The sequence below is a fragment of the Heloderma suspectum genome, chromosome 3 (genome assembly GCF_057233095.1).
Source record: "Heloderma suspectum isolate Gila_16-S chromosome 3, 16-S_ref, whole genome shotgun sequence".
Taxonomy (NCBI): Eukaryota; Metazoa; Chordata; class Lepidosauria; order Squamata; family Helodermatidae; genus Heloderma; species Heloderma suspectum.
In genome coordinates, this window is record NC_139460.1 from 4,465,690 (window position 1) to 4,537,778 (window position 72,089).

The 72,089-nt window shown below is 44.5% G+C and overlaps 1 protein-coding gene across 1 annotated transcript; it reads right to left on the bottom strand.

The window, feature by feature from the left end:
* Window positions 1-3,039: 3,039 nt before the first annotated feature.
* On the bottom strand, window positions 3,040-40,459 carry LOC146349259 (disintegrin and metalloproteinase domain-containing protein 30-like). The gene is made up of 10 exons (XM_084845382.1): window positions 40,358-40,459; window positions 37,331-37,393; window positions 32,494-32,583; window positions 28,599-28,791; window positions 16,123-16,231; window positions 13,869-14,052; window positions 12,846-12,923; window positions 6,733-6,844; window positions 3,499-3,601; window positions 3,040-3,320 (listed from the first exon to the last, which is right to left on the bottom strand). Exons 1-10 carry the CDS (start codon window positions 40,457-40,459, stop codon window positions 3,257-3,259), a joined length of 1,098 nt encoding a protein of 365 aa, XP_084701508.1. The 3' UTR covers window positions 3,040-3,256.
* Between the last annotated feature and the right edge of the window lie 31,630 nt (window positions 40,460-72,089).

Here is a 72,089-nt window from a genome sequence, read left to right on the forward strand (position 1 = left end):
AAGCTGGGTTTAGAAGAGGCAGAGGAACTAGAGATCAAATCGCCAACATTCGCTGCATCATGGAGAAAGCAAGAGAATTCCAGAAAAACGTCTATTTCTGCTTCATTGACTACGCTAAAGCCTTTGATTGTGTGGATCACAACAAACTGTGGCAAATTCTTAAAGTGATGGGAGTACCAGACCACCTTACCTGTCTCCTGAGAAACCTGTACGAGGGTCAAGAAGCAACAGTCAGAACCAGACATGGAACAACCGATTGGTTCCAAATTGGGAAAGGAGTACGACAAGGCTGCATATTGTCACCCTGCTTATTTAACTTATATGCAGAGTACATCATGAGAAATGCCGGGTTGGATGAATCAGAGGTCGGAATTAAGATTGCTGGGAGAATTATCAACAACCTCCGATATGCAGATGATACCACCCGAATGGCAGAAAGCGAAGAGGATCTCAAGAGCCTCTTGTTGAGGGTGAAAGAGGAGAGTGCAAAAGCTGGTTTGAAACTCAACATTAAAAAAACGAAGATCATGGCATCTGGCCCCATCAGTTCCTGGCATATAGAAGGGGAAGAAATGGAAGCAGTGACAGATTTTACTTTCTTGGGCTCCAAGATCACCGCAGACGGTGACTGTAGCCATGAAATTAAAAGACGCTTGCTCCTTGGGTGGAAAGCTATGGCCAACCTAGACAGCATAGTAAGAAGCAGAGACATCACCTTGCCGACAAAGGTCCGTCTAATCAAAGCTATGGTTTTCCCAGTAGTAATGTATGGCTGTGAGAGCTGGACTATAAGGAAGGCTGAGTGCCGAAGAATTGATGCTTTCGAACTGTGGTGCTGGAGAAGACTCTTACGAGTCCCCTGGACTGCAAGAAGGTCAAATCAGTCCATCCTAAAGGAAATCCTCCCTGACTGCTCATTGGAAGGACAGATAATGAAGCTGAAGCTCAAATATTTTGGCCACCTAATGCGAAAAGAAAACTCTGGAAAAGACCCTGATGCTGGGAAAGACTGAAGGCAAAAGGAGAAGGGGACGGCAGAGGATGAGTTGGCTAGATAGCATCACGGATGCAATGAATATGAACTTGAGCATGCTCCAGGAGAGAGCGGAGGACAGGAAGGCTTGGCATGCTATGGTCCATGGGGTCACGAAGAGTCGGACATGACTGAACGACTGAACAACAAATGGGTAACGTTGGGGCGCCAAGGGAGTGTGCGAGGGGGATGTTTACATGAGAAGGGATCTGTCCATGAGGGCTGAGTTGAGAGGGTGAAGTTTCCACAGAGTATCATATCTTGAAAACCTAAAATGTTTGTGAGTGAGTGGGTGAAAAAGATTTTAACACCCTCCGACATCCAGCTGAAATGCCCCGGCCTTACTCCAAGCTGCACTGCTTTTGGATCCCAGGGGAAAGCTGTGCATCTTGCAAGGTTGCGCACTCTTAGAAGGGGCGGGGCTGTGGCTGTCGCGAAGGGGCCCTGAATTGGCCACTGCACTGCTGCCTCTCCCCTTAGGAGAATGGGGGTGAGCAGACCGATATTAGAACTTCTACAATATTGAATGACTTTCCCCAAACTAAGAAGGTACTGGTAACCTTTGAAAGTGCAAAAATCCATGCCTTAATTCTCAGGGAAAGAGAGCTATTTGTGCATTATGGAATTGTTCCTTATCAGTTTTTTGTGTTTAAGGTAAAAGGACCCCTCTTCCAGAGATATAGCTGCATACAGGAGCTGGAAGACACAGTCCCTAGTTGTGTGGACCTTATTGAGTGGGAAGAATGATGATTAGTAAATCTCAAGACAATTTAAAAATTCTAAACCCACTGAAGATGCCCTAGGAGAGGTAGGTGAAGTGGTTAACTCACTTAAAGAGCCATCTGAGCAAGCTTTGTTGAAGTAATTTGATGCTCTACCCCATATGGAACTGAGCTATCCTTGATATATCGATTAAATGTTATGCAAAAGGAATTAACAGAGTAATTTTGGGAAAGGGGGTCCTTTGTACTTGGTAAACCTTCAGGCAGAACAGTCTGTAGAGCAGGGTGGGCAATTTTGGGGCCACTTTCAATCCCCTGGAACCCCCAGGGAGGCTGCACGACTGCCACATGCTGTTGCATTTCAGTGGTGGCAGCAGCAAAAAAACTAGCTTTAAAACAAGGCAAATTCTGTTGTATGCATGTCCTGCTTGTAGTTTCCAACAGGCAGCTGGCTGGCCACTGTGAACAGAGTGTTGGACTAGACGGACTCTTGGTCTGATGCAGCAGGGCTCTGCTTACGTTCTTATGTTGAAGACACAGAAATGCTGAGGAAAAAGGCAAAAAGCACAGAGTTCTGATGTTGCTGCTAAGGCAGTGGTTGGAAAGTGAGGGAAAGAGGCATTCTTCTCCCATTGTCAGGAGAGTTTCCCCTCTTAAGGGCATGGGCTAGAACATTATGTGAAGCTCTAGAAGTTTCCGAAATGATGCTCTGCACTGTTGTGGATCTCATATAGACCACAAAGACCACAGAGACCACAAAGAAGAAATGAGGTTTGTCTTAGCTGTGACACTAAGGTGGCAATTCAGTGGTCACCAAATTACCTTCGCAAAGTCCTGAGGACTTTGCATTGGGAGGGTGAAAATTTTTGTGAGGGTTCATCTGTTTTACCCCTCCTGCTTTTGTCTACCCCCAAAGAATTTTTTGTTGTTTCTTACACAACTGTGCAAATCTGCAGCACCATTGTGTGCAATCGTATTCTTTTAGCATAGTGGGAATGCACAAATGCAGCATGGAAATTCCAAAATGCACCCAACTACTATGTGGGCTAAGGTTACATTCCTGCAGCTTGTCTCCACAGATGGCAGCATTAAATCATTCAATACCTCTAGTGATGACAGAATAAATTAATTCTTTTAACTATTGCTCTGTCATAAAGAAAGCCCAGTCTGCAGGGAGACCAATAAAGGTATGCTATATAGTACCTGGATCTGGACAACCTCAGCTTCAAAGTTTAAAGTTTGGCAAAGTTATGTGGAATGGATATGAGGTGTCTGAAACAAAGTACCCGCTTGGAATTTTAATTTAAAATCACATTGCCCTCCAGGTCTGTTCCCGGACTTTATACAGAGCTAAGACAGAAACTGTAATATTCTGAAGAAAGCATTTGAAATCATGGTGGACCATCAACATCTCAAAGGCTTCCTCCTCCAGTGTTGTTGTTGCTGTCCAAAAGGAAAAGAAGACCCTGGGCTCTGGACTAGGATCTTTCAGGAAAGAGGTTCAGTAACTTACTGTATTTGTTGCCGGTGGGGGTGGGGGTCTTTTCCATAACCCTCTGGCAAGCCTATGGATGCAAAGCACAGGGACATTAGTGGACCTTCAGTGTGGATCAAACAGAAACATCATACAAAAATTGGAAATTATACTCCTAAAAAGTTGTCGTCTTATCTTGAGGGATCAAACGAGCAGTAGTGTCACAACGTTATCATGTGGTGGTGGGAATGAAGGAAAAGATTACTTACCACCATGCTATCAATTGCTCTCTCTTCAGTACAGCAAAACAGAGCAGCGCAAGGAGAAGCAACCCAACCATCAAGAGTATTGCACCTAGCAGAACCAGAGACACTGGGGGCATAATAAAAGAGAAAGAGCGTCACATTTTGCACTCAGGACTTAAAAGGCCTGCACACAATTCCTATTCATATACAAGTACTTCTGTGGGGACTAGGCAGGAGATCCTTCATATTTGCTTTGAGGTCTGGTTTCTACCTTGGCCCTGGAAGGAAGCTGATGGCTATTTGAGAAATCGGGAAAATGTTTCTGGGTGTTAAAGTGGCTTGGACTGGGGGGGAAAAGAGGAGGATGGAAGAAGAGCTGCATTTTATACAAAACATAATTCCAGGATTTTGGACTGCATGCACGCACACCCATGGCATCACACAATGTTTTCTGTACATTTTGCTGGCACCCTGCTATGAATGCAGACACCTGGCTGGCTCAAGGAGATTAAGTGCGGAGCAAAAAAAATGTTTCTTGCTTGGCTTGTAGTGGACTTGGAGCACAAGCAGCCCTAGTTCTCCAACATCACCACTATGCAAACTACTTGCTCAAGCAAACGTTGAGAACATGGACTTTTTTTTTCTAGGCAGCAATTACAGGAAGGTGCTGGGTTCTGTTAAGGAAAAATACACCAGTTACTCATTGGAAGCCAAGTTCTTGAAGAATCTGCTACTTGGCACTACCAAGCCCGCTGCTTGTAGAAGTTCCCTTAAGAATTCAAGAAGATGGCTGCCTATGGTTCAGCTGCTGCTCCATGCACTGTGTAGTGTTCTGGCATGTCACCACTTTGGGTGGGGATCCTAAAATGGATGGAAAGTGGGAAGATCTCTCTTCTTCCCAGGTCCTTTCTCTGCTAGGACTCTGAGGGTTGTTGCAACAGTTGAGTATTATGGATCGGTGGTGATTTAAGATATTTGTAATGAGCATGCATCCTGCCTTGTTCACCCTGCAAACATCTGGGGACTGGTATAGACATCCTGTTACCATCGTTACTTTTAGTATGCTGTTTGAAGGGGAACAAATTTCCCCAGTTCCAAACATTTATGTAGAAGGGTTCCATGAACAGACATCACAACTTTGGCTTAGTCTCCCTTGGTTAACCAGGAGGGAGGGAGTTTACTATCACATATTTTCTCCAGCTGCTCTCTATTTATTAGTAGAACGAGCAGGAGCATGTGCCCATGATGTTGTGGCTGATGTTATGAGGTCCTGTAATAGTGCCAGAGTAGATACTGAGGTCAGAGTTGACATCTTGAGTTTGTTGCAGGATCTGGTCCCTGTCTCTACCATGTAGCATGTTGTTGTTGATTAGCAGCAGTTTTAGATTAAGAGTCCAGTTCCTTCTCCCTCCTATTACCTCCTTCCTTTTCTCTCCATATATGTATATATATAGAGACAGACAGACAGCCTTTTCTTGTTTTCTTCTCTGATTGAGCCAGTGCCATCTTTCTCCTCCTCCTCCCCATTTTATTTAAAAGCACCAAAACAAAATGAGATAAGCTACAGACCTGTGTAGAGATAGTTTTCCTCCCTTCACCCCATACCTAGTGTCATGATCCAGGACCCAGAACTCTCATCCTCAGAGGATCCTGACCCTTTGAGGCCACTCAGGAGCTGATTCCCTAGGAAGACCCCAGGGGCTGCCCCCTGAGCCCAGAGGAGATTGCATTGCTACCGTAGGAATCTGAGGACTCCAGCCATAAAGAGTGCAGCACACCACAGCCATCCCCGGGGCGTTGCAGCCTGAGGCTGCTAAACAAACCAGGCCCCTTAATCAGTGTGAAGGCAGGGCTAAGCAGCCTCAAGGAAGCCAACCCTATACTTAAGACTCAGTCATAATCTGCTGCTTGTTGGATCAGCATTCAGACAAGCTGTCTGGCTTCCAACTCCAGCACCACTTGGGGGTTCTCTGTGGTGCTGTCTTATTCGTGTTCCTGGCTCCTTGGGAAACGTGACCTGCCAAAACCTTGGTGGAAACTCTGTTAAGAGTGGAGCCCTGTAACCCAGGCCTCACCAGCACCCAACAAGGCCAAGCCCTTGCCATGACAGAGGCAGAACAGAGCACCTCGCCAGATCTTAAATACATCAGCAGGAAGCTGAAACAGTCCCCCTTCACCCCCTGGGCTGGGCAAGCTGAACCACAGAGCCACACAATAAGCATGAGAGTTGTAAAGGAGGAGGGATTGTAGCAATTAATCAGGGATTTGATTTTGATTGGCCTCCATAAACTGATAAATCAGGTTGATTTAAGTTGATCCAATAATGCTGCAGCCAGACTGAGGTATTTATTCACGTATACACAGGGCTGGCCCTAGGGGTCAGCAAGCTGGGTGGTTGTCCAGGGCGCCGAGCTGAGCCCAGTGGCTGTGTTTTTTAATGTACTGTCTGCAGTGAGCTCGGGTGGCAAAAAGCAAGTGTCTGTAACCTTTCTTTCAAGGATCTACAGGTTGTTTGGGTACTAACTGCAAAAATGACCTTCCTTCAATTAGCTTTAAAGTATGTTTCTTTTTCGGTTTCCACTTTGATGTCATTTGCGCTGGGTAAAAGGCCGTGGAACGCAGCCTTCCTTTGAGGCAACACTGCAGAGCACTTAGCAGTTCCAATTCTGTAAACACTATAAGCACTATAATAATAACATAAGCTGTAAGAGGCCAGCTGGAAGCACACCTATCATTCTGTTTGATCCCAGGGCAAGGAGGAGCTGCAGGAGAGAATTCTGAGATGTGGTCCATGCATGCAATAATTCTCACATGTGGCCCCCAGCTTTGTACATACATGCATGGGTCCTTGCATATAGGGGGCAGCAGTAGGGCCCCCAATATCACACCTGCACCAGGCCCCAGAAACCCTCTGGGTGGCCCTGAAAAGTTGACCACTGCAAGGGGAGGGGAACCAAAGGCACTCCTTGCCTAGGGCGCTATTTATTCTAGGGCTGGCGCTGCCTATACACATACAGGATTATAAGGAATTGACATGGTAGCAGTGGAACCATCCTCCTTATATTCACACATCCTGAAGTGAGTTGCAGAGGGAGAATCAACAGCTGATGCACAGGCAGGCAGGTATCCTCTTGAATTATTCAGGAAAATGTCCCAAGACACCAACGATACAGGGGGAAACTCCTCAGTGATTGGAAATGACAAAGTCCTTTTGTATCAAAGGGACAAAAGAGGAAAAAAAACCCAAAGGATACTTACCTCTGACACGTGGAGGGGGCCCACTGTCAATGCTTCCTCCAAATCCTGTGACCTTACAGAAGGGAGGAGCCCATCCATACTTACAATGGCAGTTTCTCTTGCTATTGCACAACTGAAAAACACAATCAAGTGCATGAACAGGAGTTACAAAATAAGCCCCTGATAAATTCACCCCTGCTAGGACGAATACCCCCAAACAAGAACTCCTTTCGGTTGAGAAGGAGCAAACACATGTTTTAATCACCACTTTTGCCAATGAAATGGGAGCATCAACTTCCTTGGTCAGCATTTCCCTGATTTTGTTGAGAAAAACAGTGGTTAAAATAGGGTGTGTGAGCCATTTCAACTGGAACAAGGTGAGCGTATGTTCTACTGCGCTGTCTTTATGCGAGTATAGCATTTCTTGCAAGGAGCAGTCCTCAGTGACTGTTGAGTTGGAGGGGCAGGACAGGCTCAGCAGATTCTTGCTAATAAAAGCTTGGGAAGACCCCTCTGGAAAAAAAAGTGACTACATTTAGAGTCCAGGAGAGCATAATTACTCTCCTAAAAACAACAAATCCTATCAATCAGTATGATTGACTAGCTTTTTTGTTATTAGAAGTTTATTCTCTCGTTTCATTAAGCCTTATTGATCTGCAGAAGAGGTAGACTAGAAATATTTTAAATGAGTAACTAGGGCCCAGAAGGTGATACACATTCAGTTTGGCAGCTGGGTCTCCCTGGAAAGACCCAGCCAGATTGTTGGAGTGTTGCCATGATCACCCTGGCTCAGTGTTGTTAGCATCACTTTGAATAGTGCCCAGTTTGTTCTTAAGAAAGCCTCTGGATGTGACAATACCCCAAATACTGATTAAGTTAGAATAATCTCCCAAAGCAGCTACCCTCATCGTTGGCTGCTCTCCAAAAGAAAGGCAGCTCGACAGGAACGGGACTTTGACCACAGATCATTTTCTGGCCTTTCCCCAAGAAATTCCATAGCTTCTCTGCCTTTGATCTTTAGTCCTCAGAACTGGGTTCAACTGGCTATGTGAGGAGCAACTCCAGAATTTTTAGAAGCACCAATTAACTTAGTACTATAAACAAAGAGATTTATGGTATCTTAAAGGACAAATGTATCTTATTGTGGCTTGAGCTAGTCTGGGTTAGAGCTGTAAAGGAGATGGCTTAGTTAGAAGAGAGGCCATGGTAGGTAAACGTTAACTGAGTAAGGCATTTCTTTTAGGTAGCATTTCATTGTTTTATTGTAGAGAAGCGTAGGGTCCAGCGAAGAAGATTTGCAACCCCAGACACCTGGGCTAAGGGGAAGACTGGAATGGCTGAAGCCTGGAGGCGCCAGTCCGGAGTTCTTATCTTGATTCAAGGCAGTAAACCATCTAGGCCTGCCAAAGGACCAGCCCAGCTGGGAAGGTGTGAAAATGCCATCTCATCTTCCTAGGGAGGAGGGAGGGGGCAAAGGAGTTAGAGCCTGGGCAGGAAATAGTATAAGACAGACAGGAAAGCCTCCAACCTTTGTCCTTTGGGTTTTTATATCCGGTCTAGGTGGAAGGTTCTTGTGTGCTGGCAAAGACAAGGGATCCTCCTTCGGTGTGTAAGTAGTTGGGCCAGGTAGAGTGTGTTATTTTAACCTATGTCAGGTTTCCAGCCAGGGAATTGGTTCTTTGGTATCTCTCTTTGTATTGTGTTTCATTACTCTTCCCATACCCTCATCCCTAACTTGTAAATACAGTCAGGGCTAAAAATATTGGAACAAGGATAACTGTTTTGGCAGTTGGCCTCTGTACACCACCACATTGAAGTTGAAAGGAAAAACACACCCAGATGGGAGCGAAGTCAGGACTTTTCAGCTGTAATTCAAGGGGTGTGACAAAAGTGGGGCACTAACCATTCAGGAAGTACAGCCAGTGGCATACACCCCCGCCCCCCAATCGTTGGTGACTCATAAGTAATGGAACAAACCAACATAATTTCAAACTTAAGGATCGCCTCTAATACCTGGATGAAAATCCTTCGCAGTCAATGACTGCCTGAAGTCTGGAACCCATGGGCATGACCCAATGCTGAGTTTCCTCCGTCGAGATGCTTTGCCAGGCCTTTACTGCAGCTGCCTTCAGCTGCTGCTTGGTTGTGGGTCTTTCTGCCTTCAGTCTTGTCTTCAGCAAGTGAAAAGCATGCTCTGTTCGGTTCTTCAGTGACTTGGCCATTGAAGAACATCCCACTTCTTTGCCTTCCGAAACTCTTGGGTAGCCTTTGCTGTATGTCTTGGGCCATTATCCATCTGCAATATGAAGCGGTGTCCTATCGGTTTGGCAGCATTTGGCTGAATGTGAGCAGAAAGTATAGCCCTATATGCTTCAGAACTCGCCCTGCTGCTTTTATCAGCAGTCAGGTCATCAATAAACACCAGTGACCCGGTTCTATTGGCAGCCATACATGCCCATGCCATAACACTGCCTCCACCATGTTTGACAGATGATGTGGCATGCTTTGGATCATGAATTCTTCCTTTCCTTTTCCATACTTTTCCCTTCATTCGGGTACAAGTTAATCTTGGTTTCATCAGTCCAAAGAATCTTATTCCAGAACTGGGCAGGCTTTTTTAGGTGTTTTCTGGCAAAGGCTAATCTGGCCTTTCTGTTCTTGAGCATTACCAGTGGTTTGCACCTTGTTGAGAAGCCTCTGTATTTACATTCATAAAGCCGTCTCTTGAATGTAGATGCTGACAGTGACATGCCTACCTCCGCAAGAGTGTTCTTGACCTGGCTAGATGTTGTGAAAGGGTTCCTCTTCACCATGAGCAGAATTCTGCGGTCATCCACTTTAGTTGTCTTCCCTGGTCTTCCAGGCCTTTTGCTGTTGCTGAGCTTGCCAGTTAAGTCCTTCTTTTTCAGGATGTTCCAAACTGTCGTGTTGGCCACTCCCACTGTTTTTGCTATCTCTCTGATGGGTTTATTGTTTCCTCAGCCTAATGATGGCCTCCTTCACTCGCATGGACACCTATTTGGACCTCATGTTGGGAGTTCCAGTGAACAGCCACCAAATGCAAATGTAACACTCAGAACCACCTCCAGGCCTTTTATCTGCTTGATTGGTCATGGGGTACCCAGGAAACAGGCCACACCTGGCCATGCAGCTGCTTGTCAGCCATTCGTTCCATTACTTATGTGCCACCAGTGATGGGTGTGTGTGTATGCCACTGGGTGTCCTTCCTGAATGGTTAGTGCCTCATTTTTGTTAAACCCCTTGAATTACAGCTGGAAGTCCTGACTTCACTCCCATCTGGGTGTGTTTCCTTTCAATTTCAGTGTGGTGGTGTACAGAGGCCAACTGCCAAAACAGTTATCCTTGTTCCAATATTTCTGGCCCTGACTGTAAATATCTACCTCGAATTCTGATGCTGCTGTTCCTTTCATGGGTCAGTGCTAAATTCTGTGGCTACTGTTCCTCCAAGAGAGTGGGAGGGAGACTGGAGAATTCCTCCAACGCCAGCTAAAGGAGGGCTGAGGAGGTGGTGGCAGTGGGTGAAAGGGGGCTGGTTGAGCCCCGGCATCCTGACTTCCTTTACAACAGCCCACTTTTGGGGAGCCATGAAATGCAAGGGGTAGGAGCAAGTGTGACATTTCTATGCAGAGCCCAAAATGCATACAGGGTAAGAACCGAATGACCATTCACAACAGCAGTCATTGTGATCTTTCCAAATATGCTATGCACTAATTAACACTTCTTTGGGGAAAGAATTTCAGAGCCCCAAGATCTAACTGAATAGAATTGGAGTTACTACTAAATTCTATTGGCGATTTCATGCTGGACCAGCCGTTGAAGACTGGTGCTTTTCAGTTCAGTAGCACAGTGTCCTTGGAGCCTGCAGTGATCTCCCACTGGTTTCCATTTTTTGTTTCCATTTTTTATGTTGGATTTGTGTCCATTTATTTATTCTGTGGCATAGAAATCGACTTCTGAAGCATGATGTGATCCAAGCCACATACAGTCTGAAAGCTGCACCCCAGCAAGGGATCCATCTGAGAATTGCGGTTAGAAGCCTTTGTGACCCTGCGAGCTTCTGGGGCACATGCCTTGGATCAGGGCTGGGCAGAAGTAAATCAGGCTCAACTTTTGACTTCTGAGTGATTTGCAGTGGAATGGCAAGGGTTTCTCACTCCGACTTGTCTAACCATAACAACAACAGACAATTCCGACTTTCAGTTAAGTAACAACAGGGCGGGAAGGAGGATTGCTCTCTTAGTCACTAGAAATATGGATGTCACTATGAAATTCCCTCCTCAGAGCCTGTTAACAGGTTTCCAGGAAGGAAAAAAGGCATTTAAACAGGCATTCATTTGTGCATTTCTGATATCTTAAAAGTGGTATGGATCTCTTTTTAAATGTTTCATGTTCTAGTTTTTATTAGAGCTGTGGCTAAAATTAAAGCACTGGTGATTTTTTATGTATCTGTGTTACGTGTCATTCCAAGGGCATTTGGAGGGGTGGAGAATGGCGGCCACTTGGCTCTTCAGAGAAAGTGGCTGAGACTAAGGAAGGCAGGAGGAACATACTGAGGCTGTGAGCTGTCACCAGTGGCTAAGGTAGTGGCCGCCAAGTTGGCAGAGTCCCACCAGCCAGGGAGGAGGGAGGGAGGACGGGGTGGCTCTCCACTGCAGTTGCTGCTCTGGGGGAGATTTATTTTATAAAAACTGGGCAAAGGTACACAAAAGAATACTTGGATTTTTAAAAGATGGTAGTGAAAGCAATAAAGCTTTCCTCCTACTTCATGAATTTCGCCGTACAACACAGATGGCAAATGAGCAGCAGATGATGGAGAGAACAAGAACAACAGAGAAAAATGACCCAGAGATGAACGCCAATGTTTGATTAACCTGCCCAGGTCTCAAGGGAAGGTATCGACACCATCGCCAAATACGTTCACGCAGTGGCACTGTTCGGTTCACACCTGAAAGCTTTGGGCTGCAATTGCACTGGAAGTTCTGAATATCACTACAAATCAGCACTTGCAGGGGGAAGAACAGGAGAAGAGGAGATATAGGAATGAAACCATTTGGGAGGAACTTCATCTGGCTTCTCTGGAAGAAATTATCTCCTCTGCAGATTAGAATTTCTGGGTCAATGAGCTTTCCTCATCCAATGCCCAGGATGGATCCCTACTGCAGTGTTCCAACAGAGAGGGGCCTGTGCCATTTCTTTCCAGGGAACTTGGGGATTTGCAGGAAGGCAAGAGTGCTTGAGCTCCCTGGAAGATTCTGAACTTTCTTCCTTGAGCACAGAAGCTGGAGACTGTTGTGGTGGGGGTGGATGACTCTAGGGATGGGAGGCAGAACCTTGACAAAAGGGAAGTAGTCCTGCACTTTCAAAATGCTGTTTTCGTACCATCCCAATATCAGCCTGGCTCAAAAAAGCAAAGTTTCTTTGTCTAATCTCAAAGGATAGGGGTACTTCCAGATGGAGAGCTCCTAGAGCTAATAAGCAGAAGGCCTCGTGCAGCTATTCTGTGTTTTCTTTATTAATAGATATAGGGCATCTCTACACCAGCCTAAAATCCTGCATTTAAAATGGGGCTTTCTGCTTCCATTTTAAATGCAGGATCACAATGACTCCCTTTTTCATCTGCTTCCTTTCCCCCCTTCCCCCTCCTTCTCCCCATATCTGAGTCTTCCATGATCTTTCATGGATCTCGCTCCTCTTCTTGCCGCTTTTCCTCGTTTCATGGAGGGAACTCAAGTGGAACACAATGGGGTAATTTGATAGCTCATTATCTGCGATCTATTTAAAAATGGAACAAAGGGCATTTAGTGCAGGGGACACCTTGGATGATCACTGCGTCATGTAAAAAGCCCGCAAACTTCCGTGAAGGAGCACTCTCAATCGCAGGATAAAAGCTCTGTGTGAAGAAAGCCTTTCTGTGGTTAAAAAAAAAGGCAGAAGAAGCAGGAGTATTGGAAGTGGGCCACCCACACCCAATTCTAAGCATGAGGCAGGGCATTGCACAATGAAAACCTTGTCCAGAAGTACCCTATGATCAAAAGATAAATATCGGCGTTCCATTAACCTGCTTGGGTCTTAAGGGATGGTTTCTTTTTCTCTTTTTCTTTTTTGCTGCTTACCCCTCGGTTGTTACATTTTGAGAAATCACAATCGTATTTCAGAACTGCCCGATCAACACATGTTCTATTTATGCATACCTAGAAAAGGAGGCATAAAATGTTTTTTTAAAAAATTGACAGCCTGAAAGCCTAAATTCTGATAACTTAGAAGACATGATCTCTGGCAAATATTCCTAGGGGTACAGGTATTACCTCCAAAGAGGAATGGGTGTGGGGGTTTCTCCTGAAAAGACAGCTCTGCTTCCCCCAGCCTTCACTCCTGGAATGACACGCATGCAACCACAACATCCAGCTTCCCCCACTGCATGTCAAGCAAGTTCTTTGCTTTGTTTTGGTTTTCCCCCCAAACATCTGACCCCCTCCCACTGTATTCGCCAGCAACTGCTAATTCAGAGACCTTGCCTCCAAACTTGGAGGTAGCAAATAGCCACTATGACTAGTAGCTGTTGATAGACTTATCCTCCATGAATTTATTTAATCCCCTTGACATAAGGTATGGCCACTTAGCACGGTGCAAATCTGGCTTCTGCTCCAAAGCGCCAAACCACAAGAACTCAGTCTGCGGGAGAAGCATGTATTTACAGTATGTAAAATGTGGCAACTGTACTTTCTCAGTGGGCTCACTGCAGAAAATGTATATTGAACACCCAGTGAGCTTAGCAGATACTTGCTAGCAAAAAGAACAGGCTTGCCAAAAGACTTGTCAAGTCAGAGCAGTAACCCCATGCAAACTATGCTCAGTTCCCTTGTTATGGTTGATTTTACTTGTTCTTATTTGTGTTTTCTTAATTTTAATTGTGACTATTTTAAAATGTGACAGCTGCATCGGGCATTTTACAAGAAAACTGAAGGCGGGATGTAACTTTTACAAATAAATAAAATAAAAATCCTTGCCCAAGATATTTTTTTAATTGAAAACCACGATATTTTGAGCAAGCTGTACCCCCTAGCAAAAGCCCTTCCCCTCTCCCAAACTAGAACTCTTGATCAATCAGGGCAGGTAAGGAGCCCAGCTGAAGTTACCCTGTTAATGCCACAGGTTGTTCCATCTCTCACTGCTCCAAGATCATAAACATCCTCTCCAAGATGAAATTCTGTTCCCCAGCATAATGTGTCCTCCACTGTAGTCTGAACTACTCCTTGTCCGGTTGACATTTTTGGAATTTTGCTAACATGAGTGCACTGGATCCTTCCACAAGGGACATCTCTGAAAGAAAAGTGAGGAGGAAAGAAATGCTTACAGCCCATTCTTCCAGCTACTAGAGACCACCATGGGATGGCAGGGAAAGCCTCTTGTCTCAAGGCCTACTACACAACCAACTTTCAAATGGTTTGGTAATCCCACTGAGGCCCAAGCACAATGGCTGATGATTGTGTGGGTCTTTCTCAGAATCCCTCCAGCACTGGTTCTGCAGTAGATGGAGGGGTATTCTATGAATGTGACATCATCCCGAGGAAAGGGAGCTATAGTCTAGCTAGTTCTGCCAAGGCCTAGTACCACCTCCAGTCAGAATCAACATCAATAGGGTGTGACTTCCTTTACAAGGAAGAGGAGAAAAGGGGTAAATGCAGTCTGCTGCACAGGAAAGAGGCCTCATACTTCACCCAGGATGGAGGGCAAGAGCAAATCCTGAAAATAAGAGAACAGGGAAAAATCAAAGCAACACCATTATGGAACCCATTATAGAACAATGCATCATACTGTTCATAGAGACGGGCATTCACTGAGTATACAAAAGCCACAGATTAACCAGCAACACAACCCATGTCCAAAAGTATATGTCTGTCTGCCAAACTGCAGAGAAAAAACATTATTATTTATTATATAATACCATCTATGTACATGGCACTTCATGAAGGATAGGATCAACAGGTCCCTGCCCCATGTATGAATGCAGGGGTGCAGAACCTCTGGCCCCCAGGTCAAATCTGGTGCACCTCAAGTTCCAATCCAGCCCCCCCCGGGGTTCCCCAGATGGCCACACCCCTCCATCAGGCCTGCCCCCTTTCCCCTGACGAGTGAGCCTTTGGTGGTTTCTTGGCTTTTGCTCCTTCCCCCCATTCTAAAAGGTTGAAATGCCTCTCTTAAAGCGTAGTTTACTGGCAGTAAGAGGTTTACGATAAAATGTGGTATTTTGTCCCTGCCAGCCACTGGAATGCAGCCCCCAAGAGCTGCTCCAGAACTGAATTTGGCCCTCAGGGTGAAAGGAGTTCAACACCCCCTGTATTAGTGTCTCCACTGGAAACAGAGAGATCCTGATATCCATTCAGGAACACCACAGCAAGGGTTGGAGGGACAGGGCTTAACACCAGTGCTCTTCAACCGTATATGAACTCCTCCTTCAGCCAATGAATGGCCATAGGTTGATTAGTTTTGAGAGGTTGAGTATTTTTGAGAGGTTGATACTGGCATAAGATGGCTATCCCAATGAAGGCACCATCATGACAATTTTACATAGTGCTTTAAAATGGTCTAATTATTTCAGGATAATTAGGAGAGCATTCTGAAATGTGGAGCCAATCCACACCATTGATTTAATACAGAGGGAGAGCACATCAGGGTCGTTTGCGACAGATGCTGCTGCTGCAAATCCGCAGCCACTCCACCGCTTGAGAGACTGAACCTCCAAGTTTGCTCTCTCCACCCAGGAAGCCTTTGATTCATTCATTGCCCACAGGAGGGGTGGGCAGGAGGGGAGGGGAGGCAAGGAGGAAAGGGCAAGGAGCCAGCCTGCTGTTGCCACTATAGCTTCCTTTTTCTATTCATCAAAGTGCACCAGCGCTCTTTCAATCAGCTGGGATACCACGGTAGGGGATTTAACCCTTTCATAGTTTGCAGCTTGATTTTCCCCATTCATCTTTTAATCTTTTACAATTCCAAATAGTAGATGAGAGGGGAGTGGTGTGGGGTTAAACTAAGGGGGCTTAATTCAGCACTTCCAAACTTTCCTGAGTAGGGGAGGGTGGACAGGGGTGGGGAACAAGCCTCTCTCATGTGCTGAGCAGAAGGCTGATGACATTCAGTTCTACTCCACCTACCCAACCTGGAAGTATGGGGATTTCAAGCATTGTGTGACCCATGAAAAGCGGGGTTTTCGGTACAGTATACTCCGCTTTTCTTGCTTCGTGTGTCCCTGATAGACCAAAGCCAATTTCATGAAAATTCTGATAATATCCAAACACGCATCTCATTCTGTTTTCATGTAGATCCATCCCTGTCCAGGCTGCTGGAGAACAGAACAATTTTCTTAGACAGCTGTCCACAAGTGCAACCTACTCTTCATTACATTTCTTGAACCGTAGTAACCTTTCCTTGCCACAATTGCCGGAACGATCGCCCTGCATGTTCACTTCCTTGAAACAAATCATTGGGGCAAGTTGTGTACCTGCAGAACAGAAACGAGTGAAAGGAGATGCTGGACTTCCCATGAATGTTCACTCTCTTCAGTGGATAGAGGACATCCAGGAGTGGTTTGCTCCTCCCATTTGCTTTGGAGACAGGACTCTGCAAATGACTTTGTTTGGTCCCCTTCAGTGGAAAGAGCCTCCCCCAGTTTCAGGACATAACATAAAAGACGGAATCCATGAACTATTGACTTCTGGCACAGTAGATTTCAAGTGGGACATGCAACAAAATGTTACAGTGTACTCTCACCTTCTGACAGGAGTGATCCTGTTCAGGTTTCCAGCTAGCCATGCCCTCTTCCAGGATATTCCATCCCATCCCCCCATCCCTCCCCTTGTTTGATTTTCTATTAAGATTCTGTGACTACTGAGCATGGTCACTTCTCATTGAGTTGTTTGTTTGGTTTTGCCCCTTAGTTGTTGTTTTTTATTTTACATATTTGTTGTACTCCTGCAAACCTTCGGTTCCCTGAAAAGTGCTGATACTTACTGCTCAATGGCCCTATTCTGGTTCCAATGCTGTCAGCACGCGCCACTTGAATTTGCTATTAGAGGCAATGATAAATGTGTGGATATATTAAGCCCAAAGTATACAGAGAAGATCAGACAGGTCAACCCTAGGACTAAAATTATTTTGAGCCAATATCTTAGGAAGTTGGAGACACTTCCAAATTTAATTGTAGTGACCCCTAGATAGACAGTGAAGGCAGATGAGACCTGACAAGGTTATACCTCGCATATGCTAGGGACACACAGCCCATTCTATCTAGCTAAAATGCCCTTGAGACATTTTCACATAGTGGAAGAGTGGGAGGAACCATCAAGCTCTCAGATTTATTAAATTCCCAAGTCCATTTAACATACACCCTCAATGCTCTGCAAACATTGAGCATGTGCCATATTTTTTTCTTAGAAAGCTTAGGCTTATGAAAAAAGAAGGTAACACATTTGGCCTCTCTGGAACGTGTTGATCCAAGTGGTGCTGGATGGGTTGCACTCTCCTTGAAAATGCTGGGTCATTGGGGCTTCTTCTGGACCCAGCCTTGGCCTGGGATGCCAAGGTCTTTGCTGTAGCCAGAAGAGCCTTTGCTCAGCTGAGACTGGTGTGCTAGCAATGCCCATTCCTGGAGAATACAAATCTAGCTATGGTGATACATGCTTTATTTCCATCACATTTGGATTTTTCCAATGCACTATATGTAGAGCTGACTTCATAGAGTACTCAGAAACTACAGTTGGTCCAGATGCAGCAGCCAGAGCGTTAACAGAGGCTGTGTATAGGGAGCTTGTGAGTCACTCACAGAAACAGTTGCACTGGCTTCTGATTTGTGTCTGTGCACAATTCAAAGTGCTGGCGATGGCCTTCAAAGCCTTGAATGGTTTAGGACCAGGATATCTGAAGCCCCACCTCCCATATTGATTGATTGATTGATTGATTGATTTTATTCGATTTGTGCCCTGCCTTTCTACCAAGAAAAATGGCACTCAGGGTAGCTTATGAGCTGCCTACCTACTGAGATCATCGTCAGAGCGCCTACTGTGTATCCCATCATCCCCAGAAATATGCATAGCTGGAACGAAGGAGAGTGCATTTGCACCTAGGCTTTAGAACTCATTCCTGAGGGAGGCACATCTTTCCCCCTTCTAAATGGACTTCCTTCCTTTTTAGGAAGGCAATCGGGTTGTAGATGGTTGTTTTATTGTGCCTTAATAATTTTGGAATTGATTATTTTGCACCTGGGATTCTGCTAGGTGAAAATAACAAAACCTCTACTTTGTTTTACAAACAATGCCAAGCAACAAGGAAGGAGTTTGTTTTGCTTTTTAGGGAACAGATGGGTGCTGTTGTTGCTTTCCTGAAGGACAATTGGATAGTTGGCTGCCGAGGAAAAGGCAGAGAGACAGGCAGGCTCTGGCGGCGGCGGCACCTGCCACTCCAGAGAAAGAGCCCGACAAAAACCTTCTCTCACCCCCCTCCCTGCCTTTACAAGAACCAGAAGGGGCGAGAGAAAGCTCTTCAGTTTTCCACAAGGGGAAGCAAGCAATGCCCCCCCCCATCTCAAGCAGCAGCGTCGGTGTCCCACTGGGGGCTAGCAGCCTTGCCTTGATTGCCTCGCTTGACAAGGGAAGAAAGTGCCAACTTCAAGAAAATATTTGTGTGTAAAACAGAAGCTAATCTTTTTTGTGTATATCACTGTTTCCTGGGCTGTCTTTGTTGCCACCAAGGGCTGGACCCCACCCCGAGCTCAGCTGCAATAATCAGAGCTCCCTTTCCAGAGCCATACTCCTGAGGAGTCACTTTCTCCCAAGGAGACCATCTCTTGAGTCTGCCAGGGGAGAAACCAGGTTAACTACAAAACTCCGGAATTTGGTGTAGGACAGTCCAATATGTCCTGAGGACACCAAGTTGGCACCATCAGTATGAGACCTGCCAAGACCCCCAAGCCCGTGCCCAACTTTGCATAGCTAGACCTAGTGCCAGTGGCCTCTGCTTCGCTTCCCACTCATCTCCCTCGGCCCTGCCCACACTGAGGCAGGCAGGTGCAGGCCGGGCCCAGCGCTTCAGCAGTGGAGGTGCTGTGCTGGTACCGAAAGAAACGTCTCCTCTTTCTCCCGCCCGCCAGACCCTCTCGCTGCCCCAAGAACCGTCTATAAGACCTCTGCCTCAGTCACGGGTGGCCAAGTTTGACTCTGATGGGCAAGCAAAGGGTACTAACTTTTACACCTTTACCAGAGAGAGAGAGAGAGCACGCCTGATTTTACATCTGAATACACCATTGCTTTCATCTTTCTGGTATTTCTGGTGTTTCAGGTGTGCAGACTTTTGGCTTTTTTGTATTTTTTTGTATTTTAGTTAAATGTTATTTTGATATTTTAAAGAAATTATTCTTTTAATAAGGAGCCAATGAGTAGGGGATTGACTTTGTTTTAATTTTGTTTGTCAGAACTTTTCTTTTTATGTGTGTACTCTTTTACTATTAATTACTTTTGATATTAATTGAAATGGTCCTTACAAGACAAGGCTATAGAAATCTGGGTATTTCTCCTCCCACTGAGGATGCTATGCCTCCTAAAAAGAAAAGACAAACAAAAATCTCATCTTATTTCTCTCCAGTAGTAGATACTAATGCAGTAGAGACTGACTCCCCTTCAAATTCTTTTCTTGATTGGTCTTTGGATCATAGGTGGGCTTTAGATCATAGGAGGACTTTGAAGTTCAGACAGAGGGAGCTATTGATCTAGCATCAGAAATCGCTCTTGCTGAAAGTGTCAATTGGCTGGCAGAATGGGAACATCAAAAAACATTTCATCAACTAATTAATAAAGAGATTGATGAATTTGTGCACTTCTCTAAAACTGTTAGTCCTGACTCCAAGAAAATACAGGAGAACATGGAGTAAAGGAGGAGGAGAAATTAATAGATCATGTTACTACCATAATTAAGGAGCTGGACCTGGTTTAGGCCTTTCTCTCTGAGTGTAATGGGCTATTAACTGTAATTGCAAAATAGGATGCCTGATAGTAAGGCAACTGTTCAAATTGTACCATTACCTCATGTTGCAAGAATAAGGAAGAGATCTAGTGAGAATCAGAAGCCTTTTAAAGAAAAGGTAAATCGATCAAAGAAAAGTAAGAATATCAAGCGTATAAGGAAAGGCCAGAAGTTATCACAGAATTATAAGAAGATGAACTTTCAGAAACTGTTTAAATTGCTAGACGAGAAACCAGAGGAAGTGTTGAAACTGGATGAAGAGATGTTGTATTCTGAGAAGCAGAAGTTGACACCTAACAACTCTAATGATCTTTCTCCTCTCTCCTTAGATGGAGAGATTGGGGAGACAGGTACTCAGGCTCCCCGGGGATATGCTTTGAATATACATTCTGGCCTTATTTGTAAGAGGCCAGACTTAATTGTTAATTCAGATCTCTTGACCTGCCAGGATGATCCTAGGAGGTATAGTAAAGGCTGGAAGTTGGTATTGATGAAGCATAAACTGGTCCTTATTAATTATCCAAAGCCAAAAGGTATGCCAGCTCAGCTAGAGAGTAAGCACCATCTGATGCATATTTTAGGCCCAGTTGCTTATGCGGTCTTTACTGTAACTGATATTGCACATATAGAATATTTTTTAACTATATGTATGTACGAGCAGTTGTTTCCTTTACAGATTGGCAAATAGCTAAGAAGGTTTATCTTGGAAAGAATGAGCTTTTTAGTATGGATCTGGTAGTTTCTCGGTTTTTTGAAAATATAGCTCCTCCCATGTCACTGGTTAAAAAAAAAACCCTAGGCCAGATCTAAAGAATGCCCAAGCTCTAAGTGATAATGGGATAGGCAACCTTATTGACTTGGATGATTTCAATATTTCTCCATATCTCTCAGAGTGTGAAAGCCTTAATAACAAAGGACCCCAATTTAGTACAACGTGGTATACTACCTAATGGAAATTTTACTTTTTAGGAAGAGACTCTTTTGAAGACCTTTTTAATTCTCCCCTTCAAGGTACAAGCTGAAATAATAAACTAGCAACTCTGCGAGAAACTCTGCTTAGCCTCCAGGAAGGGAAAGGTCTGATTTCAGGAAAATCTCTAGGCTGGGACCCATATCTAATAACCATGGCTGATAGAAAGATCGAACAAATGAGGTTAGAGCAAAGGAATGATTATAACATTGATGACTCGACTGAAACAGCATGCAATGGGGGAATTAGAAATGACCCCCTTGTGAGAGAACACAGTCCCACCCCTGTTGTAGCTCATCCCATGAGGGATAGGGAGTGGCTGCAGCCTGCAAAGAAGGTTTTTAGAACCGAATGAACTGGGTGAGCACGATCTCACACCAGTAAGACAGCCAACAGTCGAAGCTAGAGTAGTTAGACAACCACCTATGAGAAATGGGGCAGTGTTCGTTGATAAAGGAGGAAAATTAGACCAGATCCATACATCTGATTGGCAACTTAAGAATCAAGGAGAGCAGAGTAGGGATTCTAAATTGTCTAGACCCTATGCTGATTCTTAGGCCCTTGATAACTTACAATTGGCATCTCTAAATAATTTGCAGCTTAAAATTCTTCCATGGAACATAGCTGGCTGGAATTCTAAATCCAGGGATATTGATGTAATCAATTTTATTGGGAAGATTGATATTATTCTCCTTCAAGAAACATGGTGTACTACAAAGTTCGACCTTAATGGTTATTTTATTAACGACTTAACAGCTGTTGCTCCAATTGGAAGAGGAAGACCAAGGGCAGGGTTAGCCATTCTGATCTCTACTTCCCTTCAGGTTAACTATCAAATGTCTCTCGCATTGCGGTCACATTGCAGAAGCCTGTCTAATTAATTTTGGATCATTGAGTTTGCTATTTGTTAATGTCTATATCCCTCCTATTTCTATAACTGATCGAATTAAACAAGAATGGGAGAAATTAGAAAACTATATAGTAGATTTAGAGTCACAATTTCCCTCAGCTCATGTAGTTGTGATGGGGGAACTTTAATGCACTCATTGGGCCTAACAACAATATCTTGTTCTCATCTTGGTTTTGGGGTTTGATTGAACATGAGGACTATATATTTAACAATGATAGGTGCTCCAAGGATTCTAGGGTTAACTTTGCTGGTATATGTTTAGTTCAGATGGCTGGCCGACTTGCTCTTAGAATTCTTAACGAGAATCCCCTTTTTAAGAAATGTGCTGAATATACATATATCTCGGAGAAGAGAAGTAGTAGAGTTGATTATGTAATAGTCTCGGATGTGCTTTTTGCCCTTATTAACAGTTTCTCTGTGGCTGAAAGACTTGAAAGCGATCACTTGCTTCTTTCACTTACTCTCTTAGCCTTTTTTAGAACTGAGATACAGGTAAATTACCAGTTAGCTGATTCAGCCTTGGTACCTAAACACAGGAGACTTTTTTGGTCTGAAGGTGTGAATACTAAGCTCGTTGCCTTCTTAAATTCCTCAGAGGGTATGAGGTTCAAAAATGTTATTAGTGAAGCTCAAGATGTGAAAACTGCTTTGGATAATTATACTTGGTTGCTTTCTGGTTTGGATATGACACTGAGAGCGACTCAGGTAAAATTTAGGAACTCTAAGTATAAGGGTATGTCAACATAGTTTGACAAGGAATGTTTTGAAGCTAAAAAACAGTTAAGGACAGTATATTGCCAATATAGAACAGATAATTGTAGAGCATTACCTCAATCATATTACCATCTTAAAAGGCATTATACAGTCAGGGCCAGAAATATTGGAACAAGGATACCTGTTTTGGCAGTTGGCCTCTGTACACCACCACATTGAAGTTGACAGGAAACACACCCAGATGGGAGCAAAGTCAGGACTTTCAGCTGTAATTCAAGGCATTTGGCAAAAGTGGGGCACTAACCAATTCAGGAAGGACACACACACCCATCGTTGGTGGCTCATAAGTAATAGAATGAATGGCTGACAAGCAGCTGCATGGCCAGGTGTGGCCTGTTTCCTGGGTACCCCATTACCAATCAAGCAGATAAAAGGCCTGGAGGTGGTTCTGAGTGTTACATCTGCATTTGGTGGCTGTTCACTGGAACTCCCAATATGAGGTCCAAAGAGGTGTCCATGTGAGTGAAGGAGGCCATCATTAGGCTGAGGAAACAAAATAAACCCATCAGAGAGATAGGAAAAACAGTGGGAATGGCCAATACAACAGTTTGGAACATCCTGAAAAAGAAGGACTTAACTGGCAAGCTCAGCAACAGCAAAAGGCCTGGAAGACCACGGAAGACAACTAAAGTGGATGACCGCAGAATTCTGCTCATGGTGAAGAGGAACCCTTTCACAACATCTAGCCAGGTCAAGAACGCTCTTGCGGAGGTAGGAATGTCATTGTCAACATCTACAGTCAAGAGACGGCTTTGTGAATGTAAATACAGAGGTTTCACAACAAGGTGCAAACCACTGGTAACGCTCAAGAACAGAAAGGCCAGATTAGCCTTTGCCAGCAAACACCCAAAAAAGCCTGCCCAGTTCTGGAATAAGATTCTTTAGACTGATGAAACCAAGACTAACTTGTATCAGAATGATGGGAAGAGAAATGTATGGAGAAGGAAAGGAACAGCTCATGATCCAAAGCATACCGCATCATCTGTCAAACATGGTGGAGGCAGTGTTATGGCATGGGCATGTATGGCTGCCAATGGAACCGGGTCACTGGTGTTTATTGATGACCTGACTGCTGATAAAAGCAGCAGGACGAATATTGAAGTGTATAGGGCTACACTTTCTGCTCAGATTCAGCCGAATGCTGCCAAACTGATAGGACGCCACTTCATATTGCAGATGGATAATGGCCCAAAACATACAGCAAAAGCTACCCAAGTGTTTCGGAAGGCAAAGAAGTGGGATGTTCTTCAATGGCCAAGTCAGTCACCTGATCTCCACCCAATAGAGCATGCTTTTCACTTACTGAAGACTGAAGGCAGAAAGACCCACAACCAAGCAGCAGCTGAAGGCAGCTGCAGTAAAGGCCTGGCAAAGCATCTCGAAGGAGGAAACTCAGCATTTGGTCATGTCCATGGGTTCCAGGCTTCAGGCAGTCATTGACTGCAAAGGATTTTCATCCAGGTATTAAAGGCGATCCTTAAGTTTGAAATGATGTTGGTTTGTTCCATTACTTATGAGCCACCAACGATGGAGGTGTGTGTATGCCACTGGCTGTCCTTCCTGAATGGTTAGTGCCCCACTTTTGCCAGACTCCTTGAATTATAGCTGGAAGTCCTGACTTCGCTCCCATCTGGGTGTTTTTCCTTTCAACTTCAATGTGGTGGTGTACTGAGGCCAATTGCCAAAACAATTATCCTTGTTCCAATATTTCTGGCCCTGACTGTAAATCTTTGGTAGTCTGGAAGAAGAAAGAAGCTGTGCAAAGGCAATGGAGTATTCTAATAAATTCTTCTTTGGAAAACGATACTAAATGCTTTCGGTCAATAGTTACATGTGCATTAGGCAATCTGTCAGGTTCAATAGCATGTACAATTCCTGCCCAGGTTTGGGAATCACATTTCTCTGTGGTTTTTAGGAAACCCAAAAAGTGGGTTTCAATGGATTTTCTTTTTTCCTCTTCAGACATCTCTGACTTCTCAGACTGGGCTCCTGTGACCCAAGTTGAAATAAAGATATTAATTTCTCAAATAAAATCTGGAAAGGCTCCAGGGCCACATCTAGTTATGCCTGAACATTTGAAAGTTAATGTCACATGGTGGGCACCTTTATTAGCAGCCCTGTTTACACAAATTAATAGGATCCCTCAATTGGCCAGTAATTGGTCTCAGGCTATATAATCCCTATTTACAAGAAAGGAGATAGAAATAACCCTTCTAACTATCAGCCCATCAGCCTACTATCAGTAGTAGGAAAATTGTATGCTCGTTACCTTAATAACAAACTTTTTACCTGGATAGAGGATTAAAATATTTTAGGAGATTAGCAGGTTGGCTTTAGAAGAGGCAGGTCAATATTTGACCATTGCCTAGTCTTAAGTCACTTATCGGAAAAATATATAAGATCTCCCAGCAAGGGACTATATGCTGCTTTTATAGATCTAAAATCTGCTTTTGATTCGATCCCAAGGGATAAGTTCTGGGAAAAGCTTTATTCCTCTTCCAGTGATAAAAGATTACTTTAATTATGCGTTTCCATCAGAATACTACTGTGCAAGTGAGAAGTGGCGTTGAGGGCACTTTAACTAATTCTATCCCTGTTATTAAGGACATACGCCAAGGATGTATACTTGCATCTATGCTATTTAATCTGTACCTTAATGATCTATCTAAGGTTTATTCTTCATGGGATTTTCATGCCCCCCAATTGGCCACAGTTAGCATTCCCATACTTTTATATGCAGATGATGCTGTTCTCCTTTCTTTTACTAAAGTTGGCTTGAAATGAATGCTGAGAGCATTTATAGACTATTGTAAAGAAAATGCGCTAACTATTAATTTTAGTAAAACCAAGATTATGGTTTTTACCAAAAGGCTTTCTCTGAATAAATGGGTTATAGGTGGCCAGACCATAGAACAAGTTAGGCAGTTTAGATATTTGGGGATTGTTTTTCAGTCTTCTGGTTCTTGGGTGGCTCACCGGACTTCTGCTATACAATCAGCATTGAATAGTGCTAAAGCCATAGTTCCTTTTTTTTATACTAGAGGAGGACAGTTTATTCCTGCTGCACTCAGAGTATTTAAGGCTAAGGTGCTGCCACAATCACTATTTGGAGTTCCGGTGTGGATCTTAGGGCTTTCCACTGCCGTAGAACAAATACTTTAATCTTTTTTGCGTTGACTCTTTGGTGCGCCTGATTGTGTGCCATCAGCAGTTTTAAAGCTCGAGGCCGGGTTTTCATCGGTGGAATGTATTGCTTGGTGTTGGGCATTTAGATACTGGCTAAAACGTGTTTACGCAAATTCCAAACCAGGATATGTGGCCCTTCTCTGGGAAGACAATTACACCAGCCAGTGGTCTAAAGCGATCAGAGGCAAATTACAGATGTTGGGTTTCTCTGATAGCTTTCTTTCCACCCAAGATGTTTCTCAAGCAAAATCTATACTTGTGCTCCGGATGAAAGACATGGATACCCAATATTCCTTATCTGCTGCCTGTACTACTTGTTCTCCATTTCACCTAGGCTTGACATTTGACATGAAGAGTTGTGCAAAATACCTTGTAAATTCGACCATTCCTAAATATCACAACGTCTTTTCTAAAGCCATGTTTAATGCAATTCCTTCTGCTGTATTGGATGGTCGCTTCCAGGGGATCCCTTATACAAATCATCTTTGTTTATGTGGAGATGAAGCAGTAGAGTCTTTATCGCACATACTCCTTTTCTCTAATTTCTATAGAGATGAGCGAATAAGACTTAATACACCTATTGTAAATAAATTCCCTAGAAGATCCTCTGACTGGTATTTAATTTACTTACTGGCTGATACTAATAAGCATGTAACAGAGGCGGTTGCAAAATTTTTATTTTCTGCTGTTAAAATTCGTAAGTTCATTCTCCAGACTCGTATGTAACAATTGGCTGATGATATTTTAATGTACTATGTTAATTGTATTTAAGTTTTAAATACTTTAAATAATTGTTGAATTGTGGGGGGGTCTTAAGTATTTTATTTCGAGGATTACTTTGTGTTCCAAATGGTCTGTGACCGTATAATAAAATGTTGTTGCTTTTGCATATCAATTACAGTGGCAGTAAGGTCCATCAGGTTGGTGATCACAAGGGGCAGGATCTGTTCAGTGGTGGCCCCATCACTGTGGAACTCCTTCCCATGGGAAGTGCATTTGGCTTCTGGGTAAATTGGTTGAAAGCATTATTAAAGATAAAATTAGTAAGCAGATAAAAGGACAAGCCCTGCTGAAAAAGCATCAACATGGCTTCAATAAAGGTAAGTCCTGTCTTCTTCTGAGCAGAATTAAATGTCACGGAATAAGAGGAGAGGTCCTCCTATGGATCAGTATTTAGTTAAAGAACAGAAAGCAGAGAGTAGGAATAAATGGTAAATTCTCCAAATGGAGGGATAGAAATAGTGGTGTCCCAAGGGAATCTGTATTAGGACCAATGCTGTTCAACTGATCTGGAATTAGGAGTGAGCAGTGAAGTGGCCAAGTTTGCTGATGACACCAAATTATTTAGGGTGGTCAAAACAATAAGGGATTGTGAGGAACTCCAAAAGGATCTTTCCAAACTGGGAGAATGGGCATCTAAATGACAAATGTGGTTCAATGTAAGCAAGTGTAAAGTGATGCACACTGGGGCAAAAAATCTCAACTTCAAGTATAACCTGATGGGATCTGAGCTAGCGGTGACTGACCAAGAAAGAGATCTGGGGGTTGTGGTGGACAGCTTGATGAAAATGTCAACCCAGTGTGCGGCCGATGTAAAAAAGGCAAACTGCATGTTAGTCATAATGAGGAAAGGAACTGAGAATAAATGCCAATATCATACTGCCTTTATACAAATCTATGGTGAACCACATGTAGCACACTGTGTATAGTTTTGGTCACCATAAAGAAGATATTGTAGAGCTGGAAATGTACAGAAAAAGGCAACTAAAATGATCAAGGGGCTGGAGCATCTCTCCTATGAGAAAAGGTTACAACAGCTGGGATTGTTTAGCTTGGAAAAAAGGAGAGTAAGGGGAGACATGATAGAGGTGTACAAAATTATGCAAGGTGTGGAGAATGTGGATAGGGAGACATTTTTCTCCCTCTCTCATAATACTAAATCCCAGGCTTATCCCATGAAGCTGATTGGTGGCAGATTCAGGACAGATAAAAGTAAGTACTTCTTCACACAGTGCATAGTTAAATTATGGAATTCGCTACCACAAGGCCTAGTGATGGCCACCAATTTGGATGGCTTTAAAAGGGTGTTGTAGAAATTCCTGGAGGAGAAGGCTATCTAGTCCTGATGGCTATGTGTTACTTCCAGTATCACAGGCAGTATGCCTATGTGCATCAGCTGCTGGGGAACATGGGTGGGAGGGTGCTGTTGCGCTCATGTCCTGCTTGTGGGTTTCCAGTCAACAGCTGGTTGGCCACTGTGTGAACAGAATGCCGGACTAGATGGACCCTCGGTCTGACCCAGCAGGGCTCTTATGTTCTTAGGACTGTTTGTAAATGGGTCTTAAAGACCTGGATGTTTAAATCTGCTTTTAATTGAATCAGGATGTTGTTGTTGAATCAGGATTCTAAATGTTGCTACTATTTTAGTGCTGGAGTTGAGTGAAATGTTTTTACTTTGTCATTATGATTTGTATTGTTACCCTTTAAATTGTTTTATGATTTTATTGTCAACTGCCTTGAGAAGGCATTCTGCCCTGAAAGGTGGTATAGAAATACTTTAAATAAAAAACCCAAACAGCATTATGGGGTGGGAAGGCATATAAGAGACCTTGGGGCCAATGCACTTAGTACATCTACCGTTTCTGCTCCACTGCATTCCATTCTTCCAAAGAATCTGTGAACTTTGTTTATTGGAAAGGCAAAGGCCAAAGCTGGTGGTCACAGAAGTACTTGAGTTCAGACTCCACTCCCCTTATCCACATCTTTGGTGTTCTGAATTCCCCTGACAGCAGTCGCAGTTAAAGTGACATGCTGCCCAGCAGAAGAAGAGGGTGCCAACTGAAACAGCAATTGGTCTACCACCAACACTAGTATGGAAACTGAAATCCACTTTGATAAATTGCTAACAGGCAGTGAGGTCCACAAATGCCTGGCCCCAAATGGCCCTTCTGTATGAAATGGTCAGTAAGTAGAAAAAGTAGCAGATATTTCTGGTAATAAAAATGTCAGTCTTACCATGGCCAAAAATAGCTGTGCATTGTTTTTGGAGGTTAAGGCAATTCCCCATATAACAAGTATCGGCGATGCCACACGGCATCCCATCCTGTTTATGTACATCTGTTGGGCAATTGGCAGAAGTCCCGTTGCAGTACTCCGGGAGATCACACTCTGTAGCAGTTTCTCTGCACACTGTTCCCTTTTGTGAAAACTGTTGGAAACAATAATTTACGTTTCTGATTTTGATCTCAAAAAGCATAACTTGACAGTTAAGTTTTTTCTTCAGAAGCAGCAGAGATGAAATACACATTACACATATTAAAGCCCTAATGTTTGTTTTTCTTTTTAAAATAGGTTATGGGGGACAGGGGTTGGTTGAGGTCAGAGAAGCAGCAGGAGGAGGGGATGCATAACCCTTTCCTTATTCACCCTTTCTATGCTCCATGATCGCCTTCCCCAAGTAGCTTTGTGCCGCGTACTCCTGAATGAGAAAGGTGTGCTTGGCCTTGCAAGTGTACATGTAAACCAGGAGAGAAGCAAGTAATGGCAAGGGGGCTTTAATGCACACTTTTGCACATAACATGGAGTTAGCCCCTTAGGACAGTGAAAGCAGAAGCTCACACACATTGGATGAGGGACAGAGAGTCTGGGGTGCACAAATGCTCCAACCACCAGCATCTCATTTCATCCGATCACAACATTGCCTCCAAGGGAGCTTTGCACTTTCTATATCTAGCCTGAAAGGCTTGAGGAAGTTCTCCTCAGGGTGAGGGAGCTTATCAAGTACACTATAGAGTACAGTCTATAAGCCAGCCCACAAGGGTTGGGGGAGGGGGGTCATAGCTCAGTGGAAGAGCACATGCATTGCATACATATGGCACCAGGTTCAATCCCTGGCATCTCCAGTTAGAGCAATCAGGTAGCTGGTGATGAGAAAAACTTCTGCTGGTGTCAGGAGCGCCCTGGCGGCCTCTTTCAGTAGACTCCAATAGCCAACTCAAGACACAGATGAAAGGATTCTTTTCAAAGCTTTAATCTTTTTACAACTTAATGACTCAGATGCTAATCACCAGCGACTATAGCAAGGAACAGCAAAGTGGCCTAAGCTTCGAATAAGCAGTTGATCTCCGCTTGAAAGAGAGTCACTTGAAGACCCAGAACTTACGGGCTAGGGAGAGAACCTCCCTCTTTCCCTTGGGTCCATGGGAGGCGGCCGTTGCTTGCGCGCCAAACGGGCACTACGCCTCCTTTCCGCGCCCTCCATCACTTGTCGCTCTCTGCGTCTGCGTCGAGCGTCTAGCAAGCCCCCCTCCCACACTTTCTCACTGCTAGGATCACTATCTATCTCAGGAATGCCAGCAGGAGGAATCTCTGCCAGCTGCTGTGCCTGTGAGGGATGAGCTGGCTCCTATCCCACAGATTGCTGTTCCTCCTCAGAATCAGAACTACTCTGGGGCTCTATGGGCTCAGTTTCCACCCTGACAGCTGGAGACCTGGAGAGCTACTTCCAGTCTAGGTAGACAATACTGGGTTAGATGGACCCCTGGCCTGATTCAGTATAAGGCAGTCTCATATGTTCACAGGAGCTGAGCAGGTTATGTGTCAACTCAAAGGGGGTCCCAGACCTGAGCCAGCCTCCCTCTATAAACTCTCATTAAGTACTCCTTCCCAGCTCCCATGACTTTTGAGTGTGGCAGGAGCTGAGGGCACCCACAGTGACATTCATTTATTTGTTACATTTATATCCTGCCATTCATCCAAGGAGCCCATGCAGCTCACATAGCCTTTGTGCTCACCATTTTATCTTCACAACAACCCTGAGAGTTAGGTTAGGCTGAGAGATGCTGACTGGCCGAAAGTCACTCCAGTTAGCTTCATGGCCAAGAAGGGACTAGAATCTAGATCTCCCAAGTCTCAGTCTAAACCTCTAACCACTATACCACACTGGCTCTCCCAGCAGGCTGGTGGGCCTACTTACAAAAGTTATGCAAAAGGAGGCTGGTTCAGCACTTGCTCAGACTTGCCTTTTGGTGCCAACTCAGCAGGTACTGGGACCTAGGGATGTTGGAGAACTCTGCTAAAGATTCAAATGAGTTTGGATTTCTATGAATCTGGCTTGCGAATTCCACTATATGGACCAGCTTTTTCTGAGTTGTGTGGATTCTGCAGACCTTTAAAAAAAAACCTGGGGGGGATTTGTGCAAATTTGCAGTAATGTGCAAATTTGCACAAAAATGCACAAGTCTGAATTAGCGCTAATGCCTATGAACACAAGTGCAAATTAGTGCTGATATGCATTCGCATAAATGGGATGAAGTTCTCATACATCCCTGAAGAAATTCTGATTCCGTCAATGACAGGATGATGGAACAAAAGCCGCCTGACAATTTGCAAAACACTGATGGAACTCTTTAAACAAAATCCATACATCCCTACTGGGACTAGGGATGGACGAAAGTCCCTTACCTGTCCTCGAAGCTTGCTTCGCGGTGGGGGGGAGGCGCTTCGCTTCTCCCCCCGAAGTTCATGCGAGGGGGGGGAGGTGCCCTGCCTCGCCCGGCCGAAATTCAGGCCGGGCGGGAGGCGCCCCATCCCTCGCCAGCGAAATTCAGGCCGGGTAGAAGCGCCCCGTCTACCTGGCCGCGGAAAAAAAACAACAAAAAAAAAACCCACCTCCGTGATAGGCTACGTAACGATTAACGTAGCCTATCACGGCTAGATTTCCAAAGTCAGCCGTGATAGGCTACGTTAATCGCCACGTAGCCTATCACGGGTGACTTTGGAGGGAAAAAAAAAAGCGCGTACGCAAATGGCGGCCCCCATAGGGAGCCGCCATTTGCGTTCCTTATTTGGTCCCTGGCAATAGCGTTGCCCTTATTTTCGCCGTAGTCTACGTAAATCTTTACGTAGACTACAGGGACCAAATAAGGAACGCAAATGGCGGCTCCCTATGGGGGCCGCCATTTGCGTACGCGCTTTTCCCCCCCCCCCCAAAGTCACCCGTGATAGGCTACGTGACGATTAACGTAGCCTATCACGGCTGACTTTGGAGATCTAGCCGTGATAGGCTACGTTAATCGTTACGTAGCCTATCACGGGGTTTTTTTGGGTTTTTTTTACTGAACTTGTAATGGCGGCGGCGGCAGCTGGTCGAAAGACCGGCTGCCGCCCCCGCCCCTGACGAAGACCCGACGAACCGCTACTGGGACCCGCCGCCGGGAGGGACATTCATGAAAGGTAAGTCCCATCCCGGGGGGGGGGCGGGGGGGCAGAGAATTTCACCGCCGATTTCGGGGGGCCGAATGCATTGGCATTCGGCCTCACCGAGATTCGTGGAGAAATTCTCAGAAATTCTCCGCTATCCCTAACTGGGACCTTCCCCAAGCTTTGACTTTATGAGCTGGCTCACAGACTGCATAGCTCCTTCAACTCTGAGCATCATGTTGGGCTTCCTTGCTCTGAGGCACTGGTTGGCCTCCTGTTCAGGACTATTCTGCAATCCATTGGAAACCTAAACTCAGGCCTATGATAAGTGAGATGCCTTGTTCTATTTTATGGGCGACTGGTATGCATTCCTGTCATTTGTAGATAATGAGCAATTGGCTAAATGTTTTCCTGAGAGACATGTCATTCTGAACAGATATGCCTATGATGTGTGTAAATTAAGTCCAATTATAATGACAATGAAGTTCCCTTCAGTCATTATTCAGTCATTACATTTTTGTATGTTGTATTCCTTTTGTTTCCTATAAAAATTATGTAACAATGTTTTCCTTTTCCATTAAAACATACTTTTAAAAATAAACCCACATTTCAAATGGAATTAGCTATATGTGGAATTTTGTGACAATCCCATCCTTGAAGACAGAAGAAGATAGACAAAAGATAGAATAATCTGCAATGTTTATCTTACCTTACATTTCTCACAGCAGAGTCCATAAAGACAGTCAATGTCCTGTTTGAATGTACAGTTCCTTTGGCAACATCGATGCCTTCTGCATTCCTGCAAATGAAGGGATCATCATCTCACCAATACCTGTCCTGCCCAATACTGTATTTTAAGTGCAGTTTCTAACATTAACTATTTATTTATTTATTTATTTATTTATATTTACAGTATTTATATACCACTCCACATCGAAAGATTTCAGAGCAGTGAACAGCAAAGATAAAAGAATAAAACACCATATTAAAACAAAATATTTTAAGAGAAACAGATTCTGAACTTAATAAACAGTGGCAGGACACTCAAGGAAGGCCTCTCAAAATAACCATGTCTTCAGGAGGCACCGGAAGGAACACAACGTTGGCGCCTGCGTGACCTCCAATGGCAGGGAGTTCCACAGCAAGGGATCCACCACGCTGAAGGCTTTTTTCCTGGTGGACTCCAGCTGGGCAATGGGTCCATGTGGAACCCTCAGGAACATCCCCTCTGATGACCTCAGTGATCGGGCATGTTGGTAAGGCGCTCTCTCAGGTATCCTGGCCCCAAGTTGTTTTAGGGCCTTGTACACTAGTACTAATACCTTAAACCTGGCCCAGTAGTGAACAGACAGCCAGTGCAGTTCTCTCAGCAAAAGAGTTGCATGCTGAAAAGGGGCAGCTCCTGAAAACAGCCGAGCTGCTGCATTCCATTGTGCCATTGTACAGCTACATATATCTGATGGCTACTTTGCAAATCAGTGACAATTTTTACTGATTCATCTGGATGGAAAATCAGCTGAACTGCCCTGCTGATAAGAGAAAGGAAGGGAGCTGGCCTCTCTGGGTCTTTTAGGGGAATGATGCCATCTCCCTCCATGTACACCAGCACTTTTTGTTCCAATAATCTGTGAAAAATTGAATTGAGATTTGGGAGTTATACACTGTTCAAGGGCAATAATTGTGAGTGGCCAGTTGCCACACAATTCCAGGCTCTCTTGTATGAGATGTAACATTATTTGGATCTATTCCAGAAGAGTTTCAGGCCTGGTTTTGGCACAGAAACCGCCTTTGGCCACTTTGATAAATGACCTATGCCAGGAAAGGGACAGAGGGAGCACATCCCTGTTTATTCTAATGGATTTCTCAGTGGTTTTTGAGACCATCCAGGGGTTTGAAATGGGAAGCCATCAATATGCTGATGACACCCACTTAGAATCATAGAATAGTAGGGCTGGAAGGGGCCTACAAGACCCTCGAGTCCAGCCCCCTGCTCAATGCAGGAATCCAAGTCAAAGCATCTCCGACAGATGGCTGTCCAGCCTCGTCTTGAATGCCTCCAGTGTGGGAGAGCCCACCACCTTCTCTGAACTCGTTCCAATTTATCTGAATCCTTAAAAGTTTGGTGCCCAAAACTGGACACAGTATTCGAGCTGAGGTCTGACCGGTGCAGAGTAGAGTGGAACTATTACTTCCCGTGCTTTAGAAACGACTTACAACTACATTTGCCTTTTTTGCAGCCACATTACTCTGCTGACTCATATTCATAGAATCATAGAATAGTGGGGTTGGAAGGGGCCTACAAGACCATCGAGTCCAACCCCCTGCTCAGTGCAGGAATCCAGGTCAAAGCATCTCCGACAGATGGCTGTCCAGCCTCGTCTTGAATGCCTCCAGTGTGGGAGAGCCCACCACCTCCCTAGGGAATGGGTTCCATTGTCATATTGCTCTAGCAGTCAGGACATTTCTCCTAATGTTTGGCTGGAATCTGGCTTCCTGTAACTTGAGCCCATTATTCCATGTCCTGCATTCTGGGATGATGGAGAAGAGATTCTGGCCTTCCTCTCTTCTTCCTCTCCATTACTTCTGATTCAGGGGAGGCAGCAGAAGTGTAAAACTGGTGCTTGGGATCAGTATTGGACTGCTGGTGGACTAGTTAAGGGGAAATAGAATGCGGCTAGATCCATTATTTTCTTAAGTCTGATCAGGGATGGCAAATGTGGGTTCTGTGGCCTAACCAATTTTGTAGATCTACCATACCTCAAGCAGTGATTTCAATCAAAATGTTTGAAGGTGTTAGAACTAGGGATACTCAATATGTTTAATATTATATCACTCCGTGACAACTCATCGGGAATTGCTGAGGTGTGCCATGCCCTAAGGGGCCTCCTTGCACATGTTTCACTCCATATGCCACTCATCTCTCAACCGAGGCAGCAGGGGAAGCACAGACTGGGTTCAGAATTAATTAATTAACCCATCATGGGTTATTGTGTCATCTGGTGGGAGTTTTTTCTAACCCACAATGGCTTATTTGGCCAAAATAACCCACTCTGATAACCCACGGTCTGCAGAGTGGGTTATTTAACCCATCATGGGTTATCATGTCATGTGGCAGTCAGGGTGGGCTATTTTGGCTGGCTACAGAGCTGTGTGGCAGGAGCGATCAGAACAGCTGCTGCTCTGCTCTTTGCTGGCTTAGGAACACATTAAAGCGACCAAGCCAGCAGTGCAGAGGAAGCTGGCTATGAGGTTTGGTCCTGATCCTGCAACCCCCCAAGGTTTTCTAGCTACTTCCCCCTTTTTGGTGCACTCAGGATTTTTGCTCATCTGGAGTAAATGCACAGGGGGTTGATAGAGGATCGGGTGCCTCCTGACTAGGAGAGGCTGTGGGTGTCTCTACATTAAGCAAAAAACCCGCATACTTACCGTGGCTTTCTGTTTTCAGTTTCTTTGCAGGATAAAGATGGGTTCTTTGCATAGCTGGGTTTCCTTAAATGTATAATGCTACCTGCCATTTACACTGGTAGCTAAAGCCCGTCGGGATGTTATCAGATGCCAGCAGCATTGTACACCCACAACCCACCTCCTTTGGGGTAACCCCTCCTCCTTCTCAGCATGAACTTCCCTATCTCAAATTCCTTGCCTCCTGTTTCACTTCTGCTGCCACTGATCCCTACCTTGAGGAGTGGGGAGCTGAAAGGGGTTGCATGTATAGAATCCACAGTACTTCTGTAACTTTAGAAGCCTGCTCCCCACCCCTCCCCGTAAAACAAGCAATTTCCCTTTTCCCATTTGTGTGTACATGCGGACTGGGTAGAAAGGGTTAAAACTTCTGTGCAGCAACTGCAGAGCAATTCCGCCCCCGCCCATCCCACTGAAAATTGCTGAGGAGTCAGCATGCGCCATGCGCGCAAGTCAGTATTGTCCCTGTTAAAGCAAGCACTAAAACATTTCTCTTTTGTGTATACACTGGGAGAGGGGGTTGAGTGGAAAGGGGCCATTGCAACATCCCCCTGCCCACTACCCATCTGCTTATTCACCCCCCAGATGTGGCACTGAGCATGGCTTGGCTCCATTTCACTCCTGTCCCTCACTTGCTGCCATGTTATAGTAGTGAAATGCCAGGATAGTGCACCTCCAGAATGGTGGACGAGCAGCAGGTCAAATGAGACATGGAGCTGGGCTCCATTTTGGTCCTGTCCCTCACTCACTTTTCTGTCTCCCCCCCAAACATTGAGCAGGTGGAGGGTTTCAGAAACCCCATGGACATTGCAGGCAGGCGGAGCGGCAGCTGTATCAGTGCAATGCTGCTCTGCCAGGAAACAGTGAGGAACGAGGAGGAGGAAGAAGGGCGCAGGCACAGCAGGGTGACACTCCCACCCCACCATTGTCACTACTGTCGTCAGCATAACCCCCCCCCCACAAACGCCCACACACAGCGCATAATTTCGTCACCACAAAATACCGAGCTGGGGCTAGCACTTCCAAGGCACAACAAGAGAAAGGAGGCTACTGCACGACACATTGGATGTGTCACACGGCACTTCCGCCCTCCCCACCCTGGAACGCCCCCAGCCACGCCCCTTTTTGGCCGTGCTGCGCTCCTCTTGTGAGCGCAGAGGACAGGCCTGTTCTGTGCTGCCTCAGAGGCAGCGCGGAAGTGGGTGGAGGTCCGTTCTCTGGGAACTGACCTCAGATCACGGGCTCAGAGGTCGATTCCTGGAAAACAACATATCCTATGGTTGTCTAGCCGCTGTGTGGCAGCCATAGGATTGCTCCCTAAAAGTTCGTGGTCACATGACCTATGGAATTAAGTGAACAAGGGGGATTTGATGTGCCTCTTCCAGTGGACCTGCTGACACCCTCATTTAGATTTTATAATTGTGTTTTATTTAAAACATGTCTAGGCCGCCATTCAGTGCATTTAGCCCTCCCAATATCTATTTATTTATTTACAAAATTTATATACCATTCTGCATCCAATAAAATATCTGAGCAGTGAACAATAAAAAGGAGAGACTCATCACCATCATAGAAATACAGAATTACAACATTTAAAATCAGATGGTACCAATATATATGTCGTATGTAAATACACATAAGTTGTTCATCTGGGATAGGAAGGCTCCAGGGGACTATGGGAAGAAGAATGCCTCAATCTTTTTCTTCCTTCACCAGTAGCCATATTTGCTTTTAAAATGTGGCCTGAACTTTGAAACCTTTTCTCTACAATTGGACCATGTGCCCACCACCAACTAGAACACCAAATCAGGTGTATGAAGCTTGCTATGCCATTTCTAACCGCTTTATTTTGTTTTTTAGGCTGCAGTCCTAAGCACACTTTCCTGGAAGTAAGTGCCATTGATACAGTGGGACTTACTTCTGCGTAAACACACATAGGTGTGCGCTGTTAGTTGGTAATTTATACAAATGTACAAAAAAAACAAAGACATATACTTAAGGTTAGATGTGTTAAAATAGCAGCAAACATCCAACGCAGCATCCTATGCAGCTGTCATTTTAATAATATTTTATCAACAACTTACAATTATGTCTGTAGATTGTGGGTGGTTAGCAAATGAATATTCGTTCTCTGATCTTTGGTCCCACTGTTTAAAAAGAAAAAAGGAGTTACAAGATATTTTATCTTACCTGTCCTTTTATGTGCTGAATAAGCTGAAGCTGAACCTTGACAACACCGAGGTACTTTTGGTGGGAGACAAGAGTAGGCTGGGGGGATGTTGACCTGGTGCTGAATGGGGTATGGCTACCCTTGAAAGATCAGGTCCGCAGCCTGGGGGCCATTTTAGACTCCCAGTTGTCCATGGAGGCTCAGGTGTCAGCTGTGAGCCAGACAGCGCTGTACCAACTCCATCTGATGTGGTGGCTGCGCCCCTACCTTCCCGACTTTCTGCTCCCATCGGTAGTACATGCCCTGGTCTCCTCTCGTCTAGACTGCTGTAATGCGCTCTACGTGGGGTTACCCTTCAAGACGGTTCGGAAGCTGCAGCTGGTACAGTACGCGGTGAACCGCCGCGTTCTGTACCAGCTGCAGATTCCATGGTGATCACATCACTCTGGTGCTGAAGGAGTTACACTGGTTACCAGTTGTTTTCCGGGCCAAATTCAAGGTGTTGGTTTTGACCTTTAAAACCCTATATGGTTTCGGCCCAGCCTATCTTAAGGAGCACCTCCAGCAACACCAGACAGGCCGCTCAACAAGATCAGGCCCGGATGGCCTTCTCTCTGACGTATAATATGGTCGCTTTCCCCCAGAGTTCCTATAACTGCTACTTGATCCACTAAGTCATCTCTGTTGGTTAGGATCAAGTCAAGGATAGCCGATCCTCTAGTTCCTTCCTCTACTTTCTGTAGGAGGAAGTTATCTGCCACACAAGTCAGGAATTTCCTGGAGGGGCCATGTTTTGCAGAATTTGTCTCCCAACAAATATCGGGGAAATTGAAGTCCCCCATTACTACTACATCATGCTTCCTTAAAACATTGGCTATTTGCTTTCCAAAAGTTTCATCCTCATCTTCTCCTTGGTTGGGTGGCCGGTAGTAGACTCTGACCACCAGGTTCCTTTTATTCTTTGCTCCATTAATTTTGATCCAGATGCTCTCGATGGGGCTACCAAGCTCATCCTCCTGTATTTATGTGCAGAGATATTTCTTTTTCACATACAGTGCAACCCCACCTCCCTTTCTGTTCCTCCTGTTCTTTTTGAACAAGTTATATCCTTCAATTGCTGTATTCCAGTCATGAGAGTCATCCCACCAAGTCTCAGTTATACCTATCAGGTCATAATTTCCCTCTTGTATTAAGAGTTCAAGTTCGTTCTGTTTGTTTCCCATACTCTGGGCATTAGTATATAGACATCGAAGACCATGTGCTTCATAGTCTGGCTTTCTTCCTACATGTGTCTGAAGACTATTATTGGGTGCTATCAGAGCTGTTCTCTCCGTTGCAGTGCATGCGCCTACATCCATTGTTACCTCCAACATTACATCTCCATTCCCCGTAGGATTCAGTTTAAAGCCCTCCTGATGAAGTTCTTCATGCTGTGGCCAAACACATTCTTCCCAGCCTTTGTGAGGTGCAACCCATCCCTAGCCAACAGCCCATCTTCCAGGAAGTGTAGCCCGTGGTCCCAGAATCCAAATCTCTCTCATCGGCACCACCTTCGTAGCCAGTCATTCACCCGGAGTATTGTTCGTTCCCTTTCTATCCCTCTTCTAACTACTGGATGAGAAAACTATCTGGGCGGGCCCCAAAGTTCTTGAGTTTCCTTCCCAAAGCTTCAAAGTCTGATGTGATTTCTTCGTAGCTCCGCTTGGCGGTATCATTTGTTCCCACATGGATGTGAAATGCTACTATTCTATGATTCTATGTTCCCCCCCCTTTTTGCCAACCTCCAACCCTACCTTGGAGGAGGCACCTGGAGGAGGGCCTCAGTTGATGATAGTGTGCCAATAGGTTCTTACCAGGAGAGCTGCTCCGTCAGGTATTGCAGTCCCAAATCATGTAAGGCTTTATAGGTCAAAACCAGCAGCTTGAATTGGGCTCAGAAATGTACAGTCAGCCAGTGCAAGCAAGTCAGAATGGTTGTTCTATGCTCAGACCTTCTGGTCTCCACTATCAATCTGGCCACTGCATTTTGCACAATCTGCAGCTTCCAAAGAGTCTTTGAGGACAGCCCCACATACAGGACATTGAAGTAATCTAAGTTGGAGGTTACCAGAGCATAGATTACTGAGGGCAGGTTATCCCAGTCCAGATAGGGCCATAGCTGGGTGACCAACTGAAGCGGGTAGAAGGCACTCTGTAATTTCCCCCTAGATCCTGTCCCCCCTTCCCCAAATTGGCATTATGTTGGCCATTCTCCAGTCCCCTGGTACGGAGGCTGATCTTAGGGACATGTTACATATTTTTGTTAGAAAATTGGCTATTTCACATTTGAGTTATTTAAGAACTCTAGGATGGATACCACTAGGGCCCAGTGATTTGTTAGCTTTCAATCTGTTAATAAGGTCAGTAAGGGAGCAATCCTATATCGCCTAGACAGCGTTTGGGGGAGACAGGATTGTTCAGTTTCCTGGATCCGAGCTCCAAGACAGGGCTCTAAGCTCTGAGCCCCTTCCCCATCGTAGGTGGCGCAGACAGAACCACGTCAGCTACCTCTCCGTGCTCAGTAAACAGAGCGCAGAGACAGGGGAAAGGGGGTGTTCCTGGGAGTGGAGAGAAGAGGCCAGGGTGGCTGGCTTGCGCCTTTTTCTATCACTGCCCCAGCTCCTTCCCTCCCTGAAGCCTCCACTAGACGGGCGACATTGCATGAATGTCTAGCGTAAATGCAGTACGGGAGGCACAAGGCACCTCCCGCTTTGCAATGGATACATGTAAGCCTCCAAGTTCGGAGGTTTACGTGTACCCAGGGCGCAACCCATAGGATTGCGTTCTAAGCTGCATACCGCATCACACTGCTGGGGCACTACTATTAGCAGGAAAGCTCACAACACACAGAAACGTCTGACAGAGGGAACAATGTAATTCTAGCAATATTTTATTCACCTACCTGGTGCTGTTTTTTGGTGCTTGGTTGTCTCTGAAGAGATAATCCCAGGATCCATTCTCCTTCTGTTTCCTGATAAACGTAGAAAAAGTTGCTGAATGCCATAGCTCATCATCTTTTTCATGGTTTCATAAACAGTTTGTTTTTGTAAGGGATTTGCAAAATAGTATCCCGCAGAGGCAAGGAGCAAAATTTAAACCTGTGGTTTTCAAAATCTCAATCTCTCTCTCTCTCTCTCTCTCTCTCTCTCTCTCAGGAAACTCTTTCCATCACAACTTGTTTGTGGAGGAAACCCCTACATCTTTGCCATGGGAGTGTTTTGCATTGCAGAGGCTTTGAGGACAAGTTTTAGGGGCACAGTCAGTTTACATGTAGCAGTGTCACTCTGTGTGAACTGAGAGTAAACAAGCCGAACACTCCCCTGTGGCTGTGCATTGCAGGGGAAGATGGGTATAGGCAGGGAAGATGTCTTTCAGTCATGAAATGGCTTGTCTGCCATTACTGATCTTCTAATTGTGGGACCGCTGATAAGCTTTTGAGGTGGAATCCCAGGTTTCCCCAGAACACAGTTTGAAAGCAACCGTTTTGAACTATGCCTAGGTATAATATTAAAGTTATACTATATTCTACAGTGATTTCCTTGTGGCAGAGAGTTCCATAGTTCAGCTTTCCTCATATTAAGTACAGCCATTGGCTCTGGAAGTATCATGGCACAGCCTCCCCATTTTAGGCAGAATTTGCTGATCCAGAGGATTTTTTGTTTTATTTTGTTCTCCCCCTCCCCTCCCAACACTGTGCCTCTGAAAATATTTTTACTCATCTCCTGTCATTTCCTCTCCCTTTCTTTTCATACTTAACTTGTACCCTAACCCCCAAAGTGTGTTTCTTTCATCCCTTCCTCCAGCTGCTTTTGCATTCACTTCTTCCTATTTTTATTTATTTATTTATTGTATTTATTTATTACATTTCTAATCCACCCAACAACTAATATTCTCTGGGCAGATAACAAATCCCCTCTCTTATTCCTGCCCTCTCTATTCCCAGTTTATGATGATGATTAAAAATATTAACCTTTTATTTCTTCTTCTAAATTCCTTCAAAGCCCCCTTTGGCCCTTTTCCCTCAGAACCCCCTCCCTCCCTTCCCCTCTTCCTGAATTTCTCTATTTCCCAGCCACTTTAATTCATTTCCTGCATCTTCCTTCCTCCCACCCACACAAGCCCACAAACACACACAAACACAGGCTCTCCAATTCCTGGTACCACTGCCCAATACCAGATTATTTTTCTGAGGTAGGGGAGCTGGCCGTCACCATGGGTAAAGAGCACAGCAGCAGCCCCCAATGCTTCTCCTTTACCTCTCCCTCAGTCTGTCTGTCTTCCCTTCTTTGCATTCTTTCTTTCCTTCCAAAAGACTTTGTTGGCCACTCTTGTTCTGTTGTCTGTTTCCTTTCCTTTCCTTTCCTTTCCTTTCCTTTCCTTTCCTTTCCTTTCCTTTCCTTTCCTTTCCTTTCCTTTCCTTTCCTTTCCTTTCCTTTCCTTTCCTTCCCTTCCCTTCCCTTCCCTTCCCTTCCCTTCCCTTCCCTTCCCTTCCCTTCCCTTCCCTTCCCTTCCCTCCAACATTGCACACTATAGCCTTGCTCTCTAACCAACTCCTGCTCCCAGATGTGCCCATGCAGGGAACTGCTGCTGGCATCAGTCCAACTAAAAGGCTGCAGGGCAGGCGAGCGAGGAGCTGCCTGGCAAGTTGCAGCACGGAGGCCACTGGTAGTCCCTGGCCCACTGTTTGAGAAATGCCGACCTAAATGAGAGGGTCCACTTTTGAATCCACTTTTCAAGGTGTACAGGGCTAAGATTCTCACGGTGCAACCCTATACATATCTACTCATCAATAAGCCCCATTTTTAATGGGATTTACTCCCGGGTAACTATGTATAGGATTGCACCCTTAGGTGTGTCCTTTAAGCCTCCCATGATATTATGCATGGGAAAGAGGAGGGAGCCCTCTCCTCTAGTGTTCTTAGCTTTCTTGAAGGACCTGTCTGTGCAAGTGCAGTTCCATATGTGGGGTTGCACAGAACTACAAAGAAGAACTCAAGGTTTATCAAACCACCAGTGGGATGCCACTAGAGGATGGATCTGTCTACTTCCAGTCCATGTTGCTTTTGCATGTTTTACCTGTAAGTCCACTGTTTATGCACTGAACTCTGACTTAAAAAAAATATATCTCAAAATACGTATTTATATATGTATTTTAATAGGTATTTTCTCTCAAAAATATGAATTTAAATGCATTTTTATATGTTCAAATTATCAAGAATTGTTACAACATTCAGAGAGCTGCAAAATCCAGTGTTTAGCTTTGATCCACATATTAGTCTGAGAGATCAGGTCATTTAATATGAACTCACTAAGATAAGTTCTTCAAGCATTCCAGAGCCACTAAGAGAACTGTAGGGTTGCATATAAATGGCATCAATAAATCATCATCATTTATTAAGAAGCCGAAAATCCATATAAACCACTATCAGCACAATAATACAAATTTAAAAAAATACTATAAAAATGTAAAATGTAAAAACAATAAAATATGAAGAGTATTCATCCACAAATATACAAAATCTCCTCCCACTCAGAGCCTAGAATGAACATCACAAAAGCAACCCACAACAATTAGGCTATAACTAATGTCCAAATGCCTAGGAAAATAAATAAGTCTTTGCCTAGCACCGAAAATATGACAGTGTTGGTACCAGATGAACTTCCTTTAGGAGAGTGGTCCATAAACATGGAGCTATCACAGAAAAGGCCCATTCCCATCCTGACACCCCCCAAGCTTCTCTTGGAGCAGGCGTACACAGAGGAAAACCTCTGAAACTGACCTCAGGGACTAGGTAGGTTTATACAGGGAGAGGCGGTCCTTGAGGTATTGGGATCCTCAGCCATGTAGGGCTTTTTAGGTTAAAAACAGCACTATGAATTTGACCCAGAAACAAACTGGGTGAGCCAAGACTGGGCTTATACGTTCACACGACCTACCTGGCTGCCAAATTCTGCACTAGCTGTGGTTTCCGAACCATCTTTCAAAGGCAGCCCAAGTAAAATGCATTGCAGTACTCTAACCTAGAGGTAACCAGAGCATAGACTACTGATGCTAGGTTACCCCCATCAAGATAGAGTCACAACTGGTCTACCAACTGAAGCGGGTAGAAGGCACTCCACCCTATGGAGGCCACCTGAGCCTCCAGTGACAATGATGGATCCAGGAGTACCCCCAAGCTACACACCTGCTCCTTCAGGGGGAGTGTGACCCCCTCCAGAGCTGGTTGCACTTTCCCCATCCAGACAGAAGAACCACCTACCAGCAGAGCTTCGGACTTGTCTGGATTGAGCCTCTGTTTATTGGCTCTCATCCTGTCCATTACTGAGGCCAGACACCAGTTCAGCACATCCAAAGAAGTTGCTTCTTTGCATGTCATAGAGTTGTATGTCATCAGCATACGGATGACAACACCCCCCCCCCACCCAAAAAAAATCCAGATGACTCCACACAGTAGATTCATGTAGCTTTTAAACAACATGGGAATAGAATGAACCCCTGTGGAATCCCACACTGGAGGTGTCACGGAGCCAAGCAATATCCCCCAAGCGCCACCCTCTGGAAATGATCATCCAGATAGGAGCAGAAGCCCCCAACTACCAACTCAGACAGTCGTTCCAGAAAGATACCATGATCAATGGAATCAAATGCTGCCAAGAGATCAGGAATATCAACAGGGACACATTCCCCCTCTCTCCTGACACAGGTCATCATACAAAGTGACCAAAACAGACTCAGTAGCAAAACTAGGCCTGAACCCTGACTGAAATGGATCCAGAAAATCAGTCTTATCCAAGAGTGCAAGGATCTGGTCAGCAATCACCAACTCAAAGACCTTGGCCAGGAAAGGGATTAGTGCAGCTGGCTTAAAATTGTTCTTCCAGATCCAGGGAAGACTTCCTAAGAAGTGGTCCTTCCACCACCTCTTTCAGGCAATCTGGAACCACTCTCTCTCTCTTAAGGAGGTATTTATCACCTCCCTGGTCCTACCAGCTATCCCTTCCATGCTAGATTTCACCAGCCATGACAGGCAAGGATCCAACATGGAAGGGGTCAAATGTACCTGTCCAAGCATCTTGTCCATGTCCTTGAGCTGTACTAATTGAAATTCATCCAATTGGACTGGACAAGACAGTACTCTAGACACCTCATGAGACTGAGGGAAGGCCTGTATATGGTTGGTGGGCTCTACTCAGCCTGGTGGGCCACAAGTTGTGTCAAACCTGCTCTAAGAACACAGTGTTAATAGAAGGATTTACAAATGGTTCTTGAAGGTGAGAAGGAACAAATACCTGACCACAATTAAGGTGCAGGTGCAGTTTTATTTGCCATTGTCAATTAATCTGGCTTGTGTCTGTAATGTAGATCTGCCATTTGACTCCTTCAATGAAAGGAGTATGTATATATTTGGGATGCTGGAGGAATTTGATCTTTGTGAATTCCATTGTGAACTGACCTTATCAGCACCTCTCAGACTGATGTGCATATAGGAACATAATTATCCTTTGGATCTTATACTTCTCCAAATTTTGTGATGGGAGTTGTTGGCTCAAAAAACAGGTTTAAAATGACAATTTCCACGGGGTAGATATTGCACCGAAAAAGCAAATGTTCATTTCTTTCTAAAATTTTGTTTGGTGCCACAGACTGGCAAATCTTTGGCCCAGCCCTCATATAAGTAAAAGACTTCTAGTGCAATCCTCTACATATCTACAACTAAGCAGAAATATCCCAGGTAATTATGTATAGGATAGAGAGCTTTGGCTATTGGGCAGAATAGAAATGTAATAAATAAATAAAATTGCAACACCAATTTACTAACAATGCAGATTTCAGTGGTCTAAGTTGGTGGTCTCCAAACTTTTTTTTATCATGCACCCCTATCAGTAAAATTTCTTGGGCATGCATCCCCAATTATATACAGGTACTACTATACTAATATATTATGTACATTATAGAACATACACAAAAAGTAGAAATTAAAAAAGGATGAGATGATGTATGTATGTATGTATGTATTATTATTATTATTAAAATTTATTAACAGTACAAAACCCCTTTTTGCTCTCACTAAAAAATATATTATTGTCCATTTTGTGAGGGTTAGTTTAGTTAGTACTAGATCATACACAGAGTTGGACGACGTCCCCCTGCTCCTTGGCTGACTGGCGGCTTGGCCTGGGCTGTTAACCCTTCCCGCTCTCCTTTGGCGGGATAGCAGCTGAGAGGAAAGCACGCGCTTCATTCTTGGCTCCATTCTGCCAAAGGAGAGTGGGAAGGGTTAATTTCCTTCTCGCTCTTCTTTGGTAGGATGGTGGCTGCTCCATTGCCACACCTGAGCAAGCAGCTGCGCCTTCCTTTGCCATGCCTGGCAGAGATTGGTGCAGTTGCTCTTGGTGGCCGCGGCAGAGGCAGGATAGGACTGGAGCCGAGAGAGGAATGCCACGGAGCGTCCCTCTCTGCTCCCGTCCCATCCTTCTGCCTCCACCACAGCCATCATTGCACACAATGGTACCTCTTCGGGGCAGCGGGAGGCTGCTCAATGATCAGGCAGCTCGCACACCCCAATGGATCACCTTGCGCACCCCACTTTGGAGACCACTGGTCTAAGTAATGAAGGCATGGATGACTGTTGCCAAGTTAAACTGCATGCAGCCCTCGGTGACCCCCAATCGAGGTCTCTGCTTCTCTGCCGCTAATGACAGCGTGGAAGCGGCACTGACAATCAGGGTCGCTGGGAGGGGGAGAAAATTTTAGCCCCCACACCCTCAGCAACCCTGAAGCAGATTCCCCACCCCAGCGATTTTGCACAGGGTCACTGAGATGGGAGCGAGGTTAAAGGGGCCCCCCACCCCAGTATGTGTGCATTTGTGTGCACGGCCCCCCACTGACACCAGATGGAGCCCTTTGCGCCAAAAGGTTTGTGCACCCCATCCTAGAGTCTTTCAAAAGATAGGTAAATACAGACATGCACATCTCCCTCTGTATGTTCTTATTAATTCCTTTGTAAGTTCTGAAGGTCTTAACACCTAACCTCATCAAGGCCGCAGTCACACTCTTCGTTTTCACCAGTGACACCATTTCCACATATCTCAGGCTTAAATCTTTTGGTAGGTAAGTTCAGTAAACATTCTTTTCCTGGTTGTCTTATTAAATCATGATATATCACCCTGCTGCAATTACTCAATCGGTGACATTTTCTGTAACACAATAAATTATCATCCAATATGGCGGTATTTATTTCTTATCCTCACTTCTATCTCGTCTTTCAGAAGACAAATCCTTCTAAGGCGGCATACAACAAAACACATGGCACACGGGGAGGCAGCGGGGGCACATCTGGGCCAAGGGCCACGTGTTTCCCACCCCTGATTGACAGAACTGCTGCGTGACATTGAACTCACCCCCTTGAATCCGGAAGGCCTCATGATCATGTGGCTGGAATTCTTACCTGTTCTTCTGATCAATAGGGATTCATTCAGAATTTGGCTACATCCTGCCTCCTGGGAAAGAAAAAGTCCTTTCACGGGAAGAGAGGCAAACAAGTGGGACCTATAATAAAACATTGCAGTGTATCCCCAGCCCTATAGCTGCTCTTGTTCAGGACTCTACTAGTATGCAGCAAAAGCCTTGCCGTGCTCTTCAGGGCTGAGACTGTCAGCTAGCCCCAAATCAGAGCAATTTATGTAGTATGTATGTATGTATGTATTTCTGGGATTTATATTCCATTTTCTGTGTTAATTAGTATTGTCAAGGTAATTTACAATAAGCAATAAAATATAATACTAAAATACAAATAACAGCTATTTATAGCTACGTAATGGGGGAGGGGGAGTCTGGAGAGTGAGAAAGGAAAAAATATATCCTTTTTCCTTTCCTTCCTCCTGAAGGATTCTTGTATACTGCAGGGAGAGAAACTTTATTTTTTAAATCCCTCTCAGACCTCCTTAATCCCTTCCTTCCTGGATAAAGCAGTTAAGGGCTTGAACAGGCCACTTAGCTCTTCTCTACCGATGTCCTTTTTCCCCTTTCCAACTCCTACCTCAACTCTTATCTGAAAAGAGAAGATTCCACAGCTGACGGTGTCAATTTAAACACCCACAGTGCTATTAACACCATAAAAAGAACCATAAAATTAGGAATGCAGTCAGATAAGGAACAGAGGAAGAATCTCTCCGATTGTAAATAGAAGATACTTGTTTTGAGAGACACAGACACATGGACAGAATGTAGGAGGAGACAAGATCCTTTTGTCACAAACATGCCTGTAACACGCAATGGGATTCAGGAACGTTAGTTATTATAAGTATGTTTTTGTAGTTATCTATCTTATGAGATCTGGATTTTAGTAATATTGTTGATTTAGGAATAGAAATGTATCCTTAGGAATATATTTTAATGGGTCATAAATTAATGGAAAATCATCTAGACACGTTTAAGAGTATGAAAAGCCATAAAAAGGCAATTCAAAACACGGGAAATGGGAGATCACTTATGAAGTAGCTACCCCCTTTTAACTGCCTGTCAGAGAAGACTGGTAAACAACCTACACTTTTTTTTGTTCTGCTCAAGCCTTAACTCAGAATGATTTTGAATGTATCATGTGTTTGATCTATGCATGTATGCACTTTGTACAGAGTACTTATGCTGAATGTTTAATGTTGAGGACCCCAAATGTTGAGAACCCCAAAGCTTATGGTCTTGGGGGACTTTAATATTCATGCTGAGACTAATTTGTCAGGAGCGGCTCAGGACTTAATGGCCACCATGTCAACCATGGGCCTGTCCCAAATAATATCTTGCCCAACACAAGTGGCAGGACACACTTTGGACCTGGTTTTCTGTGCTGGATTGGGAGAAAATGATCTGCGGGTGGGGGAGCCAGTGGTGACTCCTTTGGCATGGACAGATCATTATCTGATCACTTTTGACCTTCAGGCCACCTGTAACCTCCGCAGGGGTAGGGGACCAAATTTGATGGTCCGCCCCTGCGGACTGATGAATCCGGATGGATTTTTGAGGTCTCTTGGGGATTTCCCTGCAGGCTTAGCTGATGGTCCTGCTGTGGTCCTGGTCACCGCTTGGAATGAGGAGATGACCCGGGCTATTGATATGATCACTCCCAAATGTCCTTGACCTAGTCATAGAACTGTGTCAGCTCCTTGGTATTCTGAGGAGCTGAGGGCAATGAAACAACTGTCGATGATTAGAACACAAATGGCAGAAGACCCAGAACGAATACGATTGAACACAGGTAAGAATCCACTTACGACCTTATTCTGTGGCAGAGATGGCGGTGAAGAAATCCTACTTCTCCACCACCATTGTATCTGCTCAGTGTCATCCAGCAAAGCTCTTTTGTGTGGTTAAAGGCCTCTTGGGTGTAGTTTCTTGAAATAAGAACTCGAACTCTCAAAGGCCCTCTGTGAACAATTTGCCAGACACTTTGCACATAAAATTGCTTGCATTCACACTGACTTGGATGACATTGTTTTGACAGTCTGATATGGATGGGGCTGGTGCACCATCTAGTCATGTTATGGATACCTTTCAGCTTGTGCAACCTGCGGATAAACTGCTTGGAGGACTGAGGTCTACTGCTTGCCCTTTAGATCCTTGCCCATCCTGGCTTTTGAAATCTGCCAGAGCTGGGCTGGATATCTGGACCTCAGAGGTAGTAAATGCCTCCTTGAAGGATGGCGAGGTCCCTGCAGCTTTGAAAGAAGCTGTGGTGAGGCCCTTGCTGAAGAAACCAAATTTAGATCCCATGTTTCCAGATAATTACCGCCCTGTGTCAAATTTGCCATTTGGGGGCAAGGTGCTAGAGCGTGTGGTGGCCTCACAACTCCAAGCAGTTTTGGTGAAACTGATGATTTAGATCCATTCCAATCAGGTTTCAGGCCTGGTTATGGGATGGAAACAGCCCTGGTTGCCCTGGTTGATGACTTACGCCGGGGAATGTATGGGGGGAGTGCAACCCTGTTGGTTCTTCTGGACTTATCAGCTGCTTTCGATACCATCAGCCATGGTATCCTTCTGGATCATTTATCTGGATTGGGCTTGGGAGGCACAGTTTAAAGTTGTTCCAGTCCTTTCTGGAGGAGCAGTCTCAGAAGGCGGTGCTGGGGGACTTAAGTTCCACCCCAAGGCCATTAGCCTGTGGGGTGCCTCAGGGTTCTATCTTGTCCTCCATGCTTTTTAACATCTACATGAAACCACTGGGGGAAGTCATCAGGAGGTTTGGGCTGAAATGTCATAAGTATGCAGATGATACTCAGCTCTACCTCTCGTTTCCATCTTCACATCCCAGGGAGGCTGTGGAACTCTAGAACCAGTGTCTGGAGGCTGTTTTGGGATGGATGAGGGTGAACAAGCTGAAACTTAATCCAGACAAGACAGAGGTACTGTGGGTTGGGAAACCAACTACTTTGGATGGAGGTTTACAACTGGCCTTAGATGGGGTTGCACTCCCCCTGAAAGACCAAGTGCGCAGTTTGGGAGTCCTCCTGGACTCCGAGCTAACTGGGGAAGCCCAGGTGGCTGTGGTGATCAGGAGTCCTTTTTACCAGGTTAGGCTGGTACACCAACTGCAACCCTATCTGGAGAGGATGGACCTTGCCTCAGTTATCCATGCACTAGTCACGTCCAGGCTGGATTACTGTAATGTGCTATACAGGGGGCTGTCTTTGAAGATGGTTCAGAAACTCCAGCTTGTGCAGAATGCGGCCGCCCGAGTACTGGTGGGGGCGAGGCGATTCGGTCATATAACGCCTATACTGCGCCAGCTGCACTGGTTACTGGTGCGTTTCCGAGCCCAATTCAAAGTGCTGGTTTTGACCTTTAAAGTTACTTGAAGGACCGCCTACACTCATATCAGCCAGCCCGCACTTTAAGATCAGAAAGAGAGGCCCTTGTCATCTGCCCACTCGTGAGAGCAGTCAGGTGGGTGAACACATGTGAGAGGGCCTTCTCTGCAGTGACCTCACATCTTTGGAAGACGCTGCCATCAGAGGTCCGCCATGCTCTGTCATTGCAGACTTTTAAGAAGGCCTTGAAAACGTATTATTTTACCTTGGCCTTCTACTGATATGACTGCTACTGTTGCTGTTGCTGCTGCTAATGGCCTTGTAGGCCCCTTCCAACCCTACTATTCTATGATTCTATGATCATTGTTGGTTTTAATTGTTTTTATGTTTTATCACTTTTAATATTTTAATTGTTTTAATGAACTTTATTGTTGTAAGCTGCCTTGGGAGGGCTTCTGCCCTGAAAGGCAGCCAAGAAATATTTTAAATAAAAAATAATGAATGAATGAATGAATGAATGAAAGAAAGACAGACAGACAGACAGACAGACAGACCAACCTTGTCTAAGGGAGTTTTTCCTGGTAAATACAAAAAATCTGTATGTTTAAAACTAGGGTTTGAATTTATTTTGCCCTGAGATAACATTTTGTTCTTGGAGGCATTTGAATATGTTCAGTTAAACAGATGATCTAGGATCACCTACATACAGAACGCATATTTTGAGAGAAAGACCCATAAGCCACAGCAGGAACAGAGCTATGAATACCAGAATGCAGGGAGAATTAGACCCGAGGATCTGTGAAAAAAATGCACTGGAGAAGAATGAATCCCTATCTATAAAAGAACAGAAACTCTCCAGTAAGAATTTCATTTTCTCAATCCCGTGGATAGCAATTCATTCAACACAGGAATATTAAAAAGCAGTATATACTAAGGAGGTCACAAATTTCTCAGTTCCCATAACATTGGTATAACATGAGTTCCAGGGCTTGAGTACTCTCATCATTCCTTTCACTTTAATATTTGTACCACACTTTTCCTTACAAAAGGAAATTGAAAACAGCTAACATTTAGTTAAGTTAGTTAAAATTTATTTATATGCTACTTGTCCAGGTAGACTGTGTTCAAAGTGGCTCACAACAACAACTAATAATAATAATTAAAAAAACTAATAAAAAAATAAAACTTAACCAAACAATGAGAAACATTATCTAACCATTAAAATGCTACAATAAGCTATCCATAAAATTTCCATTTAATACCTAAGGAAAACATTTAACAATCATAATATAATACATAAGCATTAGAGCAATAAATTCCTACAATACAAACAATAAAGAACATGGGGATAATAAAACACACACTATCATAAAAAATATACAAACTTATATCTCTCTACTCCTGATCCATAAAGAGCACACCCAACTCTGAAATTCTTTGAGCAGATGTCACAGCTGGAAGGAAGAGATTCTTAAGAGTGAAGGCCTTTGAAGCTTTTACTCCTAAGGGCTTATAAGGGAAGTGAGGCAAGCCCTCAGTACCATATTAAGACTTCACAGGGGTGATACCCTGTTCCACTGGATGAAGAAGGTAGGGAACAACCAAGATTCCTGCCACCATAGGGTTGGGAGGGATAACCGCTGTCCAGGAGTCTGCATAGTCAAACTATGGAACTCGCTATCACAAGATCATCCCAGACTGCAGGACACGGAATAATGGGCTCAAGTTACAGGAAGCCAGATTCTGGCTGAACATCAGGAAAAACCTCCTGACCAGTTGAGCACTATGACAACGGAACCAATTCCCTAGGGAGGTGGTGGGCTCTCCCACACTGGAGGCCTTCAAGACGAGGCTGGACAGCCATCTGTCAGGGAGGCTCTGACTTTGATTCCTGCATTGAGCAGGGGGTTGGACTCGATGGCCTTGTAGGCCCCTTCCAACCCTACTATTCTATGATTCTAAGATGTAGCGATGGCCACCAACTTGGATGGTTTTAAAAGGGGATTAAAAAAATTCATGGAGGATAAGGCTATCAACAACTACTAGTCCTGATGGCAATATGCTCCCTTCAGTATCAGAGGCACTATGGCTCTCAATGCCAGCTGCTGGGGAACCGGAGTGAGAGGGTGCTGTTGCACTCATGTCCTGCTTGTGGGCTTTCAGAGACATCTGATTAGAGAATGCTGGATTATAGGCCTTTGGTCTGATCCAGGATGGTTCTTATGTCTCTACAAAGGGAGAATGATTAAATACCTTTTCTGGATGTTTTGTAGCCTCACTCAGTGGCCTGTTTCCAACGTAATGGCAGCATCCAGCAGCAAACTGTGAGTTAATTAACCCACAAATTGCAGGGATGTGCACTGCGCCCAAGCTGCTCACAAGCCGCTTCCTGTTTCCATTAATAACCCTCGAATGGTACATTTGAGGGTTGTTTCTGTGATGTCCAAACGCAGGCATTTGGGATTGTTAGTAGGTCAAACAACCCCAAGTTAACCCAAGAACAAGCCATGGATTAACGTGGGGTTGTTAACCCATGACCAACCCCAACTGCCCCTGTTCAGACATTACAGAAACAACCCCTGAATGCTGCATTCGAGGGTTGCTAACAGAAACAGGAAGTGGCTTGTGCACAGCCCGTGCATGTACCCACAATTTGCCACTGAACACCGCTGTTACATCCAAACAGGGTGAACATCTGTCTGTTTCAGAACTGGGACATTCTCCTGCACAATGACATGAATGGGAACTCTGCCAAAGCAGGGGTTACAGTAGCATTTCCAGCTGGATGTCTTCAAAGGCTTCTAAACAAGGGTCAAGATATCAGTTAGGGTTTGAAAACATGATCATGATCAGTTTTTCTTTTGCTACCTAAAATCATGATAAGACCACTAAAGAGGTTAAAATGAAATACTACTCACACATCGCTTAGTGATGCTACCATAATACACTTGCCATTCTGAGTGCAATTGCAGTCACAGTTTCGACCTGCATATTCCAGTGAGTCGTCATGGCCAAAGCCAAGGGAATGGCCCAACTGATGTGCAATATTTAAGCCATCACTTAACATATCATCCTGTGACTGTATACAATGAGTCAAAGCAAAGGAGATAGACAGGTTATTAAATTTATAGATCCATTTAAAAACACATACATTTCCTGCTTCTATTGTGATTCTATGAGTGGGGCAGGTGGAAGTATTTCTTCCTTAGACTCCCAAACTTTTCAACATGGCCTGAGCACAGTACCTTCCCTGCAGACTGCCCCTTGGACTATGACATATGCTTGCAAATACTCTGATGCTCACTCATTTGGCACTCATGCTGACGACTTTATGACACAAAGTTAACATCTAGCTTTTTCAAAAGAGGTTTTCTGTTGGATGTGTTTAACTACTGGATGTGTTTGACTACTGTCATTGCTTGGGTATCTTTTTTATTATCCTTGACCTGGATGTTCAATCATTTGTTTTATTGATGTTTTTGGTTGTCTATGCATCTTTTGTGGCTTTAAATTATTTTTATTTGTTTGTTTTAATCTGTATGTTGCTTCAGAAGCTGCTTTTCCCCAACAGCAAAATATGGCTTAAAAATGTTTAAATACTTTTTTTTTAACCACACAGCCATAATCATCAGGCTAACAGAGCAGTGGCAAGAACAGGAAGGAAATGGACCAGCTAATACTCTGCTGCCAACTGGACCAACAAGGCCATAATCAGCCACCTTCTAATTCAGGCTAAGAAGGATACATGATAGAGGCGTATAAAATTATACATGGTGTGGAGAAAGTGGATCAGGGATTGGGCAAATTCATGGAGGAGAATGCTGTCAATGGCTACTAGTCCTGATGGCTATATGCTACCTCCAGTATCAGAGGCAGTCTGCCTATGTACACCAATTGCTGGGGAACATGGGTGAGAGGGTGCTGTTGCACTCATGTCCTGCTTGTGGGTTTCCCGTGGGCAGCTGGTTGGCTCTGTGTGAACAGAACGATGGACTAGAAGGACCCTTGGTCTGATCCAGCATCAGGGCTCTTCTTATGTTAAGAGCAGCTCTGGTTAAGTAGGGGCTTAAGAACTCTTTTACCATTACTACCATCACATATATACCCCCTTTGAGGCAGACAATGAATTTAAGGGACATATTACTGACGCAAGCATATAGACTGATAATCACCTACACGCATAGCAGACACCGAAGCATGATTGTAATCACAATAATGTTCTCCCCAAGCAAGTCCTAAAGGAGACCCACGAGACCTATAGCATAACAGAAGATAATACATGTTATAGTTATGTTCAGATAACATCAGATAAAAAAAGGGGGGAAGAGGTGGACCCAGGCAGTGGCACTGCCAGAGGTGAGGGGCCCTGGACAAGATGTCCTCAGGGCTCCCACACAAGATACCTTCTAGGGGCCCCCACAAACACTCCTGGGCACTTCCCCCACCCCAATTTCACCACTCTCCCACATTCTTTCTGTCCGTCTGTCTGTCATTTTTAAAGTTCTTTCTGCACTCACACACACACTTGCACATTCTCAAAAAACGCTATAACTTGAAAGCTTGCACGTTTTATAACATTCTAGCTGGTCCTAATAAACCTATTGCCCAATCATGGATTTTGGATTTTTTCATCACAGCCCAGCATGGCTAACATTTCTTTTTTTATGTGCTTTGGAAAATACTGTTATTTAGCTGTTCAGGCTAGAATCTACCACCAGATGAAGAAGCCACCCGCCATCAAGGCCCCTGTTGTCACGAGGGTCCTTGGGTGGGAGGGGGCCTTGCCCCCCAGCCATTTTTCAGCAACAAAAATCTCCTCCCACCAAGGGCCCTTGGTGAAGGGTTGGCTTCCCCCTCCCCCAGCTTTTTTTTTGGACAGGGCACTTCCCCCCCCCCCCGCCTTCCCATATATAAGTGAATAGGGGAAAAATGCTCTATTCATTCATGGGGGGGGGGGATAGCTTGGTGGGCACCTCCGCTTGGCCTTACAGTTGCAGTGAGGAACCCAGCTCTATGAAATTGAAATCCTTTCTTGCTAACGGATCCCGCTATAAAGAGCTAGAACTCCAAAGTGAAGGTGGTTAAGTTGTGCCCTCTGTGTTGTGATGACCACCAATTTGGATGGCTTTAAAAGGGGGCTGGACAAATTCCTGGAGGAAAAGGCTATCAATGGCTACTTGTCTTGATGGCTATGTGCTACCTCCAGTACCAGAGGAGTGAGCCTATGTACACCAGCTGCTGGGGAACATGGGTGGGAGGGTGCTGTTGCGCTCATGCCCTGCTTGTGGGTTCCTGGTCACTGGTTGGCCACTGTGGGAACAGAATGCTGGACTAGATGGACCCTTGGTCTGATCCAGCATCAGGGCTCTTCTTATTTTCTTATAGCTTGGTGACTGCAATATTTTTTAAAAGGATAAGGCATCCAGGAACTGAGACTCCTAAGGGTATCCCAAACTGAGCCTGCCAAGTTGCAACTACGTACGGAGAAAGAATAAGACAGGAGTTCTCCAATAGTCACTGCTCTGTCACATGGTTGTGATTTTTTGATATATGTAATTCCTCAAAAGATGGGAACAACACGCGCAAATTACTGCGGACTTCTCCAGCGAGAAAATCCATTGTGCCCTGACACATACCGCTGAAGCGAAGTAAACTGCGGCAGTCACGCTGCTCTTTTTTTTTTTTACCATTATATCTAAATGCGCAGCTGTGCAGGCACGTGAGGGTGAGGGTGCGACACTTTGGGTTTTGTGGCTGTTTTGTATTTTAGGGGTTCTTTTGTGTCTGTCCGTTCCTTGTTAAGTAAAATGTGGGTGGTCTGCTCCCTTGTTACCAGGCCAACTGTTTGGCAGTTCTCCAGCCCGAGACGCTCGTGATGGTTCGCACATGTCAAGGCGTGTGCCCATGAGAGGTACATGCCTAACCATCATTCCAAAATGGTGGCTGGAGCAAAGTTGGTCCTGGACCTTCTGCTCCCCCGACACACCCCGAGTGCTTGGCCACTGACTCCAAAGCAGCCATTGTGAAGATATGAAACTCTGAAGGTGTGCAAAGGTGTGGTTGAAGAAATGAGCACGCTTCTCTGTGCCTCTGTAACTGCGCAGCCACGAAGGAACAGGGGAGAGTGAAGGGGAGTCACAGAGTGACACAAGCACTAGGCACGCCTACCACATGCCCACCACAAAATGCGAAGTCGGTTCAGGGAAGGGACAGACAGCTTGCAACCGCAGCAAACCCGCAGCAAACCAAAAACAGTGAAAAGCCTCTTTGGAAATCTGCATTTTCTGGGTGAAAACCATGGTTTGGCTGCGAAGTGGTGACTACATCATTTGACCTGAAGGACCTCGAATTGCAGCAGCCCCAGAGTAAATGGCTCGTGTAAACGGAGCCCTGCAGATTCCTGTAACTTTTTCTCATTGCTAAAAACAAAAGGTCTGATGTTAATAATACTAAAACCAGTTAGACAGACATTTTTAAACAGGAAATTGTGGAGTCTTACGTAATTATGCCAGCATGGTCAAAATGTGCACGATGCTGAAGTTCATGAGTGACATACTTGTAAAAGTCAGCCAGTGTTCTATTAAGACTGTCAGCATTAATTGTTATGTAGTCTTTCTGTGTCCACAACTCCAAGCCTACCAAATAAACGTGAAGACCTATCCCAAAGAACACCTGAAAGCAGAGAACACACAGTTATCTACTGGTAACGTACGGGATGCATATTAATTCTTTTTCAAGTATCGACTTTGTATAGGGAAATGATCCCTCAAGGTTTCTGGAGAGGGCAAGTGGGAACAGGAGGCAGAGAGAGACAGAAAGGAGCAAAGCCACTTGAGTGCCACAATGGAAGCAGATTAAACACCTCCACCACCAGCCCATTCATTTCCTTTATTCGATTTGCCCTATAGCTGAAGTTCTCAGGGCGACATACATAATAAAAGCAAAAACAATAAAACTGAATAAGAAAACATGTTAAAAGTATTGTTTTTAAAAGCAGCAAGAACAATTAACTGAGCAGCTAAAAACACGGAGAAGATTGTTTTAAAATGCAGCATTAAACATATTAAAAAATAAAGCCCAGCCATCGCTTTGGAACTGCACCTGCCTCAGATTTCAGTTGTGCTGGAAGAAATGTCTGTCTGAAGCACCAGAGACTGCAGCTTTTTCCTCTGTTCACATACCCCTTTTCTTAAAGAGACAGTAAACTGTAGAGATTAGGGCCGGTGCTGAGTTGCATCCAGCCCTACCTTGAACAAGGCACTAGACTTGTTCCCATTTCAGGATTCACCTGATTTTGGAGGGGGCATTTTGGGTGAACCTTAAAATAGGGAGGAGGGAGTCACTCTGGGAAGGGAAGATGGCAGTACTGGTGGCCAGAGCTTCACTACTTCACTGACATGCAGCTGCTGGCATTTACATATGCTTTAGTTAAAAATAAGAAAGAGGTGAGAAGCTTCCCTACTGCCATGTTAAGCCTCCTCTCCTCCCCCAGAAACCATTTTGGGGGTTGAATTGCAGCCCCTGAAACAACACTGAAGCTGCCCTCCCCATTTCCCTCCCTACAAATGATATTGTGATATATATATATATATTAAAAAAAATCGTAACTCTTGCAAGGTTTCCCTTGAGCTGGATGCCTTTAAGTAAATCTTACTGGTCTTTATGTATATACTCTCCCAGAACTTGGTCTGGTCTTTCTGTTATAGAAGAAGATAAGATTCTACAGACTGTGTCTAAATGATATAGATCTAGAAGTGCCTGTGTTGGATGGATCCTTATCTGGCTTCAAAATAAGAACAATTTTTGTGTCAGTTCAACTGAGCTTCCGCCTCATACTAAAAACGTGGTCGTTCAGGCAGGCATTTGGGGTTGGTTAGGGTAATTTTAGAAATGTGACGTTTTTAATGTTGACTTTTATTGTTTTGAACTGTTTTTAATGTTGTACATCGCCTACAGTGGCTGGGTGACCAGCCAGATGGGCGATTAATAAATTTAATAAATAATAATAATAATAATAACTGGGATAGTTATTTCTATTACAGAATTTAAATAAATCATCTAGTATAAGAATTAGCTGCCCTTTGTATGTTTTATAAGAATCTGCAGTGTAATCATCAAGATGATGAGCCAGCAATATGATGTGGCTGCAAAAAATGCTATTTTGGGCTGCATTAATAGAAGCATCCCCTTCATGGATCACTGCCTTGTTGTGGCGAAGGGGCTTGCGTAACTCAGTGAAACCATAAGCTATGCCGTGCAGGGCCACCCAAGACGGACAGGTCATGGCAGAGAGTTCTGACAAAATGTGGTCCACTGGAGAAGGAAATGGCAACCCACTCCAGTATTCTTGCCAAGAAAACCCCATGGAACGTATCACAAGGCTAAAAGAGATGACGCCGGAAGATGAGCCCCTCAGGTCGGAAGGTGTCCAATATGCTACTGGGGAAGAGCAGAGGGTATTTCCAAGTAGCGCCAGAAAGAGTGAAGCGACTGGGCCAAACCCGAAAGGACACTCAGCTGTGGATGTGTCTGGCGGTGAAAAGAAAATCCGATGCTGTAAAGAACAATATTGTTTAGGAACCTGGAATGTCAGATCAATGAATCAAGGTAAGCTGGAGGTGGTCAAACATGAGATGGCAAGATTGAACATCGACATCTTGGGAATCAGCGAACTAAAATGGACAGGCATGGGCGAATTTAATTCAGGTGACCGTCATATCTACTATTGTGGGCAAGAATCCCTTAGAAGAAATGGAGTAGCACTCATAGTCAACAAAAGGGTGGGAAAAGCAGTACTGGGGTACAATCTTAAAAATGATAGAATTATCTCAGTACGAATCCAAGGCAAACCATTCAACATCACAGTAATTCAAGTCTATGCCCCAACCACTGAGGCCGAAGAAGCTGAGGTTGAGCGGTTCTATGAAGACCTACAACACCTTCTAGAACTAACACCAAAAAAAGATGTCCTCTTCATCATAGGGGATTGGAATGCTAAAGTAGGAAGTCAAGAAATCACCGGGATAACAGGCAGGCATGGCCTTGGTGTACAAAATGAAGCAGGACAAATGCTAATAGAGTTTTGCCAAGAGAACATGCTGATCATAGCAAACACTCTTTTCCAACAGCACAAGAGGCGACTCTACACATGGACATCACCAGATGGTCAATATCGAAATCAGATTGCTTATGTCCTTTGCAGCCAAAGATGGAGAAGCTCCATACAGTCAGTAAAAACAAGACCTGGAGCTGACTGTGGCTCAGATCATGAGCTGCTTCTTGCAAAATTTCGGCTTAAATTGAAGAACGTTGGGAAAACCACTAAACATTCAGGTATGACCTAAATCATATCCCTTATGAATATACAGTGGAGGTGAGGAATAGATTTCAGGGATTAGACCTGATAGACAGAGTGCCTGAGGAACTATGGACGGAGGTCCATAACATTGTTCAGGAGGCAGCAACGAAATCCGTCCCAAAGAAAAAGAAATGCAAGATAGTCAAGTGGCTGTCTGATGAGGCTTTACAAGTAGCTCACGAAAGAAGGGAAGCGAAAAGCAAGGGAGAAAGGGGAAGATATACCCAACTGAATGCAGAGTTCCAGAGAATAGCAAGGAGAGACAAGAAGGCTTTCTTAAATGAACAATGCAAAGAAATCGAGGAAAACAACAGAATGGGAAAGACTAGAGATCTCTTCAAGAAAATTGGAGATCTCAAGGGAACGTTTTGTGCAAAGACGGGCATGATAAAGGACAAAGAAGGCAGGGACCTAACAGAAGCAGATGAGATTAAGAAGAGGTGGCAAGAATACACAGAAGAACTATACAGGAAAGATCTGAATGTCCCTGATAGCCATGATAGTGCGGTCACTGAACTTGAGCCGGACATCCTCGAGAGTGAAGTCAAGTGGGCCTTAGGAAGCATTAGCAACAACAAAGCTAGCGGAGATGACAGTATTCCAGCCGAGCTATTTAAAATCCTAAAAGATGATGCTGTTAAAGTGCTGCATTCAATATGCCAACAAATCTGGAACACTCAACAGTGGCCACAAGACTGGAAAAGGTCAGTTTACATTCCAATTCCAAAGAAGGGCAACGCCAAAGAGTGTTCGAACTACCGCACAATTGCGCTCATTTCACATGCCAGCAAGGTGATGCTCAAAATCCTACAAGCTAGGCTTCAGCAGTATGTGAACCGAGAACTACCGGAAGTACAAGCTGGGTTTCGAAGAGGCAGAGGAACTAGAGATCAAATCGCCAACATTCGCTGCATCATGGAGAAAGCAAGAGAATTCCAGAAAAACGTCTATTTCTGCTTCATTGACTACGCTAAAGCCTTTGATTGTGTGGATCACAACAAACTGTGGCAAATTCTGAAAGTGATGGGAGTACCAGACCACCTTACCTGTCTCCTGAGAAACCTGTACGAGGGTCAAGAAGCAACAGTAAGAACCAGAGATGGAACAACCGATTGGTTCAAAATTGGGAAAGGAGTACGACAAGGCTGCATATTGTCACCCTGCTTATTTAACTTATATGCAGAGTACATCATGAGAAATGCCGGGTTGGATGAATGAGAGGTCGGAATTAAGATTGCCGGGAGAATTATCAACAACCTCCGATATGCAGACGATACCACCCTAATGGCAGAAAGCGAAGAGGATCTCAAGAGCCTCTTGTTGAGGGTGAAAGAGGAGAGTGCAAAAGCTGGTTTGAAACTCAACATTAAAAAAACTAAGATCATGTCATCTGGCCCTATCACTTCCTGGCATATAGAAGGGGAAGAAATGGAAGCAGTGACAGATTTTACTTTCTTGGGCTCCAAGATCACCGCAGACGGTGACTGTAGCCATGAAATTAAAAGACGCTTGCTCCTTGGGAGGAAAGCTATGGCCAACCTAGACAGCATAGTAAGAAGCAGAGACATCACCTTGCCGACAAAGGTCCGTCTAATCAAAGCTATGGTTTTCCCAGTAGTAACGTATGGCTGTGAGAGCTGGACTATAAGGAAGGCTGAGCGCCGAAGAATTGATGCTTTCGAACTGTGGTGCTGGAGAAGACTCTTACGAGTCCCCTGGACTGCAAGGAGGTCAAATCAGTCCATCCTAAAGGAAATCAACCCTGAGTGCTCATTGGAAGGACAGATAATGAAGCTGAAATATTTTGGCCACCTAATGCGAAGGGAAAACTCCCTGGAAAAGACCCTGATGCTGGGAAAGACTGAAGGCAAAAGGAGAAGGGGACGGCAGAGGATGAGATGGCTAGATAGCATCACGGATGCAATGAATATGAACTTGAGCATGCTCCGGGAGAGAGCGCAGGACAGGAAGGCCTGGCGTGCTATGGTCCATGGGGTCACGAAGAGTCGGACACGACTGAACGACTGAACAACAACAACAACAACAACAACAACAATAGAAGCATAGCTTCCAAATCACGGGAAGTACTAGTTCCCCTCTACTTGGCACTGGTTAGGCCTCATCTGGAGTACTGTGTCCAGTTCTGGGCACTGCACTTTCAGAAGGATGCATACAAGCTGGAGAGGGTTCAGAGGAGGGCAACAAAGATGATCAGGGGATTGGAAACAAAGCCCTGTGAAGAGAGACTGAAAGAACTGGGCATGTTTAGCCTTGAGAAGAGAAGACTGGGGGGAGATAGGATAGCGCTCTTCAAGGACTTGGAAGGTTGTCACAGGGAGGAAGGCCAGGATCTCTTCTTGATCCTCCCACAGTGCAGGACACGGAATAGTGGGCTCAAGTTGCAGGAAGCCAGATTCCAGATGAACATCAGGAGAAACGTCCTGGCTGTTAGAGCAATATGACAATGGAACCAATTACCTGGGGAGGTGGTGGGCTCTCCCACACTGGAGGCATTCAAGACGAGGCTGGACAGCCACCTGTCAGGGATGCTCTGACTTGGATTCCTGCATTGAGCAGGGGGTTGGACTCGATGGCCTTGTAGGCGCCTTCCAGCCCTACTATTCTATGATTCTATGGCAGAGGAAGCTTTAACCCTTCCCACTGCCCCTTGGCAGAACGAAGCCGAGAAGAAAGAGCGTGCTATGGGGACTGGGTAAACTGAGGATCCATAAAATCAAAAAGGGATCCTCATGATTTCTTATGATTTTGAAAGGGGAGACCAACAAAACCACCATCCAATCACAGAGCACATCTGCTGTGTGGACTGAACCAGAAAAATCACGGATCCGCCTCTCATGGGCTTAGCCACGGTACAAAAACATGGATCCTTTGTAGGGATCCTCTTCATTTCATATGAGTTTTGCAGAGAAAATCCCCCAAACCACCATCATATCACAGAGCACATCTGCCTCCACAGACTGAACCAGAAAAATCAAGGATCCGCCACTCATAGGTACAGCCACAGTGGAAGAACTTGGATTTGAGGCAGGGATCCTTAGGGATCCTCATGATTTTTACAAGAAAGATACCCCAAAAAACAATCTTCTCACAGAGCACATTTGCCTCCACAGACCGAACCAGAAAAATTGCAGATCCGCCACTCGTGGGACAGGCACGGCACAAAAACATGGATCAGAATTTTATATGGGATCCACATGAAACCATGGTCAAATCATAGATCACACTGAACCAAATCCATGTCTTTATGCCATGCTGGTTCCATGAAGCATGGGAGTGTCATTGTTATGGATTCATGTTTTTACATCACGCTTGCTCCATGAAGTACAGTATCAATAATTTTAATACTCTCCTCTGTAGCCATGGATGTGATCTGTGGTGTAATGGTGCATTTGTGGGGACACTATATTAAAATCCAGAGGACCCATAAGGAACTGCATCTTGAATCTATTTTTTTTCTTGCCATTTTTTTCTTGCCATTGACATGGACCTGCTTTGTGATTCAGCTATGATTTTGGATGCACTATAAAATCCAGATGATCTGTCAGGATCCATGCCTCACATAAATGGTTCACACCATTTGAGGTGAAGCAGAAGATCTGGGATCTGCTGGAAAGCAGCAGATCTGGGATTCTTAGTATGTTTTATCCATGGCTTTATAACATGACGGTGCCATGTTTTTTGTCATTCAGTCCGTGGGCACAGGGCTAGGGATGGCGGAGAATTCTGCCACGGATTTCAGTGAGGCCGAATGCACTGGCATTTGGCCCCCCGAAAACCGTGGCGGAACGGCCTGCCACCCCCCCACGCCCCCACGGATCCCCCCGGGACGAAGCTTACCTGGGGCGGATGTTCCGGACGGCGGTGGCTTCAGCGGCGGCTTCAGCGGTGGTGGCGGCGGCTAGTCTTCCGACCGGCTGCTGCCGCCGCCATTTGCAGTCTGGTCTGGTTTTTTTTACGTTGACGTCATAGGCTACGTAAAGACTTACATAGCCGATCACATCTGGGTAGGTAAAAAAAAAAAAAAAGTACGCAAATGGCGGCGGCTACGGCCGCTGCCATTTGCGTTCCTTATTTTTCGCCGTCTTAGTCTATGTAAATATTTACGTAGACTATTACGGCGAAAAGAAAGGGGAACACAAATAGCGTAGTGGGCGCTATTTGCATTCCCGTTTCATTTTCGCTGTAATAGTCTACGTAAATATTTACGTAGACTAAGACGGCAAAAAATAAGGAACGCAAATGGCAGTGGCCATATCCGCTGCCATTTGCGTACACTTTTTTTTTTTTAACCTACCCAGACGTGATAGGCTCCATAAATATCTACGTAGCCTATCACGGCTAAATACAGGAACGCAAATGGCGGCGGCGGTGGCAGCCGCCATTTGCGTCCCTGCAGGCTGCCTAGCGGCTGGTAGTCTGGCTGCGGGCGGCCGGAGCCGGCCAGCGGCTCCGCGGCTTGGCCGCGGAGCAGAGCCGGCTGGGCAGGATTCCAGGGGGGAGGGACGGAGCGCCTCCCCTCCCCAGTGGAAACAGAACAGCACGGAAGGTAAGTGTTCCGTCCATCCCTAAATAGGGCTGCTCTGTGATATGATGATGTTTGGGGTTATCTTTCTTGTAAAAATCACGAGGATTCCTGAGGATCCCTGTTTTTGCGCCGTAGCTGCACCTATGAGTGGCGCATCTGTGATTTTTCTGGTTCAGTCTGTGGAGGCAGATGTGCTCTGTGATATGATACTGTTTGGGGGTATGTTTCTTGTAAAAATCATGAGGTTCTCTGCCTCAGATCCCTGTTTTTGCACTGTGGCTATGCCCATGAGTGGTGGATCCCTGATTTTTCTGGTTCAGTCTGTGGAGACAGATATGCTCTGTGATACGATGATGTGTGGGGGTATGTTTCTTTTAAAAATCATGAGGATCCCTGAGGATCCCTGCCTCAGATCCCTACTTTCGCACTGTGGCTGCGCCCATAAGTGGCACATCCATGATTTTTCTGGTTCAGTCCACGGAGCGAATGTGCTCCGTGATTGGATGGTGGTTTGGGGGGTCTCCCCTTTAAAAATCATATGAAATCATGAGGATCACTTTTTGATTTCATGGATTCTTGTTTTACTTTCTTCCTGGGCTATGACAGCTATGTTAGCCTCTCCCCACCCCACCTTTCTGTAATAGGTTTACTGATCATTCTTACTGTTTGTTCATTTAAAAATCCAGAAAATTTCTTTGTAGTTGTTTATCTCCCACACACACAAACACACACCACCACCATTTCAATTCTCTCTAGGGATGTATGAAAGTCACTTACCTTTCTGCAGATTCTGTTCGTGGGGGGGGAGGCGCTCCATCCCTCCTCCCCGGAATCCTCGTCGGCCGGCTCTGCTCTGCGGCAGCTCCGCGGAGCAGCTGGCCAGGCCAGGGCTGTCCGCAGCCGGATTTCCGGCCACGGCCTGGCTGGTGCAGATGCAAATGGCAGCCACCGTAGCAGCCACCATTTGTGTCCAGCCAGGGAGCCGTGATAGGCTATGTAAACCTTTACGTAGCCTATCACATCTGGGTAAAACAAACAAACAAACAAACAAAAATGGTGTACGCAAATGGCGGCGGCTACGGCGGCCGCCATTGGCGTTCCTTATTTTTTGCCGTTTTAGTCTCCGTAAATATTTACGTAGACTATTACAGCAAAAAAAAGGGGAACGCAAATAGCGTAGAAGAGAGACTGAAAGAGCTGGGCATGTTTAGCCTTGAGAACTGAGGGGATAGCGCTCTTCAAGTACTTGAAAGGTTGTCACAGAGAGGAAGGCCAGGACCCCTTCTTGATCATCCCAGAGTGCAGAACACGGAATAATGGGCTCAAGTGACAGGAAGCCAGATTCTGGCTGAACATCAGGAAAAACTTCCTGACTGTTAAAGCAATACGACAATGGAACCCATTCCCTAGGGAGGCGGTGGGCTCTCCCGCACTGGAGGCATTCAAGATGAGGCTGGACAGCTATCTGTCAGGGATGCTCTGACCTGGATTCCTGCATTGAGCAGGGGTTAGACTCGATGGCCTTGTAGGCCCCTTCCAACCCTACTATTCTATGATTCTAAGACCAAAGGATATTTTAGATTCCAAATTGCCATATCTATCTCTTCTTTGTATACCTGTATCAACATTGGAAAATAAAACTTATTTTTAAACTCAGTTATGGACTGTAGAGAAAGTCTTGAGGATAACACAATGGGCAATATCGTTACATGCCAAATGTCGTTACATGCAAACCAGGTCATAGAGTCACACAGATGATGACTTAGAAAGAGAGGCGTTTGCTTTTATTGATCAGCAATCAATTTCACCCGCACATCACACAACCTTAGCACAGAAACAGAAGAAAAATTGAGTTAAGCTCACTGTATTTGCTGGCAAAGACTCTGCTTGCTCCTGAGGATCTTCCGAATGGAGCTGAAGAAACCACCCGAAATCCTGAGCAAAAGCAGAATCTGGTTCCCCATGTGGGGATTACTTTGATACCCTAGTACTTTGCCAGCTTCTATGGCCACCACCATAAATGGAAACTCTAATGCTTGAAGTTCATTGGTTAGTTATAATGGGTATAGTTTCCTCAGAGACCCTCCCTCAAAATCAGGATGCTGCCTTCTTGCCTAAGCATCTACTGTTGCAACTTGTTTAGTATTCAGTTCTGGAGAAACCCACAAGTTTCCTAATTTGCTGTCTGTGGTATGAGGCAAGAACCCACACCCTATTCATGCCAAGTTCTCCTATGTCCACCCCAAAGTGATCTCACACGCTGGCAGACTAGGCCACAAGCAGCCATTCCGAAGCTAAGCCACTTTGGTGCGCCAGAAAGGACATTTGTCTTGCTTTATGTATTCACAACTCCCCTACACTGGGATGTTGTTGTAACGCTGTCATCTTTCGCAACTTAAGGCTGTTGCTACAGGAGGCATCCCATCTTAAGTACTTGTGGTGGTGCAACACACTGAATCAGCCTATGTGATAATCAAAACAGTTAGGCAAGATTATGGACAAGACTAAAACCGCTGAAGGCCAGACAGCAGCAGGATAGAAAGCTGAACTGAAGCAGAAGCAAAATAGAGGCAGCAGGAGTTGAGGAGAAGACAGAAAGTGGCCATTGTTCAGCCTTTCAGCTTCCTTGGATTATGTTTCTACCATTACCCTCCTAAAGGCTTCAGACATAAGACTAAAAATCCAAACAAATAACTAAATGTAGACTTCATTGCCTTTATCAATATGTTTTTGACAAGGAGCGTGGATATATATTCTTGCTCATCTAAGCTGCAATCTAGGGTGCGTTTTATGTGCATTCCTATGGCCATTTGTAATAAAGGAATCAGTCAATACATTCCAATGGCTTTTTGGTATCATTCTTTTTTTTACTATGTTTCTCAAAATAGCTCTCATAAAATGTACTCACTGTGTGAACATTAGCCATCATCTGAACCACCAGTGTCACCAAGCCAGTTTCATTGTGTTTTTTGGCAATAACCTTGGAGAAGAAAAAATGAAGGTGGCCAGTTCAGTATGAAGTGTTTAAACAGCATATTCATTCATTCATTCATTCATTCATTCAAGCCATTTATGTATTGCTCTTTATAATATCTATCCCAGAGTGGTACCCAGTCTTTTCATAACAAACACATTCACTGCACATCATTACTCCCTTTTTTGCTAGTTTATTTCTATTAAATTTATATCTACAATTTAGTAAATCACTACTTGAAATTCTGAATGAATGCAGACACTCCACACTCTTAAAAACTATCATCTATCAAAAGTCAAAACAAGTAGTGGAAATCCTGCCTCTCTCAATTTTTACTGTTATGGCTGCATCAAAAGGACAGAGCAGAGCCAAGCCCTGTGGGCCCCTCTGAATTGCATTCCCCATAGTCCACCCTTGTAAAATACAGGTCCTAAAGCTGCTGAAGAATAATTCTAGAAGTCTGCTTCTGTGAAGATCTTGGCAAATGGTATCTCTTCACCTATAAACAGTTATCCAAGATTGGCTCTCATGTATGAGAACAGCAGGACAGGTGGTGAACAAAAATAGTATTTTTATTGTACTACAGTTTCTTTCATTAACCTTTTATAAGCCACCTTGGGGATTTCCTTTAAATGGAAATATGGGGTATACATTTCATAAAGAAATAATAAAATAAATAGGTCTGACAGCATCAGATAAGGGTACTCTATGTCTCCTTTATTATTAGTTCTGTGTATAGGACTGCTGGATATTTTAGTTAGCAGTAAAGGCCTCACAGAAAAATGATACAGGTGGATCAAAACAGCTGCTCTCAAATTGCCATCCCATTTGCAGGTGGTGAATATGGAGTGGACATTCAAATTTTTGGCATATTGGGGGGGGCTACGATTTGATCCCCAAAACAGTTTGGCGGGAGGGAGGCTTCCAATGGTAGCAGGCAGGCTTTAACTTTTGGGCTCCGTCACACAGGTGGAGAATTCCACATCGATGCCAGTTCTTTCCCCATCCGGCATCGTTGCCGGACTGGGTCGTTCTCTTCAGATGGCTCTCCCCATCGTGTTATTGTCTTTTTCTGAGAAACCCTGGGAGGGAGGGAGGCGACAACTCAAGATCTTCTGCCATCCACAGAGCCACAAATTTTTAAAATGAAAAAATAAAACAAAACAAAAGTGAAACCCCAACTGGCTAACATTGCAAGGCCCCTCCCCTCCCCTTGAAATGCCACCAATCATTTTGTGCTGCCCCACACTGCATGGTTCCCTTGCATTTAGTTTTGGGGTCTCCCCCTGAAAATCAGTTGGTCCCCATAAACAAAACAAAACAAAAAGAAGCCAGCCCTAAATGGGAATAGAGACTTGTTGGAAGAGCATAATTTTGTATGTTCATTACTACTGTCTGATCCAGAAGAATCATTCAGGAACTGAAAAAAGTTCTGATAAATTGTAGTAGTGTCTCAGGTTACAAGTTAAGTAAGTCAGAATTATTTTTGTTTGATTTTGATGCGACCTGTTATTAGAATTGTATTAGGGATTTAGACAAGCAGTTCCTATCATCTAATGTCCCATTTATTTCAGATCAGTTATTTTAAGTGAATTCTCTGAAGTTAACGCAGAATATTCAGACGGTTCTGATTAACTGGAGTAAGCGGAGTATCTTTTATAGCTACTATAAAAATGAATGTGTTACTAGGAATCAGGTCTCTCTTTTTAAACTTACCAATATATGTGGATCAAATTTATATTCTCTGCAAAAGATGCGCATTGATTTTGTTTGTGGAGGCAAGAAAATGAGTCTGTAAAAAGAACTATGTTAACTCCTGGATCAAACATTGTATTATCAAGCTTTTCTAATATTGGCAGCAAATTTATCATCGGATCAATGTCAGCATAATTAGCGGGGAGATCTCAAAAAAGAAGTGCCTTGTGTTTCAGTGAAACCCTTATTATGGATTTTAAAAACAGGAACATCCAGTAAATATTCAGCACTATTTGATACTTGATAAATATATTCTCAGTATAGTCTGTGAAGAAACTGAAGGGAGGTAAAATGTGTTCCATGTGCCTGGTCCCAGTTAGGGGTTTAGCTGCTGTATTTTCTACGTATAGTTTCCAAACTGTCTCCAAGGCCAGCCTCACATACAGCACATTACTGTAATTCAAAAAGGATGTTACAAGAGCATGTACAACTGGTACAGTAGCCTCAGATGATAAAAGATGCTTTGTACTACTGAGGCCGCTTCAGATTGCAGAGATAGGGATGCATCAACAAGCACCCTCTGACTACCAACCTGTTCCTTCTCGGGGTGTGCAATCCCACACAAACCAGGTAAACCACCATCTCTTGATATAGGTGGACCAAGATGTATGTGCACACGTGTGTGTGTAGAAACACAGACAGATATGTGTGTGCGTCTTGACAAAATTTACCTTGCTTTTGTCAACAACAGCATAGTACTCTAGGTATCTGATAGGTGTATAATGTTCAACCTGAAATATAAATTATAAATATAGATATCTTTAATGGCAGGTTTTATAGAACAAGTCAGTGCAGAATTTATAACGATATCTCAGCCAAATTTCAAGTGTCTTGGATATTGTTTCAGTGCCCTATGTAAAATATACAGCTCTAATATATATGTATGTATTTAATTTATATCCCACCTTTCTACCAGTAAATGGTGCTCAAGACAGGTTACACTTCCTTTGCTGCCCAACCTAATCTTTGCTGAAAAGCTTCTCATTTTTTAAAAAAATCTGAATATCAGAGGAAAATCTATGCAAAACAAGGAAATATATGAAGACAATTTTCAATATTAGTTATGGCTACTGAGTTTTGGGTTTTCTTGGAGCAAATTCCAACAGTGAGATCTCTGGTGGCTCCCTCAGCTCAAAACTGCACTGCCATGTGGATCTCATATCCATGTGGAGAAATGTGAGTGGCAGGTGTTATACCTTGTGGCTCATGGACATGTATAATAAAACTATTTAGTAATCTACATATGAAAATTCACAATAAAAATTAAATACAGAAAACCATCAAAATATCATTACTCTTATAAGTGGCCTAAAGAGGCTCACCTGTTAAAATTAAAGTACACTAAAATCCATATATCAACTATGAGTCCTTTCTCCAGTGCCTCCCCTTCCCCACTTTCCCCCTCAACTCTAATGGAGATCTCATCTCTAAAAAAGTCCCTTCACAGATAAAAAAAAACAAATTCACTACAAACTCGCACTAGAAGCTCCTTTTCTCTCACCAGGAGGTTTACCCACACACAAAGTTCTCCTCTCTTGTGCTCAAAACTGCCAGCCTTCCTTTTCTCTCACTAAAGGTCCCCATTGACTACCACACCTACTCTTCTAACCAGAAGTGGCTCTCTCCCAAAGAGCAGAGGTTGTAATTCCAATTATTCCTGACCAAGCAGCCATCTGAAATGTCGTTCTAGCACCCAAGGCAGGGACTCTCAGTATCGATTTCAGGGACTACTTCTTTTCCCTTATCAGGAGCACATCTTCCCATATCCCCAAATAGGGGAGGGGCGGTTAGAAAGTTTGGCCACCTTTGGTTCACAGTATTAATTTAAGAAATTAATTCAGCACAAAACAACAGTAGCAGCAGCAACAACCCAACTTACATTTCTGAAGGACGGAATGGGGCTGCCATTATCAGTCATTCTTGGTTCCCCAACTCTTCTTGCCAAATCTGTTCCATCTTCAAGGACTCCTCTGCAGGGTTCCTGCTGCTCTTGGGCCTTTCTATAAATAAGGTGTTGAAATGTGGCAGAATTCTCAATAGGTTTAATTTCATACCTTAATGTCCCAATTTGCAGGTGTCCCCTGGGGGGGAAAAAACCAAAAATACAGACTTAGGGCCAAGAAGGCAGAAAATGCAATAAGCCATGGATGGACAACTGAGGGTCAATTTCAGTCCCTAGTGGCCCATTTTAAGGAAAAGAAGCAATGATACACTACATTTATTTCATGTACAATTTGCTATATTGCTTTCTGTTTTGCAGGTTATTTTAATGTGGAAGAGTAGGCTATATATTTTCTGTAAACAATTAAATGACTAACTGAAGTTCCGTTCATTTCAATGGGTCTATTTTAAGTAGGACTAACATTGGATTCAACCCACTAAAAACACTCATGCTCATTCTGAAAAGCCATAGGACCAGTACCCATCCTGCCCCTCAGGAAAAACATTTGTTCCTCACCCCCTACTCCACTGATGGCCTCATAGCATGACCTCATGTGCTCCATACCCAGGATGCCCATACTACTGGTTGATGCCACCTCTAGGAGTTCCCCAGAATAACACAGAGCCCCCCAAAGATCCAACACTCAGAACCAACCCAGAAGTAAAGTAGTCCATCCTGATGACTCTTGCTTTGGCCAGGAGTGTGTCCTCCACACCAGCATGCCTTACTAGGCTCATGCTGGTTCCTCAGTGGCACTTCCCCTCACTACCCACAAGCCACGCATCCCATCCAGAATGTGATTTTACAGCACCTGAAGCTAGTGGCCACTGCTCCGGCATTCTGTGTCATTGCCAAGTTCATGGAAGACCCTCCAGAAGCATGGTCTGCTTTTAGCTGCCATTAAAACAGTATTATTTTGGCAGATACTGGTTAGCTCATTTCCCGATGACTAGTTCTTCTGTTTCTGCTCTTTTCATTATTGTTGGTTTATTTTTTAAATTTTACTTTATGTTGTTGTGTTTCATTGTCTTATTTTCAAATATGTTTGGCTACCTTGGGCGAGCATTTTGCCTAGAAAGGCAGGATATAAATTTTTAATAAACTCAGACTTCATATCACAACCAAGGACAACAGAGAGCAGAGAAGCAAGCGCTACGCAGAACTGATGTTAGCTCCTTCCTTGGCCATTGATCACTCCACCTTCCTGCATTCCATCTCAAGAGCTGGGACTACATTCTGTTCAGGACAGGAATGC

Bases quoted from the DNA above. Each gene is read 5' to 3' on its own strand.
- LOC146349259 (XM_084845382.1), bottom strand. From the start codon at position 40,459: ATGGCATTCAGCAACTTTTTCTACGTTTATCAGGAAACAGAAGGAGAA. The intron at 32,584-37,330 runs GTAAGTTGTTGA...CTTCATTTGCAG, and splicing joins CACAATCTACAGACATAATT to GAATGCAGAAGGCATCGATG. The intron at 6,845-12,845 runs GTAAGCAGCAAA...TGTGTTTTTCAG, and splicing joins CAAAATGTAACAACCGAGGG to TTGTGCAATAGCAAGAGAAA.